We start from the raw sequence: 71,899 nt of genomic DNA, 5'->3' as shown, positions 1-71,899 counted from the left end.
GGACTCTCTAACCCTCCAGCCCTTGACACAGGAACATAGGAAGCTGCCATATACTGAGTCAGACCATTGGTCCATCTAGCTCAGTAGTGTCTTCACAGACTGGCAGCAACGGCTTCTCCAAGGCTGCAGGCAGGAATCCCTCTCAGCTCGATCTTGGAGACGCTGCCAGGGAGGGAACTTGGAACCTTCTGCTCCTCCTCCTCCAGAGCATCCCCATTCTCCCCTGAGGGGAATATCTTGCAGTGCTCACACTTCTAGTCTCCCATTCATATGCAACCAGGGCAGACACTGCTTAGCTAAGGAGACAAGTCATGCTTGCCACCATAAGACCAGCTCTCCTTTCCTACAAAGCTTCAGCTTCTCAAGGGCTGGTCCTGGGAGTTCTCAGGACTGCAGGAAGAGACCCCGGGGAAGGGTGGGAGAGCCCGCCAGGAGTTCAGGCACCCACAAAGGTGTAGGAAGGCAGGTATCTGCCCTCCTCTGACCACATGGAAGCTGAGGGGGGGGGAAGCCAGGGGCTTCCAAGGCAGAGCATCCCCTCCCAAATCCATCAACCTCGTCCCAGCTGGTGGTATGAAGTCTGGCAACACCACGCTAGTAGCACGCCTCTATCCTGTGGCCAGTTTTCCCAGCTCATGACTCTGAAAGACTGACTGGTAAGAGCCAGGCTCAAGGGCTGCCCCAGCGGACCTCGAAGACTCTATGCTGGCAAGAGGAGGCTCTTCAGTCCCTCCCACGGAGCATCACTTCCCCCTACACCACTTCCTGCTCTTGGCCCCTTTTCCCTACTGCTACATCCAAATGCATCAAAGGCAGCAATCGCCAAACCCACTTTGCTTCCGAGACTCAGAGGTCTGGGCCATGACAGGGGGGTCAAGAACCAAGAGATGGTTTTGATCTGCCTGTTCTGGATGGGGTTACACTCCCCCAAAAGAACCAGTGTATAGCAGGGGGGTACTCCTGAATCCAAAACTCTCTCTGGCCTTTCGGATTGAGGCCATGGTCAGAGGCGCTTTGTATCAGCTTTGATTGATACATCAGCTATGCCCATTTCTGGAGGTCAGTGACCTTAAAACAGTGGTGCATATGCTGGTCACCTCATAAGCACACAAGAACAGCCCTGCTGGATCAGGCCCAAGGCCCATCTAGTCCAGCATCCTGTTTCACACAGTAGCCCACCTCCAGGCTTGACTATTTTATTTATTTGATTTTATTTATTTGATTTTTATACCACCCTTCCAAAATGGCTCAGGGTGGTTTACAATTAAAAACAAACCATTAAAACAGTAACAAGCTAAAACAAAAAGTAAACACAATATAACAACAATTAACAATTTTAAAACATTTTAAAACAACAATTAAACAATAGCAATAATTAAAAACCTGGTTAAAATATTAAAACCGATTTTAAAACCCTGGAAAGCCAGGCCAAACAAATACGTTTTAAGGGCTCTCCTGAAGGCTAATAGATAATTCAAATTAGGGATTTCTACAGAGAGTGCATTCCACAGCCCCGGAGCAGCTATAGAGAAGGCCCGCCTCTGAGTCGCCACCAGACAAGCTGGTGGTAACTGGAGACGGACCTCCTCAGATGACCTTAATGTGCGGTAGGGATTACACAGAAGAAGGCGCTCTCTGAGGTAACTCGGGCCTAAGCTGTACAGGGCTTTAAAGGTAATAACCAGCACTTTAACCAGACTACTGAATGCATTCTATGTGGGGCTGCCTTTCTACATAGTATGGAAACTGCAACTGGTACAGCCGCCAGGTTGGTCTGTGGGACAACCCCAAGGGACTATATAACACTGATTCTGAAAGAATTGCACTGGCTGCCGATATGTTTCCAAGCAAAATACAAAGTGCTGGTCATTTCCTATAAAGCCCAGAAGGGCTTAGGTCCAGGGTACTTAAGAGACTGCCACCTTTGTCAAGAACCCTGCCGCCTATTAAGATCATCTGGGGAGGTCCAGGTACGGCTACCACCGGCTTGTTTGGTGGCTACTTGGGACAGGACATTCTCTGTGGCTGCCTCAGGGCTCTGGAAAGCACTCCCTGTTAAAATCAGAGTTTCTCGATCTCTGGCTATTTTTTAAAAGAGCCTTAAGATGCACCTGTTTTATCAGGCTTTTAATTAGTTGGTTTTATATCATAATTGTTTTAATCATTTTATTATATTTGTAGTATGTTAACTTATGTTCATCGCTTTGGGATGCATATGTCAGGTAGTATGGAAATATACATACATACATACATACATACATACATACATACATATATACATATTCAAACCAAGTAATTATGAACTTCGATGATATAATAAGCCAACTTCATTGAAAAACACTGCTTTGGAGGTGACGTAAGCAGAGACAAAAGTTCTATCTGTTCTTAAGGCAAAGTTCAGAATGAAGCCTCAGATATATCAAACGTTTATTTTAGCCGAGCTTCCCCAAAGCATCCAAAATGTCTTTCCTGCCAAAAGCTTTACAAGCAGGGATGAAGTGAAAGAAAAACTCTCACCCACCATTTCTGTTTTTCCAGGAAAAGATGTTGACAATCCATCCTGCTCGCTGGCTTGATGAGAAGTGTTGGAAGACATGGTGCTTTGTGTCTACTTGTGTGTTGTTTGGTGCGAAGTTTCCATTTGGAAGAACTTGTTTACATTTATGTAGTGAGATTTAGATTTCCTTCCATTCTGATTCTTGGGAAGATCTTGCCTACATGCTTTGGAGACGAGACACTGTGCTAAGCCTGCAAAATCCAGAGTTTTCCGAGAAGGGGTAGGTTTCTGCAGTATTTTTCCCCTAGATGGGGAAAGAGTTTTGGAGTATTTTGTAACATTCATGGTTTACGATTATGAAAGTAAGCGGGCGACTCTTTTGTGAGGCAGATCACTGGCTGATAGTCCAGGAGTCCAGTTGATGTTCCTTAATGTGAGCTCATGGTTGAGAGATCATGCTGGAGGAGAAATTCCCAGGAGTTGTGTAAGTTGGTGCGCACACACCTCCACCGGATGAGAGATGCAGATATCGGAGTGTGAAAAGATCAGATGAAGAACAGCTTGGGAAAGACAGGCTGGGTATGAGACAGGCTGGGGCAGAGACTGAGTTTTGGGGAAACTGGGTGGAAAGCTGGAAAGGTAGCGGAAGCTCCTTAGGGTGCAGAGCTCTCTTTCTAGGTATCGGATGCAACCAGTGGCTGCTTGTGGGAGTGCTCTGCTTCCCTCAGAGGTCATCTGCGTCACCTGAAAATATGTCCCAGAGAGCTGCACAACCCCCAGAGAGAGTGAGATGTTTTTCAGGTGACACGGAGCTTCCGGGAAAGGGGAGGTCAGCAAAGTCCCTCCCCCCACGCAAGTCTCTATGCCTCTCACAGAGCACAAGGAGCTCATTGTCACTCAGAGTATAGAGCGGTTCTCACAATGCTTCCTAGGGGAGGAGAAGCCTTGCTCCGACCCTAGTGCGGGAGCTGTGTGTGCTCCCCACTGGCCATTGTGAGAATTCTGCAGGCAAGGCAGGAGGAGGGGAGAAGGATAGACTGCGAGTAGGCAGGGGATGGGGGCGGGCAGCAGTGGTGAACCCTGGTCCAGAACTTGCACCGAGCTCCAGAGGGAGGGAAAGTACACCCCGAGCCTCCTGCCTCCGTACCCAGCTCACAGTTCATTTTCTCCTCCTCCTACCTTAGGGCTGTTTTCCATAAACATCCATTTTGGGGTAGGAGGCAGCAAGTCCAGCTGTTCAGGCATGTGTGGAACCACCACCAGCAACCCAGCCTTCTCAAATCTCTTTTTCAAGCATGGCTAACTGAGAGTCTATACCTTGTTCTAACCCATGTAGGAGGGAAAGAGACCTCTCCTCACCCCCCCACCCCCGCAGGTGATGTAGGCACACACAGTCTCTTCACTTGGAAGAATGCTGCACTGTCTACCCACACAGCTACCATAGAGTTCTGTGGCCAGAGTGGTCGGCGGGGGGAGGGGGCTGCTGCCATCTTTAGGTTTCCCCAGGCTTCTGGTAGCACAATGCATGCTGGGAAGGTAGGGGCATGTTTGGAGGACCATCCACAGCAGGACAGGCCTTGCATCTCCCAATGCCAGTGGAATGCTGCCAGAGCCTCAGTCATCTGGATGTTGGGTTTGCAAAGCCAAACAGAGGTTCTGGTCATCTGAGAGCAGTGATGTAGCTGCAAATTCAGAAGTGCAGGTGCTCTCCATGACAGCCCTCATGGCCATGCCCATCCCAACAGCCAGAGAAGTGGAGAGGTTCTCGCCCTCCGTCCCTGCACATCCCACCTCCACTACACCCTGTCCAGGAGTCATGAGGTAGGAGCACTCTTGGCCTTCTGCCCATCCCCAGATGGTCATGTGAACAAACCTCTTGATTACAGAGTTCTCACTATGACCAACTGAGAGCATGCTCAGCTCTCAAACTAGGAGACTCCTATCCTTGTAATCAGCATGAGAACCGCCCTTATGAATTTATTAATAATAATGTTTTCGCTTGCCTTACAGTACAGATGGAACCTCAAACCAGCTAACAATCAATAGATAAACACATCATCATCACAAATTAAACCCCAATCAGCTAAATCCAAAGAGAGAAGTAGGGAGAACTCTAGTAACAGGACCAGCTGAAAAAGCCCAGTGGGAATACCACTGTAGCATGTAACCATGGTGGAACTGGTCTGTACACCTTATGCAGCCAGCCGACCCCAGTCTCCTTCCTGATATGCCAGTGGTGGCTTCCTATTTGCTGCCAGGGAGTGGATTGTTCCAGCCCTGAAGGCCATGTGTGTGTTGTCAACACATACGAGATTCCCATTCCAAGCCCTTCGTGCACACACGCTGGCTAAATGCTGTGACTGCTAAAATCACAAAACAGGATGCGCTCGTAAAAGACTGGAAATAGCAACTGCATATATTGCCACGATGGAGAAGTTGGTGGCATTACGGAAAGGCATAGAGGGAGGTTTCTTCACTGCTGGGCTTTCCCTGCTGCTCAGCTTTTCCCTCTTTGCCTTTCCCAGATTTTTCAGCAAACCGGAAGGTGACAAACCTTCGAAATGGAAGGTCTGCATCAGAGAGGTGACTAGTGCCACTTATAAATAAAAGCCCTGATTGCTCTTTAAAATAATGTTTCCTGAAACTAATGTTTCAGTTAAAAGGATGCTTATTGCAGAGCAGTGTGAGCTCTTTGTGTGAAGTCAGTTTTTGTATAAAAAGAAAAAGACGTTTCTGGCCCGTATTTCTAAATATACCCTAGAGTAAATAACGGGCGCTAGTAGGGATATGATCTGCTGCCGCCGTTTCTTTCCTTTGCGGGTCCGGGCCGGTCTTGCCGCCGTTTGTTTTTTTCCTTGGCCGGGCCGGTCCCACCCCCATTGTCTCTCCTCATCGGAGAAATCTCCTCCTCAACGCCGCTGTTGCCTCTGTCCTCCCCCGGTCTCCACTTCTCCGCCGCTGCCGCATCTGCCCTCCCCTGTTTCTGCTTGTTCTCCTTCGTTTTTGCGGCAGGGCCGGTCCCGCCACTGCCGCCTCTGCCCGGTCCCCGCTTCTCATCCTCCTTTTTAGCGGCTGGGCTGGTCCCGCCACTGCCGCATCTGCCCTCCCCGGTCCCCGCTTCTCCTTCTTTCGTCCCGGGAGACAACATGGCCGTCGTGTCTCTGTGGCCATATCTTTCTCGGACGTTCTGGGCATGCACTCCGCGCATGCCCAGAACAGCTGAGAAAGACATGGGCACAGAGACACAGGTGCACACCCTGGCTCTTTATTATATAGGATATATAATATATCGGATATATATACTCTCTCTCTCTCTCTCTCTCTCTCTATATATATATATAACAAAAAAAATTTACATGATTGACTGTACAAGCATTCATTTAAAAAAACCAACAAGGAACTGGCCCCCTCAAAAATGCAGAGTACAGATTGTGTGTGCTGCTGTATGTGCAAATAGAACATGTGAATAAGGATGTGTGTGCTCAGATCAGTAATAAAGTGTACCCTTTATGCAGACTGTGGTCTGATTCATACAGTTGTTCAAATCCAGGTTTAATGTGGGTTACCAACATTAGCATAATTGTGTGAAGCCAGGCCAAGGAGGTTTATGGCCCAAGATATGTATCTGAGATTCCTGCTTTGGCATGGATTTGCACAGTCAAGCAATGTCAGTAACCCACATTAAACCTAGATTTAAAGGACTGTGTGACTTAGGCCTGTAAATACCTTGAATGGAATATGTGGGTAGGATGCAAAGTGGACTGGCTCATGTAGAAGAAGGCAGTCCTTAAGCTATTGGGGTCCCGGCCATATAGGACTTTAAAGGCTAAGCAAGATGGTTGTCAAACTTGGGTCTCCAGATGTTGGGCCTCCCCACAAAAGCCTGGGAGATGATGAGAGTTGTAGTAGTCAGACAAAATCTGGGGATTAAAATTTGAGGATTCCTGGCTTACAGCATTGCTATTGTACAGAACAGGGAGCTCCGTTTGGGTAAGGTTTTTAGCACCTATTCAGTGTCCCTTTAGATTAGAGCCATTTGTACATTGAATTCCATTGTGGCTGGGGATTGTGGGAGTTGAAGTCCAACAACATCTGTGGACCTGTGTTTGAGAAGCCCTGGGCGAAGCACTTTGAATTGGACTTGGAAGCAGGCAGAGCCAACAGCAACTGGAAACTGTGAAGTGACTGTGAAGAGAGAGTAAAGGGTGTGTGTGTGTGTGTGTGTGTGTGTGTGTGTGTGTGAACATCCTGATACAAGCTCTGAAGTTACCTTGTTAAGTTAGATGAACTGCCATTGGGGGCAGAGCTTCAGTGCCTTGCATAGCTTATTGAATAGAAGCAGAATAAATTACGCAAATAAGCAAAGCCATACAAATCAACTGAACTTCCTAGGAAGCCGAGTTCTGCATTCCAGGTCCAAAGCCCTGAGGGTTTTGCTGTGCATGCATGGACTCACACAGCATGAGTGCTTATTGTCTGTCCATATTAACAAGAAAGAGATACTGCCAAAATACAACATCTGGGATACTAACAAATGCTGGGCTTGTACAACAGAGTTGCAATACCATGTAGGTAACAGGGGTTTTCTCAATTTCGCTATTGTGCAAAATTACTAGTACTTATATACTGCTTTTCAACAAAAGTTCTCAAAGCAGTTTACATAGAAAAATAAATAAGTAAAATGGCTCCCTGTCCCCAAAGGGCTCACAGTCTAAAAAGAAACACAAGGTAGGCACCAACAACAGCCACTGGAGGGATGCTGTGCTGGGGATGGGTAGGGCCAGTTGCTCTCTCTCTGCAAAATATATGAGAGGATCCCCATTTTGAAAGGTGCCTTTTTGCTCAGTTAGCAGGGGCACGATGCTCAGCTAGCAGTCAAAATTCCTGCGGAACATATGAAGTATGCCACAGGTGTTACGCCTGGTTGCACAAGCGTAAAGAGGAGAGCTGGTCTTGTGGCAGCAAGCATGACTTGTCCCCTTAGCTAAGCAGGGTCTGCCCTGGTTGCATATGAATGGGAGACTAGCAGTGTGAGCACTAAGATATTCCCCTTAGGGGATGGAGCTGCTCTGGGAAGAGCAGAAGGTTCCAAGTTCCCTCCCTGGCAGCATCTCCAAGATTGGGCTGAGAGAGATTCCTGCCTGCAACCTTGGAGAAGCCACTGCCAGTCTGTGTAGACAATACTGAGCTAGCTGGACCAAGGGTCGGACTCAGTATATGGCAGCTTCCTATGTTCCTATATGTTTGCACTAGTGCAGCAGTACTGGTCTGGAATGCAAAGCTCAGACTTTGTCACTAGTTGCACAACAGCCGTGCATTAGTTCCATATGCTTGCACAAGCTCAGCACTCCTCCAGACATCAATCAGTATTTTTATAGCAGAAAAGATACATTAAGCCGAGGAAGGAGGAGGGTAGGAAAAACATGGTGGGATAGTCTTGGAAACCAAAGCGAGGACCAGGAAGGGCAGCACGTGCAAGTTACATCCAAGGCTGAATCCAAGCCATAAAGCCATCAGAAGTCCCTTGCGAGGTCAGCTCAACCTTTCCCCTGCCGCTTGCCTTGGACAGTGGCCTGCTCCCAGTGTTCCAGAGACGTGAACAAAAGCATCCAGTTCCAGAGGGCTAATCCAGTCTCCTGATAATTGCTTCCAGCCCGAGACTTGGAAGTGTACAGGCTGCGCACTCCGCAAGATGATGGATTCAGAGCTTAATCTGTGTCAGGGCTTCGCTCTGGAACATGCACAGCAACAGTGATTAGACTCAGCTCTGGAGCAGCCCCAAAACTTTGAAAAATAAACATGGATTCTGGAAAGCTGGAGCTGTATCATGCACCAGGAGCCTTGGGCTGCTTCTCACAAGGAGTGCCCTGAATACCGCCCACAGCAGCCCCTCTTCTTCAGCCTCGTACCGGCAGGGGGTGTGAAGGGAAGGTTGCCAGCAGCCTCTGCGTCCCTCCTTGTGCTTCTTGCAAGGAGGAGAGGTTTTCCTTGCAAAGTTTGCATGGGTCAGATCAGTCCCAAAGAGCTGCCCCAATGACAGCAGTGGGGGGCATCTTGCTAGAACCCCAGTAACCTGCTGCCGGGGTCAATTGGGTCACTTTGCCTCAAGAAAGAGCCCCCCCCAAAAAAAAAAATCAGAGAGGAACTGCTTCCAATTTAGTGGCTGTCCAGAGTTGGCAAATACATCCAAGCATTTGCCCAGAACTAAGATTTGTGAGTGTTGGATTGAACTGGGTTTACAATCCCGGCTTATGGGGAAACTATGGCTTTGTTCAAGCCATAGTTTGCTCGGTTCTGATGTGACAGAGAACTATGGTTGGCTGCAAAATTGGAAGGACAACAGAACATATGGGGCAGGGAGGAAAAAGCACGTGAGAGCAGGGCCCACTCACGTAATACCAAATTGTGGGTTGGTAGTACATCTGAACTGAGTCAGGTGTGTGTCGATCTACTGTGATGTTTTCTTTTTTCACCAAATGCAGCCAAGGAAGTCATAATCTAGATGGGAAGACTTGCACTCGACCAGTCTTGACAATACTTTGCCGGCCACTTTGGGAGGTACGCCTGAAAATGTAAATGACAGAAATAAATAAATAAAAGTATTATAAATACCGGTCACAAGTGCATGAGGGAAAAAGCAGAGGGGGCTTTGCAACCCTTTCCCCTCTGGCATTTTTCCATTAAAAAATCACACCCCACCCAAGCTGCTTTCTTTAAAATGTGGGGAAATGCCTCCCACCCACCCCCACATGTGTAGGGAAGCAGCTTGTAAAGATAGTGGCGCATTTGGCAGGGGACACAGAATTAAGCAACTCCTTCTCTGATGGTGCGACATCTATATATTTAATTCTCTTAGCCAGCATGCGTGCCCAGGATTTGGCGGAAGAACTCTTGCGAGAGTTCCTGGCATTGGGGCAAGAGAGTTCGGGGCAAAAAAAATGGCGGAGGGTGGTGGTGGTGGGCTGCAAAATGAGAGGCAGCAGCGGGACGTCCTGGCCTGGCCAGGCTGGGCCGTCCCAGGTAAGGGGGAGGCAGCAGTGGTGGTGGCAAAGCCCGATCTGGCCGCCAGGGGCAGGAGGCAGCAACGGCAGCGGGCCGGCCAGCGAGACAAGAAACTGGCGGGGAAGTGGCAGAGAGACTGGAAAGGGGGTGAGTTGGAAAGAGTGTGGCGGGGGGAGAGAGGGGGGCAGGGGGGAGAAGGGTGAGATGAGAGAGAGGGGTGGGAGGGGGCAAGAGAGACTGGGGCAGGGGGGAGGGGGCAGGAGAGAGTGCAGCAGGGGGAGGGGGCAGGAGAGTAGGGCGGGGAGGGGGCAGGAGAGAGTGGGGCAGGAGGGTGAGATGAGAGAGTGGGGTGGGAGCAAGAGAGAGTGGGGCAGGAGGGTGGGGGCAAGAGGGGGAGGGGGAGTGGGGTAGGAGGGAGGGGAGGGGCAGGAGAGAGTGGGGCAGGAGGGGGAAGGAGGGTGAGATGAGAGAGAGGTATGGGAGAGGGAAGGGGCAAGAGAGTGGGGCAGGAGGGAGGGGAGGGGGCAAGAGAGTGGGGCGGGAGGGAGGGGGAGGGAGAGTGGGGCAGGAGGGAGGGGGGAACAGCCGGCCCCAAATAGCGCACAGATGCTCTGTGCGGGTCGGCTAGTAAATAAATAATGCTCACAAGATGATTTTCTCCTAAGAACATAGAACACAATAAGATCATAGAACACAAGAACATTCTTGCTGGATCAGGCCCAAGAACACCCATCTAGCCCCGCATCCTGTTTCACACTGTGGCCCACCAGATGCCCCTGGGAAGCCCACAGGCAAGAGGTGAGGGCATGAAAAGAGGTGACTAATAAGACATATGGTCTCTTCAAGATGACCTGGAGACCAACCTGGCTGCCTCATTCTGTACCAACTGCAGTTTATAGACTACGTACAAAGGCAGCCCCACAAAGAGTGCATTGCAGTACTCTCAAGTCTGGAGGTTGCCAGCATATGTACTGAGATAAATTTATCTCAAGAAACGGACGCAGCTGGTATATTAGCTGAAGCTGGTAATTTATCTCAAGAAACAGACGTGGCTGGTATATCAGCTGAAGCTGATAGAAATCACCTCTGGCCACTGCCTCAGCCAGAGACAAGTCACTGATAGAGCTGTCCTTCATGAATTTCCCTAAGCCCCTCTTAAAGCCACCCAAGCAAGTGGCCATCACCACATCCCATGGCAGAGAATCTCAAATGGAGTAGCCCCCGGAAACCAATAGGGCAGAAAACTGGGTCACCCACAGACTTGGGTGGATTCTTCATGTACCAGAGAACCCCCAGGTGTGCCAAAAATATTAGTGTTATCTAAAGGAAAGAAAACTAGTCCCCTGCAAAATGAGAAGACTGACAACTGTAAATGCATAAACCCTGGCAGCCTGAGGTAGAAGTCAGACAGAACGCTATAAAGGGGAAGAAGACTTCCTTCCGAAATTGGAAGGCCTGCCCAAATGAAGAGAACAGAAAGGAACACCTACTCTGGCAAAAGAAATGCAAGGTGATAATAAGGGAGGCAAAAAGAGAGTTTGAGGAACATTTAGCTAAAAGCATCAAGGGGAATAACAAAAACTTCTTTAAATACATCAGAAGCAGGAAACCTGCCAGGGAGGCAGTTGGTCAATTAGATGATGAGGGCATGAAAGGGATTATTAAGGAGGATATGGAGATTGCAGAGAAGCTAAATGAGTTCTTTGCATCTGTCTTCAGAAGAGGCTACTGAGCATATGCCTATGCCTGAACTGGAAGTCTCAGAGACAGAGGCTAAAGAACTGAGTCAGATAGAGGTGACAAGAGATGATGTTCTAAACTGTCTCAAAAAATTAGCAAATTGCCAGGGGCAGATGGCATCCACTCAAGAGTCCTTAAAGAACTCCTACAACTAGGCTCTGTACCGGAGTAGCAAATGTAACACCAATTTTCAAAAAGGGATCCAGGGGGGATCTGAGAAAATACAGGCTGTTTAGATTAACGTCTATTCCAGGCAAATTGAGGAAAGCATTCTCAAGCATAAAATTGTTAAGCATATAGAAGAACAGGCCCTGCTAAGGAGAAAGAACCAGCATGGCTTCTGCAAAGGGAAATCTTGCCTCACTTACCTTTTTGGAATTCTTTGAGAGTCTCAACAGGTGTATAGATAAAGGTGATCCAGTTGACATAATATACTTGGACTTTCAAAAAGCTTTTGACAAAGTTCCTCATCAAAGACTCCTGGGAAAACTCAGCAGTCATGGGATAAGGGGACAAGTACCTGTGTGGATTGCTAACTGGTTGAAAGACAGGAAACAGAGGGTAGGTATCAATGGAGAGTTTTCACAATGGAGGGAAGTAAGAAGTGGGGTCCCCCAGGGATCAGAGACTAGTGCTCTTTAACTTGTTCATAAATGATCTAAAAGTTGGGGCAAGCAGTGAGGCTGCCAAATTTGCAGAGGATGCCAAACTACTTAGGGTAGTAAGTTCCACAAGAGATTGTGAGCAGCTCCAAAAGGATCTCTCCAAACTGGGGGAGTGGACGACAAAATAACAGAAGCGGTTCAATGTTAGCAAGTATAAAGTGATGCATATTGGGGCAAATCCTGCAACTTCACATATATGCTGATCATAAACTTTGTTAGCCTCCCCATAACAAATTGTTCTCTGGGCAGCTCACAATAAAGGATTAAAACACACAATAAAAATGTTCAGCACATTAAATCATGGGGTTTGAGCTGTCAGTGACTGACCAGGAGAGAGGATTTTATAGCTGCTGGCCCGGTAGAGTGAATAGAGTGAATTGGCCCCGCGCCTTCCTGATGGAGGCTCTGTGACGTTGCTGGATTTTGGAGGCACAGACACCGGCAGCACTGCGGGATCTGCACTGAGACTGCCAGGTCCACAAGGAACTCTGCTAAGCCAGAAGATGAAGGCAGGACTGTATCCACAAGTTGTGCCAAGGATGTTGGATCTCCTTTTCCCTGAGTAGAGGGTCACCAAAGGTCTGGGTCATAGGGACATAGGAAGCTGCCTTATAGCAAGTCAGACCATTGGTCCATCTAGTTCAGTATCGTCCCCCTGCTAACTGAGCAGAGAGACATCTTTTGAAGGGACAATTCTCTTATATTTAGCAGGGGGAGAGCAACTGGCCCTATCCAACCCCAGCACAGCATCCCTCCAGTGACTGTTGCTGGTCTCCACCTAGTACTTCTTTTTAGATTATGAGCCCTTTGGGATAAGGGACCATTATTATTATTTATTTATTTACACAGCAAAATACAGTTTCTGATGGGGTTTTTGTTTTCAGTTTTTTAGAGGGTTTTTTAGAGCAATGGGTATATGGGGGGGGGGGGGTTAATATTGGAATATATTTAGTTATTTCTTGTTAGGTCCTGTAGAGGTTGCTGTAGATTCTTTCAATCTCGTTGTTCTATACAGGACAATGACAATAAAGATTTATTGTATCGTAGACAGGTGTTATTGACTGGTTTGTTTTATCCAGACATCGAGTCCTTCCCAAGGACCTGGGATGGCTGAATTTTATTGTCAATGTTGTTGCTGTTGTTATAGATATCGTCGCAGAATATAGGCTGTTCCCAGTAAAGTTGCTTTTTGTAATTGGCTGATGGTGATTTCTGTGGCCCCGATGGTGTTGAGGTGCTCTTCAAGGTCTTTTGGAACTGCACCCAGGGCGCCAATTACCACTGGGATTATTTGGGTCTTTTTCTGCCACAGCCTTTCAATTTCAATTTGTAGATCTTTGTATTTGGTGATTTTTTTCTATTTCTTTTTCTTCTATTCTGCTATCCCCTGGTATTGCTATGTTGATAATTTTCACTTGTTTTTCCTTCTTCTCGACTACAGTTATATCTGGTGTATTGTGTGGCAGATGTTTGTCTGTTTGTAGTCGGAAGTCCCATAATATTTGTACATCTTCATTTTCTGCCACTTTTTCAATTTTATGGTCCCACCAATTTTTGGCTACAGGTAGCTTGTACTTTTTGCAGATGTTCCAGTGTATCATCCCTGCTACCTTGTCATGCCTTTGTTTGTAGTCAGTCTGTGCGATCTTTTTACAACAGCTGATTAGGTGGTCCACGGTTTCATCTGCTTCTTTACAAAGGTGGCACTTGCTGTTTGTGGTTGATTTTTCTACTTTTGCTTCTTCTTCTTCTTCTTCTTCTTCTTATTATTATTATTTCTTCTATGTAAACCACTTTGAGAACTTTGGCTGAAGAGTGGTATATAAATAGTAGTAGTAGTAGTAGTAGTAGTAGTACACAGTTGACAGCAGTTTCTCCATGGTTGCAGGCATGAGTCTTTCTCAGTCTTATCTTGGAGATACCAGGGAGGGGATCTGGGACCTTCTGCATGCAATCAGGATACTCTACTTCTGAGCTACGTTCCCATCCCCTAAGGGGAATATCTTACAGCAGACAGCACTCACATGTACTCCCCCATTCAATTGCAAACCCAAGAAGACTCTGCTTAGCAAGGCAGACAACTTATGCTTGCTACCACAAGACCAGCTCTAATCACATAGATCAGCTCTCCTCCCAGGGTCTTCCCATCCTGTCTCATTCTCTGAACTGTCTGCTTCAACTGTAAGTTGTGGGAGTCCTGTATCCAAGGTCATGACACCATGCCATGTGACCACTAGAAGGAAGCCTTCAAATCAGATTTCTCAGTTTGGGAGGAAATGACCACTGGTCTCAAGTGTCCCCGAGTGAAGTTGAAAATCTGAGCAACGGCCTCCAGGAGAACAACGCTCCATCTCCAATTTCCAACTTCTTGAAATCTTTGTGATGGCCAGGAAATTTAGGACCAACAAAAGGAAGTACACCGTACATAATTAATCTATGGAATTCTCTGCCACAGGACGTGGTGATGGCTAATAGCTTGGATTGTTTTAAATGGGGCTTAGAGAAATACATGGAGGACAGGGCACAGGTCTATCAATGGCTACTAGTCTGTTGGCTAGGGGCCACCAGCAGCCTCAGAGGAAAGATGCCTCTCAACCCCAGTTGCAGGGGAGCAACAGCAGGAGAGAGAGGCGGCCTTCACCTCATGCCTGTGGGCTTCCCAGAGGCCCCTGGTGGGCCACTCTGTGAAACAAGATAGGCCTTGGGCCTGTTCCAGCAGGGCTGTTCTTACAGTCTCCACTGTGGGGCTTACACAAACACAAGTGGCATCTGTCCCAAATGATGGGAATGCAATATTTGATCCAAAATATTCCGGGCAACAGTCACCCAATATCCCTTTCAAATTAAACACCCATTAATGTTCAAACAGACTGAACTAATGAGCTGAGGCCAATTGTATCTTTACTGAAGAAAAGTGTTCGGTTAGCGAGAGGACCCACATCAGAGCTTCCTGCTCAGTTGGCCAGTAAGTAAGCACACTGTACGTTCCCAGCAAACACCTTCATGGGACCTTCATGGACTTATCAGCAGTCTTTGATAGGATCAACCTTGACAGAGTTTGGCTGAAGTACTGGTGTACAAATGTTGACAGAGGTTTTTCTCCTGGTGCTAAAGGAAGCCTTTCCCCCCTTGTAAAACAGCACCTGCAAGGGGACCTAATCCAGATCACGAGGGAACCCAAAGGCACCCCTGCCTCACTTTCTGACGGGAGCCACCCCGGAGAGTTAACTATCAATGCTACTCTGATTCTTATGAAAGTTGAAGCATCACATCACGCTGGAAGGGCCTCTGTCAATATTTGCACGCCACAACTTTAGCCACAATCTGTCATTGTTGATCCTATCTTAAGCCATTGACAAATCTGTGAGGGCCTCATAAAGGTGTTGCTTGGAATCCATGCTGTGTTGACTTACTGGGCGACTGAGCAGCAAACGCGGGGCTATTGTGTGCTTCTCTCGCCCAAACCCTGCTGGTTCCTCAGCTCTTCATCTCAGTCCCTTCAGCAAACAACAAGCATAGGATTTGGATGGTGGATTGGACAAATGTTGCAAGCATCTGCCTGGTTGCCTTTTCCATTGATTGGGACTGAAGTACTCCGTTCCCTCCTTTAGGCAACTGGCCACGTGCATTGATATGAGTGAACCATTCCACCAGTTTGAGACCCCAAGAAGTTTTCAGGGGCAAGCCCTCCTCACCTAGACCTCCGTTTCAGTGCAGACCATGGATGGTGCTTTTAACTCCATCCAGAGTCACCTCAGGCCAAAGGTGACCCTGGAGGAAGCAGACCCTGGATGAATGTTCTTTCGTTCATTTTTCTTCCCCAAGTAGAGAGATCCGATACGAAGCTGAAACCATACATCACCCATGGCCTCAAAAGCCTGTTCGAAATGCACTTCCGAGACACAGTCTGTGTCTCCGGTCCAAATTTGACTCCTTTAGAATGGTATGTGGCTCGGTTGCCAAGATTTCGATGGCTCCCTGTGAGTTGCTGCAGTTTCTTGCTCAGCCCAAAGCAGTCGTAAATAATGTGCTTTTTTCTTCTTTAGCAATGTTTTCGTTGGCAGCAGAACAATAACATGTGCCTAAGGTTTGTAGGGCGTCAAAAACAATGATGTTTCCTGCAGCTCGCCTCTTCCTTTTAGCTTGTCTGTACACCTTGCCATATCAAGCTATGGGAGGTTTTAAGTGGTTGTTTGGAAGTGACCAAAAACACCCACCATTTTTCGGTCAAAGATTTACACGGTTCTTCAATCTCATTAGAATCCTGCGGTAAACTGTGTCTTGTTTGGAGGAAACCAAGGACATTGACAAGCTGAGTTCAGAGGAGCACAACCACCAAGTCCTATGAGGGATGGCTAATGGAGCTGGGTATTTTTCATGTGTGGAAGAGAAGACTAAGAGGAGATAGGAGAGCTACCATCAAATATCTGGAGGACTGACCCATGGAAGAAGGTGTGGATTTGGTCTGTTTCCCCTGAGGGCAGGACTAGAAGCAATGGGTTGGAATTACATGGAAGCAGACGGGGCGTAGCAAGATTGGAGTGGGCCCAGAGACCAGATTTTAAAATGGGCCATCCCATCACTGAAGAAAAATATATAAATATAAATATATAACATCATCCTAAATTATTTTTAAAAGGTTTTGTAAATTGTGGATGATGATGCTTATTAATAATAATAATAATTCAGTTTCTATACCGCCCTTCCAAAAATGGCTCAGGGCGGTTTACACAGAGAAATAATAAATAAATAAGATGGATCCCTATCCCCAAAGGGCTCACAATCTAAAAATAACATAAAATAGACACCAGCAACAGTCACTGGAGGTACTGTGCTGGGGGTGGATAGGGCCAGTTACTCTCCCCCTGCTAAATAAAGAGAATCACCACATTAAAAGGTGCCTCTTTGCCCAGTTAGCAGGGGATAGATGCAAGCCATGTAATGGTCCTAGAGAAAGACATGCTGTTCTGGTAGCTCCAGGTCTTAACACTCACATCAATTTTGGAGGATGAATACAATGGAAGGAAGCCCAGGAAGGTGCGTGGCTGGGGGAGTCAGTCATCTGACGCCTCGGGGGGGGGGGCAGACAACTGTCTCCCTTTGCCCTGTTATAGTTACGCCCCTGGAAGCAGATTCAGGCTAAACATTAAGAAGAATCTCCTAACTGTACGAGCTGTTGGGCTGTGGAACTCTCTGCCTCATGCAGTGATGGGCTCTCTTTTCAGCTCTCTCATTCAGTGATTCTATAATTCTGTGAAAATATCTTCAAATTTGACCTGTAGGTTGTAATCCCATTTGAATCGCCAAGGCTCCTCTAGGGCAGGGTGGGGACAACAACCAGAGGCTCTGCAGCTGTTGCTGGGCTACAACTCCCAGCAGCCCCAACCACAGGCTATCCACTCCAAGGGTTCCTTTGTGGCCAGCCCCTGGTTTAGAAGACACACTTTCTCCAATGAATTCCCACAAAGGGGAAAGACGTTGTTAGAGACTGGTGGTTACTTTCAGGATGATCTCATTCCATGAAATTCTGACTGAACAAAAAAACATCACAGGTAACATATAATCAATGCTACTTTGTTCCATAAAATGTGTACAGTCTCTGAAAATCTCCTACCTAGATAATTTTCATTGCACATTTCTCAATGGTATTTCAAAATAATCTTTAAAGGTTATCCTAGCCTCATTTAACTACTTTGTCCGTAGCATTACGAGATAAAGGGCCATTCCCCAGGCAACAGTCTCAACCCTATAGCTATCTCATGAGTACCTTATCTAGCATTAATATTTCCTGCTAAAACAATTGGAAATGTAATGTAAGCCCACCACACCTAGCTAGCTTTGAATTCCCAGCCTCTCAGGCATAAAACCCGAGCTTGTAGAAAGAAATGGACTCATTACCACAAATTAACCTAAATGCTTTTGGCCAAGTAAGACACATGACCGGAAAGGAAGCAGAAGTGCATTTCAATCCCTGAGCCTCTTAATGTAAAACTGTAAATATAGCCATATCAAGCTTCACTTTATTTTTATCTTTTGATGTCAGCCTACAGGAGATGCTCAAATTCCAGAGATTTCGCTCTTCACTTCAGGTTTCATGCAATACATCTGAAAAAAGATGAATCCTTTAATAATTTGTCCTTTAATAATAAGTGACTGTTGCTGGTGTGTGTCTTATGTTTCTTTTTAGAATGTGAGCCCTTTGGGGACAGGGAGCCATCTTATTTGTTATTTCTCTTTGTAAACCACCCTGAGCCATTTTTGGAAGGGCGGTATAGAAATTGAATTTTATTTATTTATTTATTTGATCGTTGTTGATATTTCTGTTGTTCACCAGCTAGAGACTTTGGAGTCGGCGGTGTATAAGAAGTTTAAATAAATGAATGAATGAATGAATGAATCCAGAAATGCATCCCTCTGTTGGCCCAATGCTCAGTATTCAAGATGACTTTGCAAGGACCCCACAACTTTCAGCTGGTCAGAGAAAATTCTCACATGGCCAGTGACTAATCAGATTGTTGGGGGACTTGGTTCTAGGCGTGCCTGGTCCGAGCCCCATCTCCTAACACCCGAAGTGGCAGGGTGGGCTGCTTCCCGCTGCCATCTCTCTCCACCAATCTCCCCCCATTTCCCTACCACTAAGGACTGCATCGTCCTTGACTTGCTTTCCCCAGGATTGGACATCAGGTTGCCCTCTACTGAGCTCAGTGTACCAGGAAGGGGGATGTTATTGTAAGTGTTATGGAATCAGATGACCTGCATTTCAGGCAGGTTAAGTGGACGCAGCTCCCTTTCTTACTGCCTACCGAATTTCCCACAAGCTCAAGGCTTGTTGGTTCCTCCTAAACCAAGTCCTCCTTCTTGCAAGAGAGATGAGGCATTTTGGTAAACAAGGCGGTGACCTTACTTCTGCCCTTGGCGTGAATTTTCCCCACTCTGGTATACTCCATAGAAGACTTGGGCTCAGGGGACACAACTATAAATAAGAGCATCTCCTTTTCTGTTTGTTTTTAGGAGGACCCTGAAGACATACCTGTTTTCCCAGGCCTTCAACGAAGACCAAATTTTTAAATTTTAATGCGTTTTTATCTATTATGATTTTTATCTTTTTTATGAATTTTAAATGTTTTCTACTTTCTTTCTTTATTTTACATTTATATCCCGCTCGTCCTCCAAGGAGCCCAGAGCGGTGTACTACATACTTAGGTTTCTCCTCACAACAACCCTGTGAAGTAGGTTAGGCTGAGAGAGAAGTGACTGGCCCAGAGTCACCCAGCTAGTTTCATGGCTTTTATGTTAATTCTGTACACAGCCTAGAGATTCCAATATTGGGCGGTATAGAGATTCAATCAATCAATCAAATATTTGTGTGGGTGTTGGGCGTATTCATTGGGAATGAGCCACCTGCCCCCAGAGACAGCCAAGGCCCACTTACCAGTCGGCCCAATGGCCACCACTGCAAGGCCCCACCACCACTCCACTAATCTCCCTGTGATTTGGGGCCAGCCACTTCCTCAGTCTCCCACCATTGGCCCACATTTCCCCGGCGGCTCTTGTGACCACAGCCAATCAGCCCCCCCGCCTGGTGATGCAAAAGCCTGCCATTAAATGGCAGCGGGTCCTGCTAGCGCAGGGCTGCTCAGCTTTGGCCCTTCTGAAGATGTTGGCCTACTACACCACCCAGGATCCCTGCCTATTAGCCACTGTGGCTGGGGATTATGGGAGTTGCAGTCCAAAAACAGCTGGGGGGCCTAAGTTGAGCAGGCCTGCAGCTAGCGGCTCCTCCTGAGAAGCCAGCGGGCACCAAAGGTCACTACTCACTCACCGGAGAGCTGTGCTGTCCGCAGGCTGGCCAGTCGTCAGGTAGATGAAGCCTCTACAGGGCTTCTTACATCCCTGCTTGGGCTGCAACACACTCAGCCCAGATGGACGGACACAGGATAAAGCAGCTTCTTCTGTACCTAGCCGAAAGGGCCTAGATTCACCTAAGCTTTCCACTGTGGTTAGAGTAGGGCTGGGGATAGGAACCTAGGAAGTTGCCATATACTGAGTCCGACCCTTGGTCCAGCTAGCTCAGTATTGTCTACACAGACTGGCAGAGGCTTCTCCAAGGTTGCAGGCAGGAATCTCTCTCAGCCTTAACTTGGAGATGCTGCCAGGGAGGGAACTTGGAACCTTTTGCTCTTCCCAGAGCAGCTCCATCCCCTACTAAGGGGAATATCTTGCAGTGCTCACACATCAAGACATCTCCCATTCATGTGCAACCAGAGCGGACCCTGCTTAGCTAAGGGGACAAGTCGTGCTTGCTACCACAAGACCAGCTCTCCTCCATGATAAATTCCTCTAGTTCTCCCACCATAATAAATTGTGGCTGGGGATTATGGGAGTTGTAGTTCAGCAGCACCTGGAGGGCCAGGTTTGCTCAGCCCTAGGTTAGAAGGACCCAAAAGGTTGTGGCTGCGAATGTCTGCTTACACACCACCACCACAACAAATAGTTATAGACCGTGTTTCAACGAACGTTTCCCAAGCGGTTTACATAGAGAAATAATAAATAAATAAAATGGAATGGATTCCTGTCCCTGAAGGGCTCACAATCTAAAAAGAAATAGGAACATAGGAAACTGCCATATACCGAGTCAGACCATTGGTCTATCTCTAACTCAGTATTGTCTTCACAGACTGGCAGCGGCTTCTCCAAGGTTGCAGGCAGGAATCTCTCTCAGCCCTTTCTGGGAGATGCTGCCAGGGAGGGAACTTGGAACCTTCTATGTTCTTCCCAGAGCGGTGGCCCCATCCCCGGAGGGGAATATCTTGCAGTGCAAGATATTCATATGCAACCAGGGCGGACCCTGCTTAGCAAAGGGGACAAGTCATGCTTGCTACCACAAGACCAGCTCTCTCCTCTCCTAATGTACGGTAGACGCCAACAGCAGCCACTGGAGGGATGCTGTGCTGGGGGTGGATAGGGCCAGTTGCAACTGGGAGACCCTGCTCCATCAAGAGAATCACCACGTTAAAAAGGTGCCTCTTTGCCCAGGTCGCAGGGGTTAACACTATCGCTTCCCATCTCAGCTCCGAACCCTTCTGAGAAAACAAAGCAACTGATGCCTAAAAGGCAAATATTATTGTCTCTCCTGTCACCAGGCAAAGCAAGAGGGCACCGCCTTCCTCCAGCAGCAGAGCAACAGCCCTTGCCAAAGAGCCTCTCCCGGGCGTGGAGAGGCGGAGAAACGAACCTCCAGCCATGCTGCTCAGCTGTGGGGCTGCAGCCCATCCGGCCAGGCTTGCCCTGACCTCCAGAACTCTGCCTCAGTCGCACGAGCGGACAAGGAAGGCCGTCCCCTGCTTGTGGGTTTCCCAGGAGTTTCTGGCTGTCCACTGTTGGAAGCAAGATGCTGGACTGGATGGATGCACTGACCAGCGGCACTCTGCTGGTGTTCCTCTGTCAGGAAGGGAGGACTGCCATCCACTATAAACCTTAAAGGGTTCAAAAATATTTGGGAGCTGTAGTCTCAGCACGCACAGTTCAGGTAGGTGTTGGCAAGAGAGGGAGGGAGGGAGGGAGTCTCCTCTGCCATCTGCCCTGGAAGAAAGCCCTGCTTCTTAATTCCGTCCAGGTAGGAACAAGCTGCAGTGGCCTGGTGGAAATGCAAAGGCGCTCTGCACATGCTCAGGGGTATTTTCTTGACTTCACTCCAGTTTCAAAATGGTATTGACATGGGGCGGGGGGGAGGGCATTGGGTGATGCGACATGACCTGGCTTAAGGAGGAGGGTGCAACTGGGAGACCAAGAATGACGAGAAGCAATTTCCCCTTGACTTAAACCCTGGTCTAGCACTCGGATCTGTCCCTCCCCATGTTCCCTGACCCTGAGAAGCCCCCACCCCAATGAGGCTGTAAAGGGTGCAGCCCTCGCCTTACCCTCCTGCACCTTCGGAGTTTGCTTCTTGACTGTCCCTATAAGAAAAGGAGATTCCCCCCACCCTGAGAGAGCCAGCCCCTGGATCCTGTTTGCAACTGCCCTGCTCTACGACCCTCTGGCCACGCTGGCAGGGGGTGATGGGAGTTGTAGTCCAAGAGCATCAGGGACCCAAAGTGTAACAGCCCTGGCTCAAGCAAGCCGCCGGCGGTGAAGAGCCTTTGCTTGAAATGGGCCCAGCGAATGTCTGCAGGAAGTGTCTCCATTTCTGCTCCAGGGTGAACAGAGAGATTGATTGCCCTGTTGTGTCTGTGTCAGGAGAGACACAATCGTTAACTTTCAAAACTAACCCTGTGTAGTATCTGAGCTATTTGTGGAGGCGCATTTGAGACCACTGGGGCTGCTGGCCTTTGGGGGGTTTTGCGTTAGTACTATTGGCCGTTCCAGTCTAGGGCTCTGACCTTCCTAGCTCGCCCAGCCCCACCCAGCTGGGGGACTTTTGGGGCGCTGGATGCTCCGGGCGACCTTAAGCCCCGGTGGCGCCTCTCGGTGCCCCCCCCCCCCACTCCGTAGCCCCCAGCTACTGCCGGGCCCTCCTTCCCCCGACAGGCTGGGCCCCTGCCTGCCTCGGTCTCCGTGGGGACAAGGCGGGGGGGCCCTGCTTCTCCCCCCCACCCGGCCGCACGAAGGGTTGGCTGGCGTCCCTCCTCTCGCCCAGCCAGCGGCCTCCTCCCGCCCCTCCTTCCTTCCCTCGCGCCGCGCCTCTCCCGCCCCGTCCACGGGTGTCGAGTGCCCGTCCACCCACCCTTCATAGGCAGGTCTTCTCCATCCGTCGCCGCGCCACCCCCGCCCCGAGCCCCGGCTCCCCGCCCCGCAGCCGCGCTCAGTGAGTCCGCCCGCGCGTTCCTTGGAGGCGCTCGGCGGCCGCCCGGCTCCGCTCCCTCGCCCATGGACGGTTTCGCCTACCGGTGCCGCAGCAGCCAGAGCCTGGAGGGCGGCCAGTCGGCGCTGCCCGGCTCGCTGCTCTTCTCGACGGGGCTGGTGGGCAACGTCCTGGCGCTGGGCTTCCTCTGGAAGCACCACCTGCGCGCCCGGCTGCAGCGCGGCGGGCGGCGCCCGCGAGTGTCCGCCTTCTACCTGCTGGCGAGCGCCTTGGCCACCACGGACCTGCTGGGCAAGTGCCTGCTGAGCCCCATCGTGCTGGCCGCCTACGCGCACAACCGCAGCCTCAGCCAGCTGTGGCCGCCTCCGGCCGCGAGAGCGGCAGAAGCCGTCGGGGCGGTCGCGGCGGGCGGAGCAGAAGGCGAGCCCGGCAGGCTGTGCCAGCTCTTCGCCTTCCTGATGGCCTTCTTCGGCCTGGCGCCCACCGTGCTGCTGCTGGCCATGGCGCTGGAGTGCTGGCTGTCGCTGGGCCACCCGTACTTCTACGAGCGCCACACCAGCCGGCGCCTGGGCGCCCTCCTGACCGGCGCGGCGGCCGCCCTGTGCGCCCTCTTCTGCGCCCTGCCGCTGCTGGGCTTCGGCGCCACCGTCCAGTACTGCCCGGGCACGTGGTGCTTCATCCGCATGGCCGGCGGCGGCGGCGGCGGGCGGGCCTACGCGGTGCTCTACGCCAGCCTGCTGGGCGCGCTGGTGCTGGTCATCGGCCTCTGCAACCTGGGCAGCATGCGGAGCCTCTACGGCATGGCGCGCCGGCGCCAGCCCCCTCTCCGGAACCCGCTGGCGGCTGGGGCGGAGGACGCGCCGGCCGGGATGCCTTGCGCCGGCCGTTTGGAGGAGCTGGGCCAGCTGGTCTTGCTGGCCCTCATGACCGTCCTCTTCACCGTCTGCTCCCTGCCCTTGATCGTGAGTAGCAGCAAAGCCGCCGGACGGTGGGGAGGGGTGGCGGGGAAGAGCTGGTTCTTCCAGGCCGCGCGCGCGCCCGGGGAAGCCCCAGCCGTCTGGGCGGGTCCGTGTGCGCTCTCTCTGTGCGCCCTCGCGCTCTCCTGCCGGCCCGCACACCTCCCTGTCCACGTGCGGAGCTCCCTCCACTCCAGCGCCTCCCTTCAGGGCTGGCCTTAGGGCCTGGCAAGCAGGGCGACCGTCCAGGCCCCACTCTTTTAACCCCATTAGAAATAACTGGAAGGGAGGGAGCCCCACACTGGCTGATTTGTCCCGGTCCCGTACCCCACCTGGGCCCTCTAAGGACAGCCCTGCCTTCCTAGCCTTCTTCCCCGTCCTGCTACCGAGGCGATTCTCTGCGCGCCCTTCCTCACTCTTTGCAAGCGATGAAGCGAAGGTGGCAGAAGATACAGGGACGAGGAAAGAGGCGGGGAGCGGAGATCGAGCCCAAGCAGAGGCAGCTTTTGGCCAGTCTGATGTTCCCCAGAGTCAAACGAGGCCGGTGGCTTCACACCGAACTTTCTTCTTCTTCGTTTTCTTCTTCTTCTTCTTCACTGAACTCTTTCTATTTTTATTATTATTACTTCTTGTTTACACAGTCAGACAGGTGTTATTGACTGGTTTGTTTTATCCAGACATCAAGTCCTTCCCAAGGACCTGGGATGGCTGAATTTTATTGTCAGTTGTTATAGATATTGTCGCAGAATATTATTATTATTATTATTATTATTATTATTATTATTATTATTATCCCAATGTTATTAATAGCCCAATAAATTATCCGTGTTTTCCAAGCGGCCTGGCTTTTTACACTGTTCCCCATAGTGCAGAGGTTCTCAAACTTGGGTTCTCCCCAGATGTAAGACCACAACTGCCATCATCCCAGCCACCATTGTGGCTGGGGACGATAGGAGCTGTAGTCCCACAATACCTGGGGAACCAAGCTTGAGATCCTCTGCCATAATGGGTGCTGTTGAATGTCAGAGATTTAGGAATATTTGACAAACCTTAGTCCAGGCTTTTAAATACCCTGGAATGAGAATAAGAATTGCCTATGATGAATAAGAATCTCCTCTAGGAAATCAAGTAGTGATGCTTTTGTGAAAGATGCCGGTGCTTTCCCCTCTGATTTGATTTGATTTGATTTGATTTTTATACCGCCCTTCCAAAAATGGCTCAGGGCGGTTTTCCAGCCATCCACCAGTTATCTGCTGCAAGTCACTATCCTAGGTGTGTGTGACTAAAGTAAAGTTGTGCCGTCGAGTCACAGAGCCCTGTGGTTGTCTTTGGTAGAATACAGGAGGGGTTTACGATGGCCATCTCCCGCACAGTGTGAGATGATGCCTTTCAGCACCTTCCTGAACCAGCATCCTCTTGCTCCCTAGGCAAGTTACTTCCCCGCTGTGCCATTAGGTGACTAGGAAGGGTCATGTACACTTTTGTGGGCTGGTCTCGTGTGTAGACTTTACTGCAAGATTGACTTTGGCAAGTTGGCACTTAAGTCTTGCTGTTACATTTTAAGGGAACAATATAAAAGCTTAGTGTTTATTTAAAAGTGCTTGTCCTTCAAGATCCAGAGAGGTAGCTATGCCAGTCTGCAGTCGCTTCAAACAGCAAAGACCTTAAGACTAATGCAGCAGAAGCTTTTGTGCACTAAAGTCAACTTTATCAGATACAGAAGAATGCAATGTGCAATTTACAACCAAATTATAAAGTGACATTTTAAATAGCAGTGTTTTGAAGTACAGCGGTGTGCTCAGTTTTGCACAAAATTAGGCTGTCTAACTGTTTACAGCCAGTTCATTCATTTATTCATTTGGTGCATGGCACTTTCCAATGTACAAGGGAACAGGTCTCTGTTCCAAGGAGATTACAGTCTAAAACTTTATTCAAGGAAGGCAACAGAGGGAAGTGGGGGGGAGTAGGAAACAGGGACTGACCGAATGAGGCTGTAGCTTTGCACATAGTCGGTGCCAGGTTGCTATCTGGGGAAAGACCCTTTTTTGCCTGAAAGCCTGGAATGCCTGCTGCCAGTCAGTGTAGACAACACTCGGCTAAGCGGACCAGCAGTCTGACTCAGTCTATGACAGCTTCATACATTCAAGAGTATATTTCAGCTACATGTACTTTTTTACAGTAGGACCTGAAAACTGTGCCAGAAGCTTCTTGGAAAAAGTGACTTTCCATCGGCACTGGTTTGTCTTTCCTGCACAGTGTGCTGGCATTATTCCCATACCCCACTGCAGCAGTGACCAAGGGTGATGGATAATTTGACGTGCTCCCTGCATCTAGCTCCTGTTTCTCCAGGAGGACAGAGTTGTTTACCTGCAAATCTTGGAACCATTGTGGCTGTAGTCACACAGGGTGCTATCCTGGCTTACCACCAGAGATGTGGGGCTGAAAGTTTTCCGTGGAAAAATTCCCCATACTTTACTTTTCCATGGGGAAAAATTGCATTTCTAAAATGCATTGTTTCATAATTTGCATTAGTAACAATCAGTGTTCCCTCTAATTTTTTTCATCTGTGCGCAGAATGAGTTTTGTTCTGGGTGACAGCATCAGAACATGACTAAAGTGTGTGTGCATGTGCATTCAGGATGGGGCCTTCCAACCTGGGTGGGATCTAAAATTAACTGAGCAGACATTTAAAAAACTTGTGTGCTTGCATACATGCGCATGCCTTAGAAGGAACACTGCTAACAATAGCCGAATTCAGATATTAAGCTGTACAAGTGTACAAATATTTGTACACTTGTATGTGAATTTGTGTGAATGACAGTACAGGTCTGTACCTGTGTACGCTGTACGCTCGTATGAGTATTGAACATAACATGTGAATGGGCCTCATGAATGAATGCCAGTGCAATGCAGAGCAAGCAAGCGTGGCAATTTCAAAGTCATAATTAAAGTTTTCCAGGTGATTATCTCTAGGGAAAGTGTAAGTGTGTATTTTATTGACTTGTAAGAGGAGGGTGATATGATGGATTTTTTTTTAAAAAAACTATACATATAGCTCAAATAACATGCCAGATTGGATCACAATCTATTTAAGGTGTCAGGAAAATTTGCATTGTATCATTTTCTGAGAAAAATATTGTGCAGATTTATGCAAACAAGCGTTAAAAAAAAATTGCATGGGGAATTTTTCCAGATTCCTACCCACCATAAGGTTTTTCAGTTCAAATGTTTCCAGAAAAACCTCATCTTGCTTATCATAGGAATATAGGAAGCTGCCTTCTGCTGAATCAGACCCTTATGGGAGTTGTAGCTATAAGAACAGCCCTGCTGGATCAGGGCACAAGAATGCCCCTCTAGTCCAGCATCCTGTTTCACGCAGTGGCCTACCAGATGCCTCTGGGGAGCCCACAGGAGGCAAGAGGTGTGTGCCTGCCCTCTCTCCTGCCGGTGCTCCCCTGAGCTAGTCCATCTAGCTCAGTATAGTCTACTACCCTGACTGGCAGCGGCTTCTCCAAGGTTTCAGGCAGGAGTCTCTCCCAGGTCTATCTGGAGATGCTGCCAGGGATTGACCCCGGGGCCTTCTGCATGCAGAGCAGATACTCTCCCTCTGAGCTACAACCCCATAACCGGAGGGGAATATCTTACCCCAGACAGCGCTCCCATGTAGTCACCCCTCCACGTGTAAACCCAAGCAGTCCCTGCTTAGCAAAGTGGACCATCCCTGCTCGCCCCTGCTAGACCAGCTCTCCTTCTCGCTCACCCACAGGTTTCGCCCCGTGCCTTGTACATCAAAGTGGTGGCTTCATTCTGCATCACAGGACAGCTATCTTTCCCCTTGCCCCCTTCTACAGCCGGTAACGAAAGGCTACCGTTCAGTTGGTTAACAGAAGAATAGCACATCTCGCCCCCTGAGGATAGATAGCACAAAAGCAGAACCACAACTCTTGGTGGTGCTCGGAGGTAGGAGGCAGAGCCTCCCCAGGAAAAGTCGGCAGCTGACCTGGCAGTCTTCCTTAAGCTGCTCGACCCTCAGGGTACAGGTTTTTGTTAGAAGCAAAGGTGACACATCTCCAAATTAGTGGTTGGTTTGCCTGCTGCCTAGTCCTTAGAAGCTGAAAGCTGTGAACTGATTAATTCTCGGAATAATTCATCACTGTTGATAGCGGTGCGGATACATTTCAGGAATTGCTTTGGTTACTTACACCCAGAGCCATGCAAACAATCGGGGAAATGTTTCAGATTCCTAGGCAACAGCGTCAGCTTTTAGAAGTTAGCAAGGCACTTTTTGAAAACCTACGCCCTGCGTGCAGAAGAAGAAGTGATTTCAGGCTGAGTTTGGTGTCTGGGCACCAGGGCAGCGAAACCGCCCAGCATGTTACATAGGAACACCATTACTGGGTCAGACCAGTATTGTATTTTCAACAATGGCCTGACCGATGCTCAAGCAGTGCACGAGTGTACAGCAACTGGGACTATCTATCTATCTATCTATCTATCTATCTATTAAACTTCTATACTGCCCAAACTTTAGTCTCTGGGCGGTTAACATAAAAACAATTAATACACATATAAAAGTTAAAACAATGCAACAATTTAAAAACAGCCATAAAATTAAAAACAGACAGTTTTAAAAAGCTGGGAAAGCTTCGGTGAAAAGATGGGTTTTCAGGTGTTTTTTGAAAATAGCCAGAGATGGGGAGGATTGTATCTCAGCAGAGAGCGCATTCCACAATCTCAGGGCAGCGACTGAGAAGGCCCATCTCTGTGTAGCCACCAAACGAGTTGGCGGTAATTGGAGACGGACCTCCTCAGATGACCTCAATGGGTGGTGGGGCTCATAACAAAGAAGACGCTCTCTTAGGTACCCAGGGCCTAAGCCGTTTAGGGCTTTGTAAGTTATAACTAGCACTTTGTATTTTGTCTGGGAACCTACTGGCAGCCAGTGAAGTTCCATCAGCAGAGGAGTAATGTGGTCTCTCCGAGATGACCCAGAGACCAACCTGGCTGCTGCATTCTGAACCAACTGGAGTTTCTGGACTGCATATAAAGACAGCCCCACGTAGAGCACATTACAGAAGTCCAGTCTGGAGGTTACCAACAAATGTACCACTGTTTTGAGGTCATTGATCGTGAGAAACGGGCGCAGCTGGCGTATCAGCCGAAGCTGATAGAAAGCACCTCTGACCACCGCCTCAGCCTAAGAAATCAAGGAGAGGTGTGGATCCAGAAGTACTCCCAGACTGCAAACCTGTTCCTTTTGGGGAAGTGTGACCCCATCTAGAACAGGTAGATCAAGATCGTCTCTGGAGTTCGGACCCCGCACAATAAGTACCTCTATCTTATCTCGATTCGGCTTCAGTTTATTCTCCCTCGTCCAGCCCATTACTGCTTCCAGGCAGGCATTTAGAGAGGATATGCCATCTCCTGAAGAAGTTGACATGGCAAAATAGATCTGGGTGTCATCAGAGTACAGGTAACACCCAGCTCCAAATCCGCTGATGAGCTCTCCCAGTGATTTCATGTAGATGTTAAAAAGCATTGGAGAAAGTACAGAGCCTTGAGGGACACCATACTTAAGCTCAGATCTCGAAGAACAAGTCTCCAACTGACACTATCTGGAATCTGTCCGAGAGGTAGGAGTGGAACCACTGTAAAACAGTGCCTCCCACCCCCAACACCTTCAGACGTTCCAGAAGGATACTATGGTCGATAGTACCGAAAGCCGCTGAGAGATCCAAAAGGACCAACAGAGTCACACTTCCTCTGTCAATTGCCAATTGGAGATCATCCATCAGGCCAACCAAGGCCATCTCCACCCGTAGCCCGCCCCCAAACCAGTTTGAAATGGGTCTAGATAATCAGTTTCCTCCAAGACCGCCTGGAGCTGAGAGGCCACCACCCTCTCAATTACCTTGCCCAGCCATGGGAGGTTGGAAAGAGGCCTATAATTGCTCAACTCTGAGGGATCTAATGCAGGCTTCTTCTTCAAGCAACAGATGGTATTCAGCTGTTGCTTGCCTGATAGTCAATATGCTGCAAGCCACAGTCATAGGAATGTGTGGCTATGAAGGGTCGTGTACATTTAATAAAGTTCAAGTTTTTAAAAATAGATCGGTTCCTCTGGGAAGCCCACAAGGAGCAGAAGATGAAGTTGTTACCCCTCTCCAGCTACTACTCCCCTGCAGCTGGTATCCAGGCGTATCCTGCCCCAGAACATAGAGGTTCCACATAAGAACAGCCCTGCTGGATCAAGCCCAAGGCCCATCTAGTCCAGCATCCTGTTTCGCACAGTGGCCCACCAGATGCTGCTGGAAGCCACAGGCAGGAGTAGAGGGCATAACTGCCATAACTCCTGCCATAACTGCCATAACTCCTGCCATAACTCCCTTGCAACTGGTTCTCAAAGCCATCCTGCCTTTGAGACCGGAGGTGGCCCACAGCCCTCTGACTAGTAGCCATTGATGGACCTCTCCTCCATGAAGTTATCCAAACCCCTCTTAAAGCCATCCAAGTTGTTGGCTGTCACCATGTCCTGTGGCAGAGAGTTCCACAAGTGGATCACAGCCATCAAGAGTCAGTGCTGGACCTCTCTTCCTCCTCCATGAATTGGTCTGATCGTTTAAAGCCAATTCAGATACGTAGTTACCCTCATCACATCTTGTGGCAGCAAGAACTACGGGGGCTGAAGCGGCGAGGTAGATGACTGGAGCGCACGTGGAGAAAGACTCGGCTTGAATCTGACGGATTGCAACACAGAGCTCATTTAAAGATCTATGCTCAGACAATATGTGCGGCAAAGAAGCAATTCTTTTCTGCCCGCATTGCATCTGCAAGTTCATGTCCAGCGGAGTTGTTCAGGGTTGTGAGAGGGCTAGTAGGTGCCCCTCCTCCCTTGAATCAGAATCTGGAACCATCAATTACCCACTGTGATGTGTTGTAGTGGTTAGAGTGCTGGACTAGGACCGGGGAGACCCGAGTTCAAATCCCCATTCAGCCATGATACTAGCTGGGTGACTCTGGGCCAGTCACTTCTCTCTCAGCCTAGCCTACTTCACAGGGTTGTTGTGAGGAGAAACTCAAGTATGTAGTACACCGCTCTGGGCTCCTTGGAGGAAGAGCAGGATATAAATGTAAAAAATAAATAATAATAATAAATAAATAATGAATTCTTTGTAGAAAAAATCTCTTGTATTCGGGCTGACTTAGATTCCGTTTCCACAATTACTTTAGTGTCTGATGTGGAGATGTCCAGCAACTCCTCTTGTGTGGTTAGGTTGGATCAGTTTCAGTTTGTGATTCCTGAGGATGTGGACAAGCTGATTGGAATGGTGCAGCCCACCACCTGTTATCTTGACCCTTGTCCGGCATGGCTTATACGGTATTATCTGGCGGGGGGTTGTTGTAGAAGGCCGGGTAGAGATTATAAATGTGTCTCTGAGGGAAGGTAGGATGCCTCCTAGTCTTAAGGAGGCAATTATTAGACCACTTCTGAAGAAGCCTACCTTGGATCCCTCAGAGCTGAGTAACTACAGGCCTGTCTCCAACCTCCGTGGCTGGGCAAGGTAATTGAGAGGGTGGTGGCCTCCCAGCTCCAGACAGTCTTGGAGGAAACTGATTATCTAGACCCATTTCAAACTGGCTTCCGGGCTGGCTATGGGGTGCAGACTGCCTTGGTCGGCCTGATGGATGATCTCCAATTGGCAATTGACAGAGGAAGTGTGACTCTGTTGGTCCTTTTGGACCTCTCGGTGGCTTTCGATATTATCGACCATAGTATCCTTCTGAAGGGTCTGCTGGGGTTGGGAGTGGGAGCTACTGTGGTTCCGCTCCTACCTCTCGGGCAGGTTCCAGATGGTGTTCCTTGGAGACTGTTCTTCAAAATCTGAACTTTTGTATGGTGTCCCTCAGGGCTCCATATTGTCTCCAATGTTGTTTAACATCTACATGAAACTGCTGGGAGAGATCATCAGGAGATTTGGTGCAGGGTATTATCAGTATGCTGATGACACCCAAATCTATTTCTCCATGTCAGCATCATCGGGAGAGGGCATATCCTCCCTAAATGCCTGCCTGGAGTTGGTAATGGGCTGGATGAGGGATAACAAACTGAGACTGAATCCAGATAAGATGGAGGTACTCATTGTGCGGGGCTGAAACTCGGGAGACAATTTTGATCTGCCTGTTCTGAATGGGGTCACACTTCCCCAGAAGGAAAAGGTAAGCAGTCTGGGGGTGCTTCCGGATCAAACTCTCTCCCTGGTGTCCCAAGTTGAGGCGGTGGCCAGAGGTGCCTTCTATCAGCTTCGGCTGATGCACCAACTGCGTCCGTTTCTTGAGATAGATGACCTCAAAACAGTGGTATATCTGCTGGTAACCTCCAGTCTGGATTACTGTAATGCGCTCTATGTGGGGCTGCTCTTGTATGTAATCTGGAAACTACAGTTCGTCAGAATGCGGCAGCCAGGCTGGTCTCTGGGGCATCTAGGAGAGACCATATTACTCCTGTATTGAAGGAGTTACACTGACTATACGTTTCCGGACAAAATACAAGGTGTTAGTTATAACCTATAAAGCCCTAAACAGCTTGGGCCCTGGGTATTTAAGAGAACATCTTCTTCGTCATGAACCCCACCGCCCATTGAGATCATCCAGAGAGGTCCGTCTGCATTTGCCACTGGCTAGTCTGGTGGCTACTCAGGGATGGGCCTTCTCCATTGCTGCCCCGAGGCTTTGGAATGTGCTCCCTGCTGAAATAAGAGCCTTCCCATCTCTGACAATTTTTAGAAGGTCTTTAAAGACACACCTGTTCACCCAGGCTTTTAACTGATGCTGTTTTGATTGTTTTTAACGCTGTTTTAGAATATTGTTTTCAAAATTTTAAATTGTCATCTTGTTTTTGTGGTTTTTTTCCTTGGTTTTTTTCCTTGTTTTTAAAAACTAATGTTTTAATGTTGTTTTTATTTTGTTGTAACCGCCCAGAGACGTAAGTTTTGGGCAGTATAAAAATATGTTAGATAGACAGACAGACAGACAGACAGACAGATTCCACAGACTGATTGTGTGCTGTGTGAAAAGGCATGACCATCCTGAATCTCCTGCCAATCAGTTCTCTGTGGATGATTCCAAGTTCTAGTTGATCACATTAAACCTGTGAGGTTTGCCAGTATTATATTCCATATAGTGTTGACTCAGGAGGTCAGGCTGTGGGAAACAGGCTTGCTGCAGACCACCTAGTGCAGCGGTCTCCAACCTTGTGTCCCCATTTGCTTTTGGACTACAGCTCCCATCATCCCCAGTCACCATAGCCAAAGTCCATTGGGGCTGGGGGTGTTGGGAGCTGTAGTCCAACAATATCTGGGGACCCAAGCTTGAGAACTTCTGGCCTGGTAAATTCATGGGCGTGAGTTGAACTAAAAACTTCCCAGATCGTGGCTCATTGGTCACTATAGGCCCATTCACACATTATGTTCAACACTCGTATAATGAGTGTCCAGTGTACACAGGTGCAGATCTGTACACAGGCACAGTCATTTAGCTGTTAGGTTGAACGCAGGCACAGAAATACACTTCCTCTCTGTCCCCTGCATTTGAGGGGCCTGTATCCAGGTTCACTTTTAAAATGAACCCAGGTACAGCTATTCACACAAACACATGTACACGTGTACAGACATCTGCCCTGCAGGCAGAGGAAGCCGGTTGCTATGGAGCGGCGTCTTGGGCGTCCCCGGCAGATGTCAAGTGTGAGCACACCAAGAGCCTTGGAGAAGCAGCAGCCTCCGCCTAGAGCAAAAGGGCTTTCTTGGGGGCAGCTTTGCCTGCCCCTTCTTCTCCTCTTCTGTCATGATTTCACATTCAGAAGTCATGAGGGCCAAATCTGGGCAGAACTGTGTGCAAAAATAGGACTCTAAATGGTGTGCCCAGTAACCCAAGTTCAGCACCTCTGTGTGCCTGAGGCAGGGTGCTGAATGCACCACACACACACACACACACACTGCACTCTCTTCCTTGCCTTCCTTTTTATTTTTCAAGTGTGCACCACTGCTTGATTTCATGCGTTCTCCCTCACACGCTCTCCCTCCCCATCTCCTCCTATGCAGTAGCAACAGCCACTTCTGCAAAGCACATGTGTCCTCTCATGCACCTTGTACGGATTGATTGATTCATTAAATGCCGTCGTCGGTGTCGACTCTTAGCGACCACATAGATAGATGCTCTCCAGGATGATCTGTCTTCCACTTGGCCTTTCAGGTCTCTCAGTGGTGCATTCGTTGCTGTCGTCATCGAGTCCATCCACCTTGCTGCTGGGAGTCCTCTTCTTCTCTTTCCTTCCACTTCCCCCAGCATTATGGACTTCTCAAGGGAGCTGGGTCTTCGCATCATGTGTCCAAAGTTTGCACCTGGTCGTTTGTGCCTTGCCATGCTTCTGGCCATACTTGCACCTCGTACTACTCAGGGGTAAATGCGCTGCATCTCCAGTACTCGACTGCTCTTTCCTCCTAAGAGCTGGTCTTATGGTCGCAAGCATGACTTGTCCCCTTTGCTAAGCATGGTCCACTCTGGTTTGCATATGAATGGGAGACTAGAAGTGTGAGCACTGGAAGATATTCCCCTCAGGGGATGGGGCCGCTCTGGGAAGAGCATCTGGGTTCCAAGTTCCCTCCCTGGCAGCATCCCCAAGACAGGGCTGGGAGAGACTCCTGCCTGCCTCCTTGGAGAAGCTGCTGCCAGTCTGTGTAGTGGCAGCGGCGGCAGCAGCAGCGAGGAGGAAGGGCGAAGCGGCCCTTTGCCATGCTGTGCCACCACTCAGCCAAGAGCTGTTCCAGTGATGGCAGCAGGGGGCACCTCACTGTCCCACCTGAACCCCAGCAATCTGCCACCTCACCTCACCCCGTGGAAGGTGAAGTGGTCGATTATCCTCCCTTGTCCTTGGGCCCCCTCTGTTGCTCGGGGTGGTGGAAACAGACACATCGGAAGGAAGTGCATCATGTGCTTGTTTCCTCTCTGGAAATGTTGCCGAATGGCATACGGGCCCAGAGCATGTGAAACGGTCTCCCACTCCACTCCAGTTCAAGGTGAATTACGGCTGTGCTCCTAGGATTCCGCAGCATTTTCTGTCCTCTGGCTGGCCTGACAGCTCTCTCTGTCTCTGTCTCTCTCATTTAAAAACCGAGGACCACTGCCATTCACTCACGAATCTCTCCCTTCCACTTCACACCTGCTCTCATCTCCTAAACTTAATCCAATAATTACTGAATGAGATGATGGAGGCAGAAAAGGGACGTGAGAGGTCCAGCTGCTAAATGGTGCTACTTTTATTACAGCCGGGGATGGGCACCATCCTCCCAGGAGAAGCCTGCTCAGCTTTGCCCCACCCCCAGCTGTTTTTGGACTACAACTCCCATAACCCCCATAAACCACAGTGACCAATAGCCAGGGGTTATGGGAATTGTCGGCCAACATCTGCAGGAGGACCGAAGTTGAACAGGTCTGTCCTAGGATGTTCTCCTCCCCAAACTCCACTGCCCAAGTCAGAGCCAGCGTGGTGTAGTGGTTAGAGTGCTGGACTAGGACGGGGAGACCCGAGTTCAAATCCCCATTCAGCCATGATATTTGCTGGGTGACTCTGAGCCAGTCACTCTCTAAGGTACGCAGGTGGAGTACAGAATCACCTGTGTACAGGTACAGAGCCAGTGTGTTGTAGTGGTTAGAGTGCTGGACTAGGCCCGGGAAGACCTGATCTTGCTGGGTGACTCTGGGCCAGTCACCACTTTGGGCTCCTTGAAGGAAGAGCAAGATATAAAATGTAGATAATAATAATAAAGATAATAATAAATGAGTGTCCATAAGAGCCCCCCAGTGGTCGTCCAAGCTTAGGGAGGGCTGCTCATGTGAACAGCCTCATCGTTTCTAGATAGGGCTAAGCAGTAACGTTTTTCCTGGGTTGAACCACTTCACAATGGAGGGAGGTCCATCTTTGAATGTTGCTCCATCTAACCATTTTCTTGCATTTGCAAAATCAGAGGCTGTCTCCCTCCCACCCACCCATACAAACAGAGGGGAGTGTTCAGATATGATGATGATGATACATTTTTTATCCTGCTCTTCCTCCAAGGAGCCCAGAGCGGTGTACTACATACTTAAGTTGCTCCTCACAACAACCCTGTTAAGTAGGTTAGGCTGAGAGAGAAGTGACTGGCCCAGAGTCACCCAGCAAGTCTCATGGCTGAATGGGGATTTGAACTCAGGTCTTCCCGGTCCTAGTCCAGCACTCTAACCACTACACCACACTGGCTCTGTACCTGTTCACCACCTATACACAGGTGATTGTGTACTCCACCTGCTTACCTTAGAGAGCACCTTCTTCGGTATGATCCCTATCACTTGTTGAGGTCATCTGGAGAGATCCGTCTCCAGTTACCTCCGGTTGTTGTGAACTGATAGCCCGGCTAACCCTACAGGATTTACAACCCCATGAAAGTAAACAGAAAGCAGCAACAAAACTGGATGAAGGAAAATAAAAGGCTTGCAAAGAAAACAGTAAATGAATAAAGTCCCCTGAACTGAAACTAGGTACCCCTCTCTAACAATAACTGAGTAATAAGTGAAAGGAAAAGACAAAACAAGGAATGAAACAAGCAAAGGACACAGAACAAGGAACAAAGGGAACAATGCAGGGAAGTACAGACAAGACAAACTGGAACACAGAAAAGATATAATATGCAAGAGCACACTACCTGTATAAGCTGCCAGCGAAGTTGCAAACAGCAACTCAGCCATGGGAGACTGTTGAATATATATGGTTCCACAGAACCAACAACCAATCAGGCTTCCCTGAGTCAGCAGTTTGGCTTTCTTTCTTATGATCTCCTGCACCTGCGTGAGTCCCACTGAGCCTGTCTCTTGATACGTCGTTTCAATACAGGGGAAATCACAGGCTCTTCCTCATCAGAAACCAAGTCTGGATCTATGAATCTTCAGCTCCAGAGTCTGGTTTCTCTGCCAATTCTTGTTGCTGTGGCTCACTAGCAGCTGAGTCCTCCTGCTCTGATTCTTTTGATTCTGAAGTCTGAGCCATGACACCGGTACGTCTGGTGGCGACTCGGAACCGGGCCTTTTCTGTAGCTGCTCCTGGTCTTTGGAATGCACTCCCGATAGATATCCGCAGTTTAGGCCCGCTGTTGGTCTTTAAGAGAGCCCTAAAAACTTATCTGTTTGGCTTGGCCTTCCAAGGCTTGTAAAGTGTTGTTGTTTTTTAAAAGTATTTTAATTGGTTTTAAATGGTTTGAATTGTTTTAATATTGTTTTTAGCACTGTGTTTTGAATTGTGTGTTTTTATATCTTTTTAAAAGTTGTTGTACACCACCCAGAGCCTCTGGATGGGGCGGATTATAAATGAAATAAATGAAATAAATAAATAATACAGGTGATTCTCCACCTGTACGCAGGAGTGATAGTCCAGAAATGTCCAGAAAAATTGTTGCTCAGAAATACGTTTCTGAGGCATGTATTCCCTGGCTTAGCAGTAACATCTAGCTGTGTTGCACCTCATTTTAGAGAGCAAAGAGTCCCGTGGGCAGATGTGTGGAATGGTGATTTCTCATGGTCTGAAGAACACTCGGCCTCTGTTCATGCCCTCTAAGAAAGCATTCACTTTTTAAGCCGGTGCGTCATGCTTCTGGCTCATGCACAAGCTTGTTATCCACGACGACACCTCGGTCCCTCTCCCACGTGCTGCCACCAAGCCAGGTCTCACCCATCTGAACTGCACTGCGTTGGTTTGGCCCAGTATTCATTCCTTCCTTCTTTCTTTCTTTCTTTCTTTCTTTCTTTCTTTCTTTCTTTCTTTCATAGAATTTTTTAAAAAATAAAGGAATGAATAAAGGAAAGATACATCGAAAATGTCCAAAATACAAGAGATATCTAACATTACATATTGTTATCAACATTGAAAAAAGGAGAGAAACAACAACCTCTTCCCTCACTTATCACTGCAAATAATTTGGTAACTGAATAAAAGAAGCAACCTTACATTTCAAAAGTACAGATAAAAGTAGAAAAGAACAATTTCTGTAAAAAATTGCCAAGTTAACAAAAGAAAAGTTAAAGTAAGCCCTGTATATTTATATTAAAAACAGCTTTCAAAAATATTAAAATATAAGTATACAAAAATTCAAACAATATTCTTATAAGAGATATAAAGGATAAGTTAGAAAGAAATATCAAGCACTGGATAGCTATAAAACCTTATCAGCACTTGTTTACCTTATGTACCAAAAGCATCATAAATCAAATCCAGACATTGGGAACAAATGATGACCTTGTCGAATATTACAGTTTATAAAAGGTTCCCAAACAGACATAAATGACTGGTTTGGCCCAATGTTCAAGCCTGACCTGGTCAGATTTAGTCTTAATTCTATCTTCTAAGGTGTCCGCTCTTCCTCACCACACCCCCTGCTTTGTGCCATCTGCAGATCTGATTATGATCCCTTCTGCACATTCTTTGTGAACATGGACACTGCAGGGCACAGGACAGAGCCTTGTGGCACCCCACTCAATTCCCGCCCCCCCCGTGTGGCCTGGAGCCATTGATGAGAACTCGCGGGGCACAGTTGTTCAACTAGCTGTGAATCCACCTAACAGTAGCACCCACCTTTTACCAACATGTCAGCAAGACTATCCTGGGTGACAATAAGGTCATTTGTACAACCAAACTGGAGGGATCTTGAGGGAAAGCAGGAGCCTGCCTGCCGCCCTCCACACCATCCGAGCCCCTTCCGGACTCCGCCACCTGTGCGCCATGACGAACAGCACAATGGCGATCAGCACAATGAGAGGGAGGCGAGAGAAGGAAGAGCTTTAGAGGAGAGCTGGTCTGGTGGTAGCAAGCATGACTTGGCCCCGTAGCTAAGCAGGGTCTGCCCTGGTTGCAGATGAATGGGAGACTTGATGTGCTCTGGGAAGAGTATCTAAGTTCCCAGTTCCCTCCCTGGCAGCATCTTCCAGATAGGGCTGAGGGAGATTCCTGCCTGCAACCTCGGAGAAGCCGCTGCCAGTCTGTGAAGACAATACTGAGCTAGATGGACCAATGGTCTGACTCAGTATTTGGCAGCTTCCTATATTCCTATATCCCACGATGCACCATGCAAGGAGCACAGTGCATTGGGAAACCTTCCTGCTGCTGGGACACTCCTTCCCCTGGCCTCTATGGCCAAGATGGCTGCTGCCAGCCCAGGAGCAGCTGCCATCAGCCCAAGCACTCAGAGGACCAGAGAGTGAAGTAGGAGGTGTGCGCTTGACCGCCTTCACTCTCTGCCTGGGTAGAAAAGCAGGGCTACCTGGGGGTGGGGCGGAGCAGCGGCATCCAGGCCTTTTCATGACTAGCCTTTTCTGGGTTCGCCCTGCCTAGGGCTGGTCATGAGAACGACCTCTTTGTCATGCTTTGATGAGACTGAGCGATATACTATGTTCACAGCATACCCACGATCTACTAATCTAGTAACTCTCATCCAAAAAGGGGGTGAGATTAGTCTGGCATGACTAATGATGAATACGCCGAATATTTACATCTGACTTTTTAACCAAAGTTCCCAAAGCGGTTTACGTGTGTGTGTGTGTGTGTGTGTGTGTGTGTGTGTGTGTGTGTGTTCTTGACAGATCCAGACTGGCTCCTACTAATCACCAGATTCTTTTCTCAGACCCTGCTTCATAATCTGTTCTAGGATCTTGCCAGGTATTGACACCAAGCTGACAGGTCTGTAGTTTCTTGGCGGCTCTTTCCCCCCACTTCCTGCCAGTCCGGCAATCCTGAGACACTCCCTCCCAATGGACCATCGCCCTGCACCTTCTGGCTCAGTGGGGCAGCAGGGTTGGGAGAAGCCCCCCCCCATAACCTGGAAGAGGCGCCCCAGAACAGGCTGTGCCTAAGCCAATCCCCAGAGAGAGCACATGGGCACAGCCCTCCTGAGACAGTGTAAATCAGAATCCTGCTTAAAGAATCAAAAGACTGGACCTTTCCCCTTCGAAGAGAAGCCTCTCTGCACATAGGAATCCCCTGCTCACTGAGCCAAGAGGCACCTTTTAAAAGTGGTGCTTCTCTTGACTGAGCAGGGGGAGAGCAACTGGCCCTATCCAGCCCCAGCACAGCACCCCTCCAGTGACTGTTGCTGGTGTCTATTTTACATTTCTTTTTAAGTTATGAGCCCTTTGGGGACAAGGATTCTCCTCCCTCCCTCCCTCCCTCTTTCTTTCTTTCTTCCTTCCTTCCTTCCTTCCTTCCTTCCTTCCTTCCTTCCTTCCTTCCTTCCTTCTTTCTTTCTTTCTTTCTTTCTTTCTTTCTTTCTTTCTTTCTTTCTTTCTTTCTTTATATGTTTATACTACCCCATATACAAGTCCCTGGGCGATTCACAATCTAAATCTAGTGCTTTATTTGTATTCATATTATTGTGTTTCTATGTAAACAGCTTTGAGAACTTTTGTTGAAAGCGGTATATAAATGTAAAAATAGTCACAGAGAACTCGCATGCCAGGGGACGGAACCTCATGCTAGCTTTCTACATGCAAGGAAGTATTTTTACCATTCAGTCGCACCGACTCCTTCCTGCATTCTGAAGTGGTGCACCCCCCAGGAAGACTCTACCACATGCCTTTCTCGAGCGTAGATAGCACTCAGTCTGTGTGTGTCTGTTCCGGCAGAGATCTGAAGCTGCTTCTGAGAACATTAAAATTATGCACGTTAAAAATACTACCATGAGGGCCCTGAGAGGCACGAAAGGACTGCAAAAAGAATAAACCAGCAGACAATACAGAGAGGGCCCTATCTGCTTATCTGCCCTCCCAATAGGATGGTATGTTAGAGGACCTCAGCAGTAAATATAACTTTATTGTTTGTGGTCTCATATCAGATCTGTAGCTGGGAAGCTGTTCTGGGGAGTTTTAATAGAGCATGAAGTTAGATGGTTTTCTGAAAGCTATTAAAAACCTGCAGAACACCAGACTCACATATGGACATTCCTGGCCTTTTTAAGGCGGTGATACAAGCAATGGAGGCGGTCAAGGTGGGGGGGTTGCGGGCTCACTAATGGCAAATGCTTCTCCAAGCGAGTCATTTTGAAGAAGAGTGCATGGTGAGGCTGGCGTCTTGCCACCCCCAGCTCCAGGATCTTGGGGGCCCACAGGAAAGGCATCTTCAGTGAGCCCCCTTAACCTGAAAAATGGGGGTTGTGCAAATGAAGAGTTCACTCATGCTGCCTCTGAGCCTCTTGGGCACCCCATCCAAAGGGGGAAAGTGGCACCCTTGGGGGATGAGGCCCTCTGCCGGAGTAGAGCCCCAGAAAACCCTTACCTTGAATCCTCTGCCATGGGATTTGGCGATGGCCACCAGCTTACAAAGCTTTAAGCAGGGCATAGACCAGGGATCCTCAAATTTGGGTCCTCAGATGTTGCTGGCCTTTGGCCATTGTGGCTGGGGATTGTGGGAGTTGAGGTCCGACAACATCAACAACAATGGCTGGCCATGGAAGTTGAAGTCCAACAAAATCTGGGGACCCAATTTGAAAATTCCGAGCATAGACAAATTTTCATGGAGGACAAGTCTGTCAATGGCTACTAGAGTGGATGGCTCTAGGCCAGGGATTCTCAACGTTGGGTCCCCACATGTTATTGGACTTCAACTCCCATAATCTCCAGCCAAAGGACACTGGGGCTGGGGATTATGGGAGTTGAAGGCCAATAACATCTGGGGACCCAGTGTTGAGAATCCCTGCTCTAGGCTTTCTCCAGAAGCTTTTTCAGACGGCGACTTTGCTGCGACTTTACTTTGGGAGGGTGGGTGTGCGTTCACATATCGGCCAGATTTACCCCAAAGTCTGTGTGATATTTCAGAGAGCACTTCACACACAATTCGGGGTTTCCCCTCATGTCCGGAGTAAAAAAAATCCCAATTCATGTCCGGAGTAAAAAAAAAAAAAAAGCCCAATTCATGTCTGGAGTAAAAAAAAAAAAAAGCCCAATTCATGTCCGGAGTAAAAAAAATCCTCTTTTTGCTTTGGAGTATCCGTTATGCCCCGAACCCGCAGTGAAGCCTCATGGTAAACCTGCGGTGAAGCTTGCTGTCTGAAAAGCCTCCAGGCTCAGAGGCACGGTGCCTCTGAAGACCAGTTGCAAGGGAGCCGTGGCAGGAGGGAGGGTCTCTTTTCACATCTTGCCTGTGGGCTCCCCAACGACACCTGGTGGGCCTCTGTGTGAAAGAGGATGCTGAAAGAGGTAGGCCTTGGATCTAATCCAGCAAGGTTCTTCTGTTTTAAACACCCAACCACACCATCATCATCATCATCATCATCATCATCATCACCATATTTATACACAGTCTACCGGATGTTATTGACTGGATTTAGTACTTTAATTATCAGGCCCTTTCCAAGGGTCTAGGACAACTAAAGAAGAATTAAAGATAGCATCGTAGTATTCATGCAGTCCCAGGTAGTGTGGCCTTCTGTAGTTGATGTATTGTAATTGTATCGATGCCCGAGGTGTTGAGATGGTGTTCAAGTTCTTTTGGTACTGCACCAAGGGCACCAACAACTATTGGCACCACGATTGTTTTCTTTTTAGAAAACAAAAATAATAATGATTTCTTTTTAGTATTATTTCTTGTTTACACGGTCAGACAGGTGTTATTGACTGGTTTGTTTTATCCAGACATCGAGTCCTTCCCAAGGACCTGGGATGGCTGAATTTTATCATCAATACTGTTGGTTATTATAGATATCGTCGCAAAATATAGGCTGTTCCCAGTAAAGCTGCTTTTTGTAATTGGCTGATGGTGATTTCTGTGGCCCCGATGGTGTTGAGGTGCTCTTCAAGGTCTTTTGGAACTGCACCCAGGGTGCCAGTTAATACTGGGATTATTTTGGTCTTCTTCTGCCACAGCCTTTCAGTTTCAATTTGTAGATCTTTGTATTTGGTGATTTTTTCTATTTCTTTTTCTTCTATTCTGCGATCACCTGCTATTGCTATGTCGATAATTTTGACTTGTTTTTCTTTCTTCGTGACTACAGTTATATCTAGTGTATTGTGTGGCAGATGTTTGTCTGTTTGTAGTCGAAAGTCCCATAATATTTTTGCTGCATCATCATCATCCCCAGGGGGGCTACTGCATCAGGCTCAACCAATACTGGACAGATTTAAGCTCTAAACCACTCTCCTCAAATGTCTCCAACACATCCCCGTGTTCCCTTCATCCAGTTTGATTTTTAGGGCCTGGTTCCAACCCACTCCATTCTGGTTATGATTGGGAATGGTTTAATAATGCTTTACTAAAGCATGGATTTTATTCCTGTGTTGTTGTTCACATGTTTGTTGAACTCACCCCACTGTTTTTGGCACTGAAATTATGAAATTCCATTCTGGGCTGCTCTGGGCCATTCGGGGCCATTTCTGGCTGCAGACGAGGTTTATATTATAGTATCGTATTGTAAAGATTTCAGTTCTAGAATATCATTCTCTAGTGCCTCTCACACCTTGCTGTTTATTTTATTGATGCGTTTATTTAATTCATAAACCACCTGGCTCCAAAGTCTCTAGGGCGGCTCACGAAAAGGAATGCAATAAAAACAAAATAAAACAAACTGTTAAAACAACAGTTTAAAACATGCAAAGATTACTAAAACCCAGGATTGAAACATGCATCTTAAGGGCTCTTTTAAAGGCTGATAAAGATGTTAAGCTGCACATGTCTATAGGAAGCACATGCCACAACATCCCCGCTTTAGTTCTAAGGGGCCGTTCTTTCTGACCCATTCTGTTCCATGCTGGCTTTTATACCACTCCCATGCAGAATCACACACCCCCGCCATGCTTTTCTCATGGCTCTGGTTGGGGTGAGAAACCGGGGGTGCTGCTGTTTGGAGGAGGGCTTGCAGGTGAGAGTTGGCAGGCAAGGGAGCGGGGAGCCATTCCCTTCACGCCGTGTTTGCATTGCAGCGGAGGATGGTCTGGGTGTCTTGGTTTAGAAACAATTTCTGTGGTCTATGTAACGGGTCCTGAATGAATCGTAAAGAAGGATAGGGTGAGCCTGTGTGGAGTGCTTCTTCACACAACTCATCATTCACTTTTGAAAATCGCAGCCATAAGATGCGCTGACGGCCACTAGCTTAGATGACTCTAAAGGGGGGTTAAACAAATCCATTGAAGAAAAGAGTGGCTGTTAGTCATGGTGTCTAGATGGAGTTTCTGTGACCAGGAGTAGTATACATCTGCATACCAGTTGCTAAGGTGAGGCAGCAGCAGGAGAAGACCTTAATGCCCTAGTTGTAGGTTTCCAGGGACATTTAGCCACTATGGGAAATTCTGGTTCCAGAATGGAACCAGAAGTTGCCGGGGAGTAACAGCAGGAGAGAGGGCGCACCCTCAACTCCTGCCTGTGGCTTCCAGCAGCATCTGGTGGGCCATTGTGTGAAACAGGATGATGGACTAGATGGGCTTCCTTGGGCCTGATCCAGCAGGGCTGTGCTTATGTTCTTCATGCTGAACTTGATGAGCTCTTGGCCTGAAACAGCACAGCTCTTCTTATGATATGAAATATATCAATCCGTTCTTGACTGTTGATGTTGCAGGAGCATATATACCTTCACTTCCTCTAGGGGGAGCCCTTGTCCTTGCCTTTTTCCCTCTCCAGAGATGCTTAAAGAGCCTGAGGAAGAGGACAGGTTTCCCTTTTGCAGAACTGGGTTCTCTTCTCAGCAGAATGGATTTGTCCTTTTTTCCCCACAAGGGGGAGCTCTTATCACATGCACAGAGACTCTGAAGACATGCAAGAGGCAGTGGCACACATCTCTAGCCATGATCCCACAGCAACTGTTTCAGTCGCTTTATTTTGTTGTTTTACATTTATATCCCACTCTTCCTCCAAGGAGTCCAGAGCCGGGTACATGATGTATGTTTATCCTCACAACAACCCTGTGAGGTAGGTTAGGCTGAGAGATACGTGACTGGCCCCAAGACACCAGGTGAGTTTCATGGCTGAATGGGAATTTGAATTCGGGTCTTCCCGGTCCTAGTCCCAACACTCTAACCCAGGCCTGCTCAGCTTTGGCCCTTCTGCAGATGTTGGCCTACAACTCTCATAATCCCTGGCTATTGGCCACTGTGGCTGGGGGTTATGGGAGTTGTAGTCCAAAAACAGCTGTGGGGGCCAAAGTTGAGCAGGCCTGCCTATGAGAACCAGTGTGGTATAGTGGTTAGAGTGTTGGACTAGGACTGGGGAGACCTGAGTTCAAATTCCCATTCAGCCATGAAACTCATTGGGTGACTCCGGGCCAGACACGTATCTCTCAGCCTAACCTACCTCACAGGGTTGTTGTGAAGATAAACATAACCATATACAGTGCTCTGGGCTCCTTGGAGGAAGAGTGGGATATAAATGTTAGATAGATAGATAGATAGATAGATAGATAGATAGATAGATAGATAGATACCTGAGGCTCTCCTGGAGGTTTTACAGACAGGGCTCCCCCCCCCCCGAATCCACTCCTGATTGGAGTGTGCCAGTCCACAAACCTGCTGGATTTAACCCGACCTCCCTGCGGGCTATCAGGGACCAGGACAGACAGGGCTCTGTTTTTCTCCGAAGGGAGGCTGCAAATTCTGGCTTAGTCTGAGTTATGTCCGGGATTTTAAAAAAATCCTCTTATTTCCAGCAGCTTTTGAAAAAACACTCCAGGGGTTTCTGCTTTCTCTGATTAAGGTGTCGCTGATGGCTATGCGGATGGTCCATCTAATCCCTCAAATTAAAATGCCTCGAATATGCAAAGCAGATTCGCGCTTCAGATACCCTGAGGCATAGAGCCTGTGTGAAAACCCTCCAGCTATTGTTGACCTACAACTCCCACCGTTCCCACCTTCAACAGCTGGACAGCCTCAAGTTGGCCACTCCTGGTTAATGTCTTGCAGACCTTTGATTATTCTTCATGCAGCACTTGCTCCTGGGGATGGATTGCTGCTAGGCATGATCCCTGGAGCCTGTTTTGGAAGCCAACATTAAGTCTTAGAGTGTAAAGGAGAGTACCTCTGACCATGTGCAGAATGCCTCACTCTTTGCATTATCACAATCAATAATACTTCTTATTATGACCTCGTTGGCCAGTGTGGGAAGCAGAATGCTGACCTGGCTGGACCTTTGCTCTGACCAGCAGGGCTTTCCTAATGTTTTGGTGATCAAGACTGCCACCCAGTTACAAAATTCAGGGCAAAAATCACCCTTAGCTAAGCAGGGTCCACCCTGGTTGCATGTGAATGGGAGACTAGAAGTGTGAGCACTGGAAGATATTCCCCTGAGGGGATGGAGCTGCTCTGGGAAGAGCAGAAGGTTCCCAGTTCCCTCCCTGGCAGCATCTCCCAGATAGGGCTGAGAGAGACTCCTGCCTGCAACCTATCATTAGTATCTCACTGTTTGGTTACAAGAAACACCCAAAGCAGCTTCTGTGAACAGAATGACTGGCGAGACATTCAAAAGCTGCAATTAAAACAATAAGACAGCACAACGTCCTTTTGTTTTCCTTTTAGGGGCCATCTAATTGTGGGTAAAGACCATACATAATATCCAGGAAATAAGATCTCCTTTGACCTTGTCTCAGCCACCCAATCTTCAAAACAAATTAGGTATTGTATAAATCAGGTCTACATGGCCTGAAAGAAATCCCCATCCTATACTGGGAATTTCGGCCCACTCTATTCAGCCTTCTCTGTTGTTGCCCCCAGCTCTGGAATGCTCTCCCAGAGTGTCTGTTCCTTGACATCTGTAAGGTCAAGGGTGCTGTCGAGTTGGTGTTGACTCCTGGCACCCACAGAGCCCTGTCTTTGGTAGAATACAGGAGGGGTTGACCATGGCCTCCTCCCGCGCAGTATGAGATGATGCCTTTCAGCATCTTCCTATATTGCTGCTGCCCGATAGAGGTGTTTCCCATACTCTGGGAAACATACCAGCAGGGATTCGAACTGGCAACCTCTTTGCTCCCTAAGCAAGTTACTTCCCCGCTGCACCATTAGGTAGCTGTAGCTGCTTTTAAAAAACAACTAAAGACCGTTTTATTTGTTCAGGCTTTTGCCCCTTAGGGGCTGCCAGCCCTCTCAGCTCTCTATAGTGTCTTTTTTATAGTGGTGGGTTTTGAGTGTTTTATGTTTTTTACTATTTAACTGGTTTTCAGGTTTCAAATGTAGGTAAGGGGATGATGAGAGTGGTAGTCCGCTAACATCTAGGGACGCATGCTTGAGATTCCCCTGCCTTATGGTCCAGATCCAAACACCTCTGGAATATGAGCTCCCACCATGAAAGTAATGCCGTATCTTGCTGGAAGAGAGATGGTAGTACCCACTTTCTGTGGCTGCTGGTGTTTATGGTCTTTTCCCATGTAGACAGCAACCAAAACATAGGATTCTATCTAAAGAGCTTCCTTTATAATTTCCCATGGTGACTGTCTTGTAGGGATGTGCGAACCGGTTCTAATTCGAACCAGGGTGGTTCAAAGGTTCGAATTCGAACCGAACCAGCCATCAGGTTCAAGCTGCAGGTTCGAATTCGAACCGAACCAGGGGTTGGTTCAATTCGAACCTGTTCGAACCTGTTCCGACATCCAAAAAATTTTAGGTTGGTAGCTGGCACCCAGGGGTACCTGCCACCCAAACCCCAAAGCAATCGGACACTCGTACGATTTTTAATGAATTTTTGAAAATTATTTTAATTTTTTCTCATAGGATATAATGGGACTCCAATGAGGCCATTATACCTTATTGTGGAGCACCCATGGGTGCCAACAACCACCCAAACCCTGAAGCAATCAGACAGTACTATGATTTTTTATGAATATTTGAAATATTAAATTTTTAATTATTTTCTCATAGAGTATAATGGGATCAGAACCAGCCCATATCCCCTATTGTGGAGCACCTAGGGGCACAAAAGTGGGGTGGGTGGTAGACAGATAGGGGTGCCTACCACCCACAAAACCCCAAGGCAATTGAACACTCCTCTGATTATTAGTGAATTGTTAAAGTATTTTTGAATTCCTCATAGGGAATAATTAGGATTGCAGCAAATGTATAGCTTCACATCGGGGGGAAAGGGGTATCGTAGAGCGGAGTGTGGTGGGTGGTAGTTCCTAGGGTGGGCAAGGAAGCTATCAGAATTATTTGAAAGGAATTGGGCAAAGGGCTGATTTTTAAGTGATTTTTGAAGTTTATGCGTCTAAGTTTTTTCTCCATAAAGAAGCATGGAGGTGTCAGCAAATGTATAGCTTCACATCGGGGGCAAAGAGGTGGCCTAGAGCAGAGTGTGGTGGGTGGTAGTGCCCAAGGGGGGCCAGGAAGCTATCAGAATTATTTGAAAGGAATTGGGCAAGTGATTTTTGAAGTTTGTGTGTCTTTAAGGTTAGCTGATGAGAGTGGATTCATGGTTTGTCATTGAAAATCTTATATGCTACCAAAGAATCTACATTCAGAACACTTCAGAAACAACAAAACCCAGTACCCCATGGGTTAGCAACCCATGGGGGTGGTTGGCACCCTCTTTGCACTAGACCACCACTCGCTCTGGGCCACCCCAGCACCCCACAAGTGGCTTTAAGGTTTTTCTCCATAGGGAAGAATGGAGGTTTCAGCAGCCCCATAACTGCACTTGGGGGGTGCTGGGGTGGCCCAGAGGGAGGCTGCCAACCACATCCATGGGTTGCTAACCCATGGGGTACTGGGTTTTGTTCTTTCTGAAGTGTTCTGGGTGTAGATTCTTTGGTAGCATATAAGATTTTCAATGACAAACTATGAATCCACTCTCATTGCTAACCTTAAAGACACATAAACTTCAAAAATCACTTAAAAACCAGCCCTTTGCCCAATTCCTTTCAAATAATTCTGATAGCTTCCTTGCCCCCCTTGGGCACTACCACCCACCACACTCTGTTCTTGGACACCCCTTTCCCCCCAACGTGAAGCTATACATTTGCTGACACCTCCATGCTTCTTTATGGAGAAAAATCTTAAAGTCGCGTAAACTTCAAAAATCACTTAAAAATCAGCCTTTTGCCCAATTCCTTTCAAATAATTCTGATAGCTTCCTTGCCCACCTTGGGAACTACCACCCACCACACTCCACTCTAGGACACCTCTTTCTCCCCGATGTGAAGCTATACATTTGCTGCAATCCTCATTATTCTCTATGAGGAATTCCAAAATAATTTTTAAATTCACCAATAATCAGAAGAGTGTCCAATTGCCTTGGAACTTTGTGGATAGTAGGCACCCCTGGTTGTCTACCACCTACCCCACTTTTGTGCCCCTAGGTGCTCCACAATAGGGGATATGGGCTGGTTCGGGTCCTATTATACCCTATGAGAAAAATAATTAAAAATATTTCAAATATTCATAAAAAATCATAGGGGTGTCTGATTGCTTCAGGGTTTGCATGGTTGTTGGCACCCATGGGTGCTCCACAATAAGGAAAAATTGCGCTGGTTGGAGTCCCATTATATCCTATGAGAAAAAAATAGAAACAAATTTCAAAAGTTCATAAAAAATCGTACGAGTGTCCGATTGCTTTGGGGTTTGGGTGGCAGGTACCCCTGGGTGCCAGCTACCATCCTACCAATTTTTGGGGTGTCTGAACCGGTTTGAATTCGAACCGAACCAGGGGGAGGTTCGAGCAAAACCGAACCACCCCCTCCTGGTCCAAACCTGGTTCGAATTTGAACCGAACTGGGCAAACTGGTTTTGTGCACATCCCTACTATCTTGTCAGAACAACAAGATCTGGCATTGTGGTAGGGAACCCTGGTTGGCATTTGAATGGGAAATTTCATGTGAGGCTTTTGTGTGAAGAGGGATAGGCTGTGACTACGATGGCTGCTTCTTAAGTTGATAGAGATTTATCAACCTAAAACTATAAAAATACCTGCCATTAAAAAGAAAACCATAATAAAATTCTCCCCATTAAAAAGTAAAAATCCCCCCTGGCAATCTGCATCATTTTGAGACACAAATAGAGCTCATAATCGTTTTGCTTCTAAACTCAGGCTTTTAACCGAAATTAATTTGAAACTGTTTGTTTTTATCCTTTGAAGTTGTTTTTGCGCTGTTTTATATTTGCTGTTTTTAAATTGTGTGCACCACCAGGAGACACACATATCAGGCAGTATATAAATATGATAGATAGGTAGCGGGGGCGAGGGGGGAGAGAGAGAGAGAATAGCATCCTCTATTTGATGTGCTCTATTCACCTCAAGTGGCACAGCGGGGAAATGCTTGACTAACAAGCAGAAGGTTGCCAGTTCAAATCCCCGCTGGTGCTATATTGGCAGCAGCGATATAGGAAGATGCTGAAAGGCATCATCTCACACTGTGCGGGAGGAGGCCATGGTAAACACCCTCCTGTATTCTACCAAAGACAACCACAGGGCTCTATGGGCGCCGGGAGTCGAAATTGACTTGACAGCACACTTTACCTTTATTTGATGTAACACAACACATATTACCTGGCCTTTGAAGGGATCTTCCTGTAAGGCATACTGCAGGCATCCTTTGGAATCAGAACTGAGGATCTAGCAGGAAGCGGGTTAGTCCTATTTGCACACATCGCCCTTCTAGGATCAGCTCTATATACCCAGATAACGCACCATGTTTGTTATGTGGTCAAGATCTCTCTTAGCATCCACAGCAAAGACGATACCATGCATCTTTCAATCAGAAACCCCCAGAGATGGAGGATTAAAGTAACGTAACTCAACATGTTCCATCATTGTTCCCATCTGGCTCTATTCCACAAGTCCAGAAAGCATCCTAAGATTTGCTGAACAATAGCTAAGTTTTGATCAGGCTCTCTGAAACACTTTCTGCAACTCTATTTGGCCTTTCTTTCGTCACTAACTGAGCCTTTCTCTCCATCTCTCACTCCTTGCAGATTCGTGCCTATGTTGGAGCTTTTGCCCCGGATTTCGATGAGAAGGCAGACCTTACGGCCCTCCGGTTTTTTTCCGTGAACTCCATTGTGGACCCTTGGGTCTTGATCATCTTCCGCACGTCCATTTTTCGCCATTGCCTCCTTCGGGTTTCTAGGAGACTGAGCTCTAAGAGAGCTCCACATTCTCATCTCCTGGAAACGTGGGAACGGAAGGAGTCTGGCTCGCTACAATGAGGATTTTTCTCCCTCTGGTTAACTGGAGCTGGAGGTGACGCAGCTGGACTCTTTACCACGAATCATCATGGGCCAAGAAATGGCCCAGAGTGTTGCAAGCAAGCATTCTCCGCGCTCAGGAGAAGGAGCCACGAGATTTCTGTGGCTGGAATCAAACCCCCGTTCATGGACTGTGTTCTTACAACACAAATTGTGGTACCTTTTTGGGAATCCCAGGATTCAATTACTAAAGGCCTGCATTACCAGTTAATTTGTGGAGCCTTACACTGAAACAGTCAGGAAGCAGCTTAACCCAAACTTGCAAGTAAATCCACCCAAGGTACTAGCCCTCATGCATTCTCCTATTACTACTATTATTAATCATACAAGCCTGCCTACTCTTAATTAATGAATTCTGGAAGAATCGCTTGAAATTTTTAAAAGAGAAAGTGTGGGAGGTAAAAATAATAATAATGATAATAACAACAACAACAACAACAGTAACAAAACTCCTCTCCCAATTTGCCAAGACTTTCCTGCCTAGTCACCTGTAGGCCCTACTTGTGCACCAAAGGTAACTAGGCAAGGGCCTCTTTACAAGCCTGGCATAGCATTGTGGCGACAGCTCTAGCCCAATGCAGACAGTACTCGCCAATTTCCACGTGCAACTTCCTACTCTTCAAATGTGTGAAATCCCACACGATCCCAGGACTCGCCATGATTGTTCTCGGTGGGCCAAATACACAGCCACATTTTGAATCTTTTGCCCTGTTCTGGTTGCTGTGGGGTGGCCCCCAATATAGCAGTGCAAGGTTGAGGCACGGCTCCAGATGCTGCCTTGCCCCACAACTCTCATGGGGGCCAGCCGCCTTTCAGAACTGACCCTTGCAAGCATTGAACATGGTGCAAGGCACTGGGTGGGGGAGGTTGCTGGTAGCCCCCCTCTTCTCTCCACATGCCCCTTGTAAGCTTTGCAAGGAGTGTGAGCAGAAGTGCTCTTGGCAAAGCTAGCCGGGGTCAGACGGTCCCAAAGGGCTGCTCCTATAGCCGGGGCGGTGGCGGGGGGGTCTTCTTGTCCTGCTTGTGCCCCAATAACCCACCACCTGAAGCCCTCGCTTCACCTTGCTTCATGAACGATCACAGCATCTCTGAAAGAACATCATGGTGGAGGAACATCAGGTGGAAGAGTGGATGAACAAAATGGTCCAGGGACTGGGGCACCTTCCTGACAATTAAAGGCGGCATCTTTTGGCACTTCGTTTAGAAAGCAACATGACTAAGGGAGACCGTGACAGAAATGTGGCGTGTGATGTGGAGAAAGTGCTCAGAGAGGCCCTTTCTGCTCTTTCTCTCTCATAATACAAGAACTCGACGCCACCCAAAGAACCTGATTGGCAGAAGACTGAAGCCAGACAAAAGGAAATCCTCTTCCACCATCTGGAAGAGCATAAGTAATTTAGCGAATTCCCTGCCTCAAGATCGCTTATGCCAGCTAGCCTGGAGAGCTTTGAAAGGAGAGTGACCAAGTCATGGAGGAGGCAAGGTCTGTCAATGGCTACTAGCTATGATGGCCATTTAGAGCCTCCATGGGCAGGGGCAGTATATCACTGAATATCAGCTGTTGGGGACAAACAACCAGGAAAGGTTACTGGCTATTTGTCCGTAGGCTTCCTGGAGGCATTTGGCAGCCTATTGTGGGGGAACAGGATACAGCAGAAGTTCTCAACATTGGGTCCCCAGATGTTGTTGGACTACAACTCCCATCAGCCCCAGCAACAGTGGCTGAAGTTTGATAGGTGTCCCAGCAGCATCTGGGGACCCAAGGTTAAGACCCCGTGGGATACCCCGAGATGGTCCTTTGGTCTGATCCAGCATGGTCTTGAGCTTGTCTTCTGCCTCTGAATCCCAGTTGCAGGGGAGCAATGGCAGGAGAGAGGGCATGCCCTCACCTCTTGCCTGTGGGCTTCCCAGGGGCACCTGGTGGGAGAGAGGCTGGACTGTATGGGCCTTGGGCCTGATCCAGCAGGGCTTCAACTTATGCTCTTATGTTCTCAGTGAGTTGCAAGAGACTCACATCTGTGTCAGGGCTCTCAGGGCTCATTGACTTTGGGGATTTACTTCTCTTAAGCACCAAGTTTGATAGGAGACACCCGTCCTTCTCCTCTGCAGCCAGAGGGCGGGCTGTGTAGGATGGCTGGTCTGGTGAGGAGAGCTGGTCTTGTGGCAGCAAGCATGACTTAGCTAAGCAGGGTCCGCCCTGGTTGCATATGAATGGGAGACTACATGTGTGAGCACTGGAAGAGATTCCCCTCCCACAGTGGCCCACCAGATGCCTCTGAGAAGCCCACAGGCAAGAGGTGAGGGCCTGCCCTCTCTCCTGCTGTTTCTCCCCTGCAACTGGTATTCAGAGGCATCTTGCCTCTCAGGCTGGAGGTGGCCTAGAGCCCTCAGACAAGTAGCCAATGATAGGCCTGTCCTCCATGAATTTATCTAGACCTCTCTTAAAGCCATCCAGGCTGTTGGCTGTCACCACATCCTGTGGCAGAGAATTCCACAAATTGTGTGCTGTGTGAAAAATACTTCCTTCCCAGAGTGGATGGAGCCACTTCGGGAAGAGCATCTGCATGCTTGGTTGCTTGCAGAAGGTTCCGATTTCCCTCCCCGTTGGCATCTCCAAGATAGGGCTGAGAGCCCATAATCTCAGAGAAGCCGCTGCCAGTCTGTGTGGACAATACTGAGCTAGATGGACCGAGGCTCTGACTCAGTAGACAGCAGCTTCCTATGTCCCTATGTAAAGTGCTAAAACTCAGGGTCATGGAAGTAGGCTCAGTGCAGACAAAGGATTTGCTTCTACACACAGCGCATCATTGAGACTTGTTTTAAAAAGTGGGGTCTAGACAGACTCAGGAAGACTATGTCTATCATTGCCTACTCCATGGACACCTCTGAATTTCCTGGGGACATCTGGCTGGACACTCTTGTAGATACTGCTGGGCTGATCCTGGCTCTCAGCCAGCAGACCAGCGCTTGGGTTTGTTGTTTGCCGACATTCTATTGCTTGCTGACACTTTGCCCCCTGAGCCGCTGGAATGTTAGAAGCCTCTGAGATCTCTGCAGCTCAGCCAGCTCTCAGAAAAGCGGCCGGCAGCCGCCCTGGTTTATGTCATGCATGTCAACAAGACCCGGAGTAACGTGCAGTTGGCCAAATATTTGCCGGCTACGCCAGGAAGTGTCTGTCTGCTTCAGAAAACAAGATGGGTGTGTGTGTATCTCTCCATTTACTGCATTTTATAGGCAGCTGAAAACAAAGACGGGCACACCTCTATCCTCAAAAGGCAGTACAGGAAACGGTACTCTTGTCACTTAGGGGCACAAGTCTATAGTGGAGGCATCAGTGCCCAGATTTTTTTTTGGGGGGGGGAGAAGCAGAACTGGGGCAGCTGCTGGAATGGCTGCAGTTCATCCCACCAGTCCTCTGGAATATCACGAGCAAGATTAAGAGGCTGGAGTAACTTCTTGCTTCCCCTCTAATCCTGCCTACCTTCCGTAAGGAGCTGGTCTACCCATGCAGAAGATGCTAGCGGTTCTTGATTTTTACCCACAATAGGTAGAACAGCAGAGCACTAAGGAATGAGCACACACTCCAGTGACAGAGTAGGTAGCAGAGGATGGTTTGGATATTGCAGCTATTTAGAGAAAAGACATGGAGATCCTTGTATGACTAAACACTAAATATTTATTGGTTAAATACACCTAGATAGGAAAGACCTATCTCTAATCTAAAGGACTACACAGTGGATAGGTAAGGAGAGAGAGAGAGAGATGTTTCCATCTGCTCCCTAGGAGGAAAGGAAGGATTGTGACTCAGCACAGGAAGTGGTGCAGAGTCAGTTCAGGGGTCATAGAGCAGGGACAGACAGGGAGACCCTGACTCACTGTCTCTACTCCCAATGCCCCTAGTGGTCATTAGGACAGTTGGTGCAAAAGGTCGAGGCACTGGAAGTTCATCTCCAACAGAAGAATGAGGGGGTTGCATGGATTGTACCACTTCAAACTGAAGCAGGGAGGATGGTGCTTTTTCCCGTGGGGGGGGGGGTACACCCTCTAGATAGATAGATAGATAGATAGATAGATAGATAGATAGATAGATAGATAGATAGATAGATAGATTTCTATTTGCAGTAAGGAGCTGTTGTTTTAATGTAGGAAGACATTTTTTAAAATGCAAAGCCCCATCTGAAGTGGCACATTCCATTCTATCACTTCCTTTCCACCCCAGTTTTCTGCACATGTGGACTAGGTAGGATCAGTTACTGTGGCTGTCTAACATACAAAGCAAGAATGCATCAATGCAAACTAACAGAACTTCCCAACTAACTGCACCAGTACAGTGGGGAAGGGGCAGTTTTGGATATCCTGCCTTCCTCTGGAAGCCCTCTGTGACTTCCAAAAATATGTCCCCGAGGACTGTGCAGTCCTCGGGGGCACATTTTCAGGTGGCACAGAACGCTTCCTGGGGAAGGGGAGGACATCAAAAATTGTCTCTTTCCTGCTGCACCAGTGCAGCTAGTTGGGAAAATCTGACGGTCTGCTCTCCTGCTGCATTGATGCATCCTTGCTCCTTATGTCAGCCAATGGTCTTATTTCTATGTGGGTCCAACCCTGTTTTTGCTCTGTCTCCTTCCTCGTTTTCCGCTTTCAGTGCAGGCTGTCTGGTGGATTGCAATGCGAAAGGCTAGGCAGTATGATGAAGTATTTGCAGAGATCTGCCATACCAGCTCTTCAGATACTCATTGCAAATACATTTGACATTGTATTATGTTTGTGAAATAAATTATTATTTTAAAACACACTGAATTTTATGCCTGAATTTCTGGTAGGTGTGTGTGTGTGTGTGTGTGTGTGTGTGTGTGTGTGTGTGTGTTTATACATTTTCATATCTCTTAAAAAAAAAAAAACCCAAGGCAGTCAACAACACCTAAATATCCAAAACATGTTAAGAATACAGCAAAAGCCATTTTAAAAAACAGCAAACAGAACAGCAGCCATAAAAACTGCCAAGATGCAAAATAGCACCATACCTTTGGCCCAAAGGCTCTGATAAAAAGAGCAGCTCTTAAATACTTTGCAAAGCACCTGGCACGAGGGCGAAGTGCAGTTATGGGAGCTTCACTCTGTGGAACCAAGAGCCAGTTTGGGGGCCATTTGGACTGGGGGTGCAGCAGCTGCAAAATGGCTTCAGGATCTGTTCGCTCGCTTGCCATTTCTCTGATCCCAGGCAACCTTCCAGAAGCAGTTTTCCTGCTGCTGGAGTACATCCCGGTGGGTACTGCTGCCTCGTGTGAATGTCAGCCCCGTAAAAGTTAAGTGCTTAGCCTTGGCTTCTCAGCCTCGGGTCGCCTGCGCTGTTGGACTACAGCTCCCATCATCCCCCTCCTATGGCCGTTGTCGATAGGAATGATGGGAGGGGCAATCCAATGACATCTGGGGACCCAAGGTTGAGAGCCCCTGGCTTTAGTGGTTGGTTGAGCACAAGTGGGCTTTCCTAATTTAAACATTGTTTAGGGAGGAAATCAGCAGAAGGAAGCCAGGCAAAAGGAACTGAGGGGATCCCAAAGGCAGCAAAGTGAGAGGAGAAAGGAGAGGAGAGCTGGTCTGGTGGTAGCAAGCATGACTTGTCCCCATTGCTAAGCAGGGTCTGCCCTGGTTGCATATGAATGGGAGACTAGAAGTGTGAGCACTGCAAGATATTCCCCTCAGGGGATGGGGCTGCTCTGGGAAGAGCAGAAGGTTCCCAGTTCCCTCCCTGGCAGCATCTCCAAGATAGGGCTGAGAGAGATTCCTGCCTGCAGCCTTGGAGAAGCTGCTGCCAGTCTGTGAAGGCAATACTGAGCTGGATGGACCAAGGGTCTGACTCAGTATATGGCAGTTTCCTATGTTCCTAACAAACCATAGACTGGCAAAGCAAATAATAGACTGTCATATCCCTATTTACTTGGGACGCAATCCTGGGGGCTGTCTTAGGCACACCCAGTGGCCTTTCATTCATACCTTGGGGAAGGGCTATGACTCACAGAGTACAAGCTTTGCTTGCAGAAGGTCATAAGAACAGCCCTGCTGGATCAGGCCCAAGGAAGCCCATCCAGTCCAGCATCCTGTTTCACACAGTGGCCCACCAGATGCCTCTGGGGAGCCCACAGGCAAGAGGTGAGGGCATGCCCTCTCTCCTGCTGTTACTCCCCTGCAAGATTGAGAGGCTTCGTGCCTCTGAGGCTGGAGGTGGCCCACAGCCATCAGTCTAATAGCCATTGATAGACCTGTCCTCCATGAATCTGTCTAAGCCCCTTTTAAAGCTGTCCAAGCAAGAGGCCATCACCACATCCTGTGACAGGGAACTGCATAGGTTAATTATGCACTGTGTGAAAAAGTACTTTCTCTTGTCAGTCCTAAATTTCCCAACCTTCAGTTTCATGGGGTGAGCCCTGGTTCTAGTGTTGTGAGAGTGAGGGGGGGTTCTCTCTGTCCACCTTCCCCACTCCATGCATCATTTTATGCACTTCGATCATGTCTCCCCTTAGTTGCCTCTTCTCCAAGATAGAGCCCCAGATGCTGTAGCCTTGCCTCAGGTCCAACCTCTGGCATCTCCCTCTACAGCAGCAGGGCACGAACTTGGCCCTCCAGCTGTTGGACTACAAATCCCATCATGCCCAGCCACAGTGGACAGGGACAATGGGAGTTGCAATCCAACATTAGCTGGAGGGCCAAAGTTGGACATCCCTGCTCTGCAGGAGCCCCTAATCCACAACCCCCCCCACCACTTTCGAACAGAAGATTTATAATCCAAACTAGAAACTTCTGGGTGGTTTACAACAAATGCATCCCAGCCGATATGTCCCTATTCCCCATTCATAGGGAAATGGGGACATGTTGGCAGGTATGCACACATAAAACAAATTAAAACAGAAATTAAAACATTAAAAACATTAATACTCTCATCCAATAGGGGGAAGCATTTCACGAATGAGGAAACCATTATACAGCACCTTGAGTCTGCCCTCCCTAACTAGCTGGGTGACTCTGGACCAGTCACTTCTCTCTCAGCCTAACCTGCTTCACAGGGTTGTTGTGAAAGAGAAACTCAAGTATGTAGTACACTGCTCTGGGCTCCTTGGAGGAAGAGCGGGATATAGATAGATAGATAGATAGATAGATAGATAGATAGATAGATAGATAGATAGATAGATATAAATTTGCATGTGAATGCCATTTTTTGAGTGTGTTGCAAGTGTTTTACATATGTTATCTCAGGAGTCTGCACAACACCCATGCCAAGTAGGTCAATATTGTTGCCCCCACCGTTGCTTGCTTTCAGCTTTGCTGAAGCAGACCCAAAGGCCAGTAGTGACTCTTTTGAGAGCGCTGAGAGGTTCTAGCAGGAGTTAGCTGGAGTTGGGTGGGGTGCAGCCTTTGGGGGACCTGTGCATATAATGTGGGTCAGTATATGAGCCAAATTTTCATTGCTTTCTTTTGCCCAAGGGAAGGCGGTCTTTTGTAGCAGGGGCAATTGCCCAAGCCTCACACACAGAGAAAGGCAGGCATCCAAAGTACAGTAAGATTAAGTAACTGAAATAATCAGACTGACCCTTTTCATACAAGGCAGTAAAGCAAAACAGTTAAGAAGACATAACCTCAGGATCAAGAGGTATTTTGGGTTACATCATTGACCCAAGATGCAGTGGCTGGCATGTTGTGCAACATTACAGATGTGTGGGCATAACATAAGAACAGCCCTGCTGGATCAGGCCCAAGGAAGCCCATCTAGTCCAGCATCCTGTTTCGCACAGTGGCCCACCAGATGCCACTGGAAGCCACAGGCTGGAGTTGAAGGCATGCCCTCTCTCCTGCTGTTACTCCCCTGCAACTGGTACTCAGAGGCACCCTGCCCTTGAGGCTGGAGGTGGCCTTTAGCCCTCCGACTAGTAGCCATTGATAGACCTCTCCTCCATGTGCACAGTTGCACAAGAGTGCAGCTGAGGAAGCACAAAAGTGGTGCAAATTGCACAAAAATTGTGCGGGTGTGCTAAGAATTGTGCAAATTATAATGGCCACACAGTCATGCAACTCCATTTGTGCAGTTTTTGTGCTTGCGCAGGAGCACTCTTGTTACCGGAGGGCCAACAAATTCCTCAGAACCACAAACCAGGCAAACAAGGATGATTGAAGGAAGCAAAATCACCGTTTATTGAAAACCAGCACTGGTGACGCTCCCAGTACCTAACGGTAAAACCTGAGAGACGTGCCCAGCTGCCTGGGTCACAAGTTTTTATAATTTGGCATTACTACCCAATTAGGCGTCAATATTCAGCCCCAAAGAACCAATCAGTTCATTACATTCGTACATATGCTTGCATAGAGGCTGGACTTTGCCCTCTAAGTTTCTATTTCACAGCAGAGAGATAATTAATTAATAGAAGAAGCCTTCACATTCCTAGAACAATGCAGTTACTATTCAGGGGAGCCTATCTCTCCCCACTGCTGCAAACCCCCACTTATTCTGCTCTGGGCAGATAGCTGACTGAACACTTTCTTTTGGTCTGTACTTTTCCATCCCACAGAGGCACTGACTTGCAAACACACTTTCTACAAAGCAACTACAAAGCAGCTTTCTGAAACGGCATTTTCCGTTCCACACTCTTGCACAACTGTGCAAACATTACATTCCACCGCCTGCATAATGTTGTGCAGCATGTCTGAAGAAAGCGGTGGGGGGGCTCAAATGAACATTCTGCCCCCAGGCCTCTCAGGGTTGAACAAAGGCCTTGAAAGGAAACCACTCTGCAGAGCAGAAGTAATCAATCTGAGGTTCTCCAACTGCTTGACTAAAACTCCCATCATCCCCAGCCACAATTGCAGCCAGGGATGATGGGTGTAGTAGTCAAACAGCAGCTAGAGAGTCTCAGGGCCCCTCTGCCCGCTCTAGAGCATTGCCCCTGGACCTTCTGACTGCTGGGGAATATAACGATACAATACGATACAATACAATACAATACAATACTTATATACCGCTCTTCAACTAAAATTTCCAAAGTGGTTTAACAGTCACTTAACTGGAGTGGGATGGAGCAGAGTGTAGAAATTGCTATTTGCCCACATTTGCAGCCAAGGAGGGGAAGCGGAATAGTGGGGTGTGATGACCTTTGGGGAATGATTCGCTTATACTGGCAAGTTGCAGGCAGGGGGCACATTTTGCATATATTATTTATTCATTTAACACTCCCTGGCCCAATTGACGCTTGAATCAGTGCACAGGAGAAAAGAAGCCCTTGTCCATTAAACAGACCTTTCATCGCATACACTCTTTCATATTAAAACGACACTTAAGATACCAGGGGGCGGGAGTGACATCCGGAAAAAATATCAACCAGGACATCAGTCTCGCCTCCCTGCAAAAATTATTGCCATGGATTTGAGATTAGGACTATGAATACCGGCTAGCCAGCTCCTTTGCTGGGCAGATCCCATGGCAAAGCATATGAATCCCTAAACCAAGGCTGGATGGTGCCCTCATTTTTGCTTCTGCCGCTTCTGCCAAGGCTGTTATAAAGTGTGTCAGTCGGAGATGAGCAGACATTCTTCGGCAGAGCAACAGAGGAAGAGTCAGAAGTTGTTCACGCTGACCGCCCCCTCTCTTCCTGTCTTCAATTTCCTCCCATTCCTGTCTTTTCCTCCCAGCGACCCAGGGAAGCTCCCCTCCATCTCCTCCTCCTACTCCTCCTGGGCAACAGTTCCACTGCTGGAGGAGGAGCCCAAGCAGGGGTGCCAGCAGCAGGGGGAGTCAGCCAGCCCCTCTGCAGCCTCCACCCATTAAGGACCGGCAACTTTCTAGAAGAGCCTCCCCTCCTGCAGCAAGGGTCGTCAAGTGGAAACAGAGTTGTAAAGTTACACCCCCACCATCCCGCTGCCCGTTAAGATCATCTGGGGAGGTCTGTCTGCAGTTGTCAGCAGCTCATCTGGGGGCTACTCAGGAACAGACCTTCTCCGTTGCTGCCCCGAGGCTTTAGAATACGCACCCTGATTAAATAAGAGCCTCCCCCTCTCTGACAGCTTTTAAAAGAGCTGTTAAGACACATTTACCACCTCAAGTAACTCAGCAGGGAAATGCTTGACTAACAAGCAGAAGGTTGCTGGTTCGAATCCCCACTGGTATGTTTCCCAGACTATGGGAGACACCTGTATCGGGCAACAGCGATATAGGAAGATGCTGAAAGGCATCATCATCATCTCATACTGCACGGGAGGAGTCAATGGTCAACCCCTCCTGTCTTCTACCAAAGAAAACCACAGGGCTCTGTGGGCGCCAGGAGTCAAAACCGACTTGACGGCACACTTTAAGACACATTTGTTCATCCAGGCTTTTAATGAGACTTAGAGAATTTAACATTGTTTTTAGGTTTTTAATTGTTTTAATGTTTTAACTTTGTTTTTAATCTGTGTTTGTTTTACTGTATACTGCCCAGAGATGTGAATTTTGAGTGGTATATAAATATGTTAAATAAAGCAAACAAGCAGGGGCGTAACTATAATAGGGCAAGGCGAGACAGTTGTCTGGGGGCCCACTGCCTTGGGGGGCCCCTCAGAGGCAAGTCACATGACTGACTCCCCCAGCCGCGCACCCACCCGGGCTTCCTTCCATTGTATTCATCCTCCGAAATTGATGCAAGTGTTAAGACCTGGAGCTACCAGAACAGCATGTCTTTCTCTAGTACCATTAAGTGACTTGCATATATAGATAACTATGCTTTTTGTTACCACTCTTCAGCCTCATTTAAGATTTCTTTACTTCATGAGCTGAACTTCAGTGACGGAGGGCCCATTTTAAAATTTTGTCTCTGGGCCCACGCCAACCTTGCTATACCCCTGCAAACAAGATAGCAATTAACCACCGTCTTAAATGCCATTTGTTTGAACTTGGATGGTCATAAGTTGAGGACTTCTTCTCTGTCTGCTCAAAGCTTTTTCAAAAGAAGTGCTTTTAGCTGTGGGCGGAGAGGCAGTAGGGAGGTGCCAGGAAGAGCTGGCAGTGAAACCAATGCCACCATGTGGGGAGGGCAAGATGGAGAATACTGCTGCGTTCTGCTTCCTCCTCACTAGCCTCACCTAGTGGGGAGGGAGGAGGAGACATGGAGCAAGGAGCATCTACTACTGATCCACATGTGGGGGGGGGAGGAATAGATGCCAGGTGCACCCCCTGAAGGTATATTGGGCTCAGAGGGATATGGCTTCCAAGGCAAGCAATGGCACATCCAAGGTGGCTTAGGACCGAACGCATGTTGCATCAAGCATGACCTCATACAGCTGGCTGGCTTGTTTGCTTTCCTGAATAGGAGCTTTTCTCAGAAGACACCACCGACAAAGTAAATGTGTAAGGGACCTCTTCTGAACCAGGCTTAGGTCTAAGTCCCATCCAGAAGAGGTCCCCTGCAACTTTAATTAGAAGGTTTGTTTTCGTGGCTTTGGTCTCTTGACTCCTTGCTTGCCATTCAGCATGACAGAGCATGAGTGCTCAGCTGTCTCTCTATTGCCTCTGAGTCGGTTTCAGTTCTGCCCTGAGACTGGAATCACGGAGATGCTTTCAGTAACCGACAGACACAGCAGGGATGCACCGATGCAGCCAGAGGACACCTGAACAGAACCACCAGTCCCAGCTAACAACACCGGTGCCGCAGCCATTTCTGTCGCCCTCCCCTTCCCCAAGGGAAGGCTGTGCAACCCTCAGGGACATATTTTTGGGTGGCACAGCAGGTTTCCCGGGGAAAGGGGAGGGCATCAAAAATTGCCACTTCCGTGCTGCGTCAGGGCAGTTAGTTAGGAAGTCCTATTAAGCTTCTCTCTTGCTGCATCGGTGCTTCCTTGCTCTGTGTGTCAGTCACTATCCCTTTTCCCTTTTTATAGCAAAATAAACACTATTTGCAATAAGATAAAAGAGCAAAATGAGAGTAAATCGCTCATTAAATTCCCCTTCCTGTGGGGAACAGAAACTGACTAATATAGGTGCAATTAAGGGGCAATACTAATGCTGCCCCATGCCAAACAGGAAGAAATTAAAACAGCCACAAGGAGGAAGTTTCTAATCAAGGGTGGCGGGGTCACCGTAAATCTGGTCTGTGGGGGAAAGACGGGAGGTCAGCACAGAAAACATGGATTCTCCATCCAGGGCACAGGGTTTCTCAGCCTTGGGTCCCCAGGTGGTGTTGGTCTCCCACCATCCCCACCCAATGTCAAGAACCCCTGCCACAGAGTGAGTGAACAAAGGCCAGCAAATCCAGACCCAATTGCTAGGTTGTCTTCAGTACCATGGAGTCTATTTGCTGCTCCTTCCATCTAGTTGTAAGTCCCTGTTCCTTTTTAACAGAGAAAACACAGATCATGAATTTCATTTCTTGTTTACGGGAAGCTCAAATTGCAATAGCATAGCAGCAAACTGGGATTTCCTGAAGTTTGTAAATCCCCATAATTTAATTCAAAGAGCCCACAAAGGCCCCAAAAATAACAGTCGGAATGACGCATTTTGTAGGAAATGAATATGAGTGTCCAAATTCTCTTTTGCCTTTTGGTTATGCTGGGTGCCTCAAAGTTCATTTTTGTTATGAAACTTTTTTTGGATATGCAGAAAGTGAAAGTAGGAAGAGATTTGAAATTAAGGATCCAAATCCATATTCTGGGTATTCCCATATTCTGGGTATATGCTTCTCATATTCCAAGTATTTCTACTGGATATTTTTTGTAACAGCCAAAATCATGTGTATTTAAGCTTCTTATTAAAAAAACACAGGTTCATACATCATGGGCATGATCTACTGCTGCTGCTACTACTACTACTACTATTACTACAACAAATGTTTATATAATGCTCTTCAACCAAAGTTCTCAAAGCAGTTTACATAGAAGAATAAATAATACATAACACCGACTTGGCAGCACACTTTACCTTTACCTTTACCTGTAAACAGAGGTGCACCTAGGTAATTTTGGAGCCTGGACCTAAAGGACTTTGGAGGGCCCCCCTCCCCTGCAAATTAAGCATCATCATGCTCCGCAGGGTGACCCAGGACAGACTAAAGAGGGTTTGGGGGCCCCCGGGGGCTGTGGAGGCCCTGGACTTTGGCCCCAAAGTCCAGGGCTAAGATTGCCTCTGCCTTAAAATAAATAAAATGACTTCCTATCCCCAAAGGGCTAACAATCTGAAAAGAAACATAAGGCAGATACCAGCAACAGCCACTGGAGGGATGCTGTGCTGGGGATGGATAGGGCCACTGGAGGGATGCTGTGCTGGGGATGGATAGGGCCAGTTGCTCTCCCCCTGCTCAATATAAGAGAATAATCACTTTAAAACACGTCTCTTTGCAAGGGTATCTAATGGGTATCTAATGCGAAGTTCTCCTGCACACACCCAAGTGAAATCTAACATGCTCTTGAACAGCTCCTGTTCCTTTTGTTGAGGTTTACACAAGATAACTTCCTGTGACACTTGACGTATCCACAGTCAAGATTCAAAGAACTTCCCATGCTGAATCCCAGTAATCCTTGCAATAACTTTGTGCAGCAGAGCTGGATTTGTGTCTTCTTTGATGCCGACAGAATGTCTGAGGTGAAGAGTTCAGTGCTTTGTCTAACACTAGCCCTGGAGTTCTAGCTGAGTGGAAATTTCGACCTGTGACTGACTCTTTCATGAAGCGTTCTCTTAGCCATTACATACATAATACGACATCCGTTTAATTTTTGTTACAGTTCATAGTTGTTAAATAAAGAGCTGCATTTTTCGTGTGCATTCCCCACCGCACTTGGGATGGCGTGTTTAAGCAATTAATCATTTAGATTAATTGACTAAAGGATTTGGCCCCTTGATTAAGTAGGCAGGCTTTAAATAAATTGGGCAGGGAGTTTTTAAACGTTGTTTTAAATAAAGTACTTAAGATGTCAAGCACCACCTGAGGAAAAAAGAATTCCCCCTTTTGTCTCACACAGGAGAAAATGCTTCTAATACAGGGATATCTCTGCTAACTTGGCAAAGATTTAACGTGGTGATTCTCTTTATTGAGCAGGGGGAGAGTAACTGGCCCTTTCTACCCCCAGCACAGCACCTCCAGTGACTGTTGCTGGTGTCTGTTTTAGATTGTGAGCCCTTTGGGGATAGGGAGTCATCTTATTTATTTATTATTTCTCTGTGTAAACTGCCCTGAGCCATTTGTGGAAGGGCAGTATAGAAATCAAATGAGAATGAATGAATGCGCGCAAAGAACTGCTGGTTTTTTTTGCAAGCAACGTCGGGGAAGGGGCGGCAGGGAGTTGTCCTGCCGCCCCAATTACTTTGAAGATTACGGCGCCAAGCGGGAAAGCGGCGGGAGGGGTAAGTAAACCCTCCTGCCGCTCTTAAAGGTACCCCCCACCCCCGGACTGAACCACCCAGCTCCGGACCGGTCCGGACGCTTTTTTAATGGCCTCCAGACCAATCCGGGCCCATCCCTACTTCCGGACTAGATTCAAGGTGCTGGTCTTGACCTTTGAAGCTTTGGCGGAGACCAGAGACAGGGCCTTCTCGGTTGTGGCCCCTTGGCTTTGGAATGCCCTACCCGAAGAGCTTTGCCATGCTACCTCCTAAAAACAACAACTAAAAATGCATCTTTTAAAAGAGGCTTTCAAATGTTTCACCTGTTGCTTATATCCGGTAGATGCTTTAGTCTTTAGTTTTTATCATTTCTAGTTTTTAGCTTTTTAAAGAATTTAATTTGAAATTTTAAAAGCTAATTCTGATTATGGTTTCAGCTTGGATTTTTAGCTTGTTTAATTTGGTTGATTTTATTAGTCTGGTTTTATATTGGAACTATTTTATAAAAGTTGTGAGCCACCTCGAGCAGTAATGGAGGGGCAGGGGTATAAAGATAGATAGATAGATAGATAGATAGATCACCTCACCCTAACATCATGTCCTATAGCAGTATAATAAAGAACTGTTTTCAGCATGGATGTCTTAGTTTCATTTTTAATGTCAGTGGTTCATGAGATTGTGCCACATATTAATGACTGACTCTGCACTAAACACCACCGCCCAATTCCCCACCACTAGTACCAGGAGGGGCACACAGACCTCTTCACAAACAGGACTTGGTGATTCCGTTTCTGTTGGGAGATGAGCTCATCTCCCCTCCTCGCCCCACTGCCTGTCGCTCCTCAAACAAGGATCTCCTATGATCTGCATTCAGCACCAGTTTCTTGCGGCCCCCACAATGTGTCAGCCTTTTATGTGCTTCTCATGTTATTGCTTTAGTGCCTGTGTGCCTTTACCAGCTGCTGCCCAACCCAATAACTGTGTGCCTGGGTGACACTCTGTCCCCGCATCTGTGTATTTCACAAGGTGTGTCTCCCAAGAGAAAGGAAGGTGTGGCTTTAACACACTTCACAACTCTTTTTGTGCTCATGGCATCTGCGACAAAATGGGAGATGATATTCATTCATTCATTCATTCATTAGATGCATAGACCAGGGATTCTCAACGTTGGGTCCCCAGATGTTATTGGACTTCAACTCCCATAATCCCCAACCAAAGCCACTGGGGCTGGGGATTATGGGACTTGAAGTCCAATAACACCTGGAGACCCAACGCTGAGAATCCCTAGCATAGACCATCTGATAATGGAGTGGAAACAAGCCACCACTCGTCTGGGTGGGCAATCGGCCCGCCTGAGGAGGGGTGAGTGATCATCTGTGGGGAGAATGGGTCAGGCCCGCTCTCCCCACTGGGGAGAGCGGGCCTGACCCATTCTCCCCACTGAACCCCTTTCGGGTCCTACGCACTGATCGTGTGTATTGTTTACCTTATTATTATTTACAATACTGAAGAGGTTTGTGCCTAATTCCTTCACACGGGGCCTTCTTGGCCTCTCGGCTTTGGAACGCCCTTCCCAAAGGCATTCGCCATGCTCCCTCTCTCAGTGTTTTTAAAAAACAATTAAAAACCCATCTTTTAAAAGAGGCTTTTAAATGTTCTATCTGCTGCTTATATCTGGTAGGTTTTTTAGTTTTTATAGTTCTTGGTTTTTAGCTTTTTATTAATAACTATTAATTTGAACCTTTTTAAAAATTGTAATTTTAAATGTGGTTTTAGCCTGATCTTTAAAGTTGTTTAACTTTATTAGTCTTATTTTAGAACAGAACAGAACTTTATTACGTTCATAGACCAATATACAAAGAAATGCATTGTGTAAATAAAATAAAAAAGAGGAGAAAGAAAAATATAAACTACTTATGAAATGCTTTGCTAAAGATCAGATCACGTTTTGTAGATTATAAAACAAAACCTAGCCACTATATTAATATTTTTTTCATCTGGATTAAGTAATAAAAACTCCAAATAAAAATCATCAGAGTGTCTTAAAAACTTAGGCAATAAGGGGAAGGGGTTCAAACGGGCTTCCTTAAAAAAATCACAATATAAAATTGAATGTGTACTGGTCTCCACTTGGCCAGAACCGCAAGAGCAGAGGCAGGCAGGGAAATGGATGCTTAGTCTTATTTTACATTTATAAGTACTTTTGTGAAAAAGTACTTCCTTTTATTAGGAAGTACTTTTTCACATAACACATAATCAATGTGTGGAATTCTCTGCCACAAGATGTGGTGACAGCCAACAACCTGGAAGGCTTTAAGGGGTTTTTGGATAACTTCATGGAGGAGAGGTCTATCAACGGCTACTGGTCGGAGGACTATAGGCCACCTCCAGCCTCAGAGGCAGGATGCCTCTGAGTACCAGTTTCAGAGGAGTAACAGCAGGAGAGAGGGCATGCCCTCAACTCCTGCTGTAGGCTTCCAGTGGCATCTGGTGGATCACTGTTTGAAACAGGATGCTGGATTAGATGGGCCTTGGGCCTTATCCAGAAGGGCTGATCTTATGTTACATAGGAACATAGGAAGCTGCCATATACTGAGTCAGACCATTGGTCTATCTAGCTCAGTATTGTCTTCACAGACTGGCAGCGGCTTCTCCAAGGTTGCAGGCAGGAATCTCTCTCAGCCCTATCATTCAGGGAAACCCACTCACATTTCTTAAAAGACTGTGTGGTAGCCAAAAGAGTGTGGCAGGGAGTAAGCAAGCTGTTAGAGTGGCCTGATTTGGAAAAACAGACTTGGGAAGAACTAACCTTGGGTTTGAGCGATAGAACCTCCTTTCGAGGTCCCAGAAAGAAACCTTCAAGGAAACAGGACGGAACGGGTGCCCCCATACTAGAGAATTGGAACGTTCCCCTTCTCGTAATCAGGTTAGTAAACCTGTATGCCATTTATGCAATGCTTGTGCATAGGAATAGGGAGGGAAGACGCGACCAAGAGGTTCACGCAGATGAGACAGTAAATCTCTTCTGGAAAAGTTTGTATGGTTATGTGCAAAAAGACAAGAGTATCTCTTCTAAACAGCAATGGGACAAATTGTGGAAATGGATGTTGGACGTAACCCCCCCCCCTTACCTGATGTGCCTTGAAATCCCCCACCCCCGCGTTACAGTACTACCTGCATATACTTCATAACCTTGTGGGTTTCCAAATCATTGTGTGTAAATCTTTGTAGATATATCATGTACAAACAACTACTTTGTATATAATTGTGCTTTGGCAACGTACTGTATGCTTTGGTAGTTTGTTGGCTCAATAAAAAAATCTTGTCCTATTAAAAAAATAAATAAATCTTGTCCTATCTTGGAGATGCTGCCAGGGAGGGAACTGAAACCTTCTGCTCTTCCCAGAGCAGCTCCATCCCCTGAAGGGAAGATCTTGCAGTGCTCACACTTCTAGTCTCCCTTTCATATGCAACCAGGGCAGACCCTGCTTAGCTAAGGGGACAAGTCATGCTTGCTACCACAAGACAGCTCTCCTCGCTCACAGAGCCCTGTGGTTTTCTTTTGGTAGAATACCGGAGGGGTTGACCATTCTCCCCCCTCCCCGTGCAGTATGAGATGATGCCTTTCAGCATCTTCCTGTCTCGCTGCTGCCTGATATAGTAGCAGCGGGGATTTGAACCGGCAACCTTCTGCCTGTTAGTCAAGCATTTCCCCACTGCACCACGTAAAGTGTTCTTATGTATTTTATTAAAGTGTGGTGTATAAATATTGTAAGTAACTAAACAAACGTGTGTGTGTGGGGGGGGAGAATATTAAGAAGGTTTTGGAAACAAAAAAAGGTCATATGGTTGATTGACAGGGTAGGGTCCAGTACTCATAACCCCTTCCTGTCCCACACAATTCAAAGGGGGATGCACTGAGCATATGGCTATCGTGACTGTCCCTGATGTGAAAAAGGGATGCCCCCGAAAGACATCACAGCAGGCATACTTTCGATGCATCCCCCTTTTTAATCACATGGGCCAGGACATTATCGTCCAAACTGGCCCAAAGAGAGTTTTCAGCTGAGGGTTTGAGATAAACAATAAAGGGTAGAGCTGGAAATGAAAAAATCAGGGTATTTTGAGAACTTGGATGAGAGAGAGAAAGAAGGCTGAAAGGAATAGATCAGCTAGGACTGTGAAGATCAGGGTGATATAAAATAAAGGCTACAAAGCAGACCCATAACATTAAATAGAAATGAGCCATACTGTAGCTCTGCTCAATGTTTATATGTTGCCGACAGAAACAGATTCACACATGTACGCTTGTCTTGAAGTAACCTTTTGTTTTAAATAGTTATTTGGGTTTTTAGCTGGTGTATCTTGATCATGTCACATACTTAAAGAAATCATGTACCAGGTTAAGATTGTAGTCCCATTTTGACCTACTTTCCTTAAGGAAAGAAAGCTTATGTGATCACCCGGGAGAGAGAGAGAGAGAGAGAGAGAGAGAGAGAGAGTCCATCAACTTTGCAATGCCTGGACCAATATGAACCAAATTGGGTATAGCTGCAGGGACACATTGGGACACCTCAACGGAATAGTTTGTGATGATGCCATCCACCCTGATTCAAGATGGCAGACATGGAAACATTTAAGGCAGTATGTTTTGACTTTTCAGAATGTTGTCTCTTTTACTGTCTTTCCCACCCTTTCTCCCTTATTTTTCAACCAGTTACGTAAAACTTGAACTTTAGTCCTTTTTGGTATTCAGAGTGGCCCCTCATAATGTGAGGGTGACACTGAGTCTGTCTTACATGTTCTATTACACTGTGCATACTATAGGGACATTCATACTATCTGGATTGAACCATTCTTAAAAAATAGGCCAGGTCGATCAGAAAAGTATTACATCTCCTATCATGTACTTGTTACAGTGGGGATAGCAAGATTCTGTGCAGCAGCCTGTAAACTGAGACGGGAGCAATTTTGTATACCCTGATGTTTTGTTATTTAGTTTTACTGCTTTGATTTCATTTTGTTCTATGCTGATTTGTATTTTGGTGTGTACATTGACTGGTCACTGACTGTAAGAAATTACTATACTACTGTGAGGCCCTAAGCTGTAGTTTACTTAGCTTGTGCCTAAATCCAGCACTGACTCTAACCACCATGTGGGTTTGGTATGTTGCCAGGCAGGGCTCCAGGAACACTTCTTGAGTTCCCATGGTCACTCTATGGAAGCACGCACACAGCAGGATCTCTTGATTCCCACAGAGACCACATTAGATTGACCATGGGAACCTGCCCTATGAAGCAGACACCTGGGTTTCCGCTCCTGTAATGTCTGCAATATTTATTTTATTATTTATTTTATTATTTATTTATTTATTCAATTTTATACCACCCTTCCAAAAAGGCTCAGAGCAGTTTACATTAAATCAAAACCATTATAATCAATTAACAATTAAAACAGAGATTATAAAACAGTGTCGAATAACAATAGTTAACAATTAAAACATCATAAAACAGCAATTAAACCATCAGAACAATTTAAAAACCCTGAAAACCAGGTTACAACATTAAAACCCATTAAAACAATCATTATTAATTCTCGTAGACCTGCCTGTCCTGGATGTGTGGGGATGCGTCCTGGCACTCAGTAGATTGGCTGGGCGGAGGAGGTGTAGACAATACTGAGCTAGATGGACCAAGGGTCTGACTCAGTATATGGCAGCTTCCTATGTCCCTATGATTCAGGAGGCCGTTGAGCTGCTGCCGGGGGAAATGGCGGCAGGCAGGCAGGTGAGGAGGAGGTGGTGGTGGGCGCTGCGTGGCCGCTGGGATCAGGAGGCGGCTAGGCCACCAGGAAGAGGAGGAGGCAGCGGCAGGAGCGAACGGGCCGGCAAACTGACCAAAAACCATGAGTGGGGACGGGAGTGGAGGTGGGGGGAGAAGCAGGCCAGGTGGGAACCCAGGGGAAGAGTTAGGGAGAAGGGGCTGAAGGGGGGGGGATAGTCAGGGAGAACGAGGGGCACGGATGCTATGCACCCGGTCAGCAAGTATTAATTAAAAGCCTGGGTGAACAGGTGCATCTTTAAAGACTTTTTAAAAGCTGTCAGAGATGGAGAGGCTCTTATTCCACTAAGATGCAGAGAGATGAAGTCGACCCAGAGAGCAGGGGCGTAGCTATAAGTGAGTGGAAGGGTTCAAAGAACACAGGCCCCCAGCTCCTGAGGGCCCTCCAGCTCCAGCCCTCCCTATTTTCTTCATTATCTCCCTCACTCTGGGAGGCCACCAGAGAAAGGGATGAACACGGCCCCGTCTCCCCTACCCACGCCCCTGCCAGAGAGGCAGGTACATTTACGCCAAAAAGGAGAGATGTGTCTGGCTTCATCCCAGCTTGGGCATGAAGGCTCATATGGCACTAGGGTTGCCAATGTCCCATTGCCTGAGTAAGGGACATCATGAGGCAAGAGGGCAGACGCAGGGCTAATGGGGAGGCTGAGTACAGGGCAGCATCGATTGTATCCGCTTCCAGCTCTCAAACTAGTTATAACTGAGGTTGCTTCTCTTCTGCTTATTGATATAACAATCATGGTCAGCCGAGCTGGGTGTGATGTAAGGTGGTCTTCTAGAAAGATGATTTCTTTGAATCATAGATATAGATAGATACTGATCATCACCTTTATTTCATTATTCGTGAAAATAACG

At 47.6% G+C, this 71,899-nt stretch overlaps 1 protein-coding gene across 1 annotated transcript; it reads left to right on the top strand.

Annotated features, from left to right (window-relative positions):
• The first annotated feature begins 22,770 nt into the window (after nt 1-22,770).
• PTGDR (prostaglandin D2 receptor) lies at nt 22,771-50,838 on the top strand. Its single transcript, XM_053283546.1, has 2 exons — nt 22,771-23,667; nt 50,605-50,838. Exons 1-2 carry the CDS (start codon nt 22,771-22,773, stop codon nt 50,836-50,838), a joined length of 1,131 nt encoding a protein of 376 aa, XP_053139521.1.
• The last annotated feature ends 21,061 nt before the right edge of the window (nt 50,839-71,899 follow it).

This window comes from Hemicordylus capensis, chromosome 1, assembly GCF_027244095.1.
Source record: "Hemicordylus capensis ecotype Gifberg chromosome 1, rHemCap1.1.pri, whole genome shotgun sequence".
In the NCBI taxonomy this organism is placed as follows: domain Eukaryota; kingdom Metazoa; phylum Chordata; class Lepidosauria; order Squamata; family Cordylidae; genus Hemicordylus; species Hemicordylus capensis.
Note: the sequence above shows the minus strand (reverse complement) of the source record. Positions and strands in the feature narration are given on the sequence as shown.

Coding starts and splice junctions, on each gene's coding strand:
- PTGDR (XM_053283546.1), top strand. CDS start 22,771: ATGGACGGTTTCGCCTACCGGTGCCGCAGCAGCCAGAGCCTGGAGGGC. Junction 23,668..50,604: donor TCTGCTCCCTGCCCTTGATC/GTGAGTAGCAGC, acceptor CACTCCTTGCAG/ATTCGTGCCTATGTTGGAGC.